The 72,089-nt window shown below is 44.5% G+C and overlaps 2 gene segments (V, D, J or C); both read left to right on the top strand.

Moving 5' to 3' along the window:
- The first annotated feature begins 18,606 nt into the window (after positions 1-18,606).
- On the top strand, positions 18,607-23,577 carry LOC134406504 (Ig mu chain C region secreted form-like). The segment is given in 3 exon segments: positions 18,607-18,687; positions 21,098-21,439; positions 23,183-23,577. Coding segments are annotated over 3 exon segments (810 nt in total).
- Positions 23,578-33,468: 9,891 nt separating this feature from the next.
- LOC134405986 (Ig mu chain C region-like) lies at positions 33,469-52,346 on the top strand. The segment is given in 8 exon segments: positions 33,469-33,487; positions 34,137-34,304; positions 43,147-43,458; positions 44,147-44,473; positions 48,020-48,343; positions 50,031-50,351; positions 50,531-50,878; positions 51,853-52,346. Coding segments are annotated over 8 exon segments (2,214 nt in total).
- Positions 52,347-72,089: the final 19,743 nt, after the last annotated feature.

Here is a 72,089-nt window from a genome sequence, read left to right on the forward strand (position 1 = left end):
ACCAGTAGACTGGCATTGAGGGAGCCAAGCTGGTAAGAAAACACTGAACGTCATGCCCCAACTGGACTCTCACAACCCTAGAAAGTACTTGTGGAAGAGTATAACTCTCCACTCAGCCATGAAACTCCCTGGGTGACCTCAGACGAGTAACAATCTCTACCTCACAAACTTGTAAATATAAAATGGGTTGGGTGTGAAATGACTGTTTACGCAGCCCTGAGCTCCTTGTAGGGATATAAATATGAATTTGGATCCAGGGCTGGGCAGAGGGGGCACCAGTGGGGCCAGTTGGCATGGGCCTACGATTTTGTGGGGGCCTACTCAATGGTGCAAGAACGTTTGAATGGATTAGCAGTTTTGAACATTAACATTGACAAGGCAAATTTGCTGGATTTTTCTGTTGTGGATGATGAATTTGCCCAAAGAAAAGCACGAAAAGCATTTCTGAATGTGAAGAAGTGATGTCTTATATACTAGGGCTGTGCACGGACCCCCCCCCCCCCCGATCCATACCCGATCCACAAATTCCAGATCAGGCCTGCTGCGCCCCGTGTCAATCCACCTATGGTCCACTCCGCTCTGCTGCGGAGCTCCGGCTCCGAATTGGTGCTCCGCAGTGGTGTCGCCAGGTAAGGCCCCCCTACCTCCTCCCCCCTTACCTGCATCCGTCGCGTTCCGGTGGTGGCTTCAAATGAGCCAGAGGACTCGAACGGAAGACCAGGCTGCAGCCACGGCCTGGTCTTCCGGTTTGAGTCCTCAGGCTCAGTTGAAGCTGCTGCCAGAACACGACAGACTCAGGTAAGACCCTTCCCCCCTGCCCCCTTACCTGGCTCCACTGCTGTCACTGCACAGACTGCGGTGGTGGTGGCGGTGCCAGGTAAGGCCCCCTCCCTACTCCCCCCTTACCTGCGTCTGTCACGTTCCAGCAATGGCTTCACCTGAGGCCGAGGCTCAAAGCGGAAGGGTAGGCCACGGTTGCAGCTTGGTCTTCAGTTTGAGCCTCAGCCTCAGTTGAAGCTATCGCCGGACTGCAACAGATGCAGGTAAGCCCCCCTCCCCTCTGCCCCCTTACCTGGCTCTGCTGCCGTCACCACACGTACTGCCTTTTTTTTTGGAGCTCCGGATTGAGGCGAAGGATCTGCTTGATCTCATTCCTCTTTGCCTCGATCCGCAGCTCCCCTGACCCGCTTCGTCTCCGCCTTTGTCGGAGGTGAATCAGGCTGCCTCGCTATTGCTTCTATGCTCCGAAGCGAAGCGGCGCACAGCCCTATTATATACATCTTGAATAAAAGTGCTTGCCATTACCTTTTTAAATAAACCATTCTAGTTCTTATCTATTTAGAACTGATTAAAAACATACTTAATGAGCAGTTTGAAATGGGGCCTACATTTCCCATCTGGCCCGGGCCTATTACCAGCTTTGCCCGGCCCAGTCTGGATCTAATCTAAAATCAGTGTTCATGTCTCCTTCATGGTGTGAGACTCTTCCCACTATCTAAGTTCTATGTACAAGGCTGAGATTTATTTTATTTATTTTATTTATTTATTACATTTATACGGCCCCACAGCCAAAGCTCTCTGGGCGGTTCACAAAAGTTAAAACAGTAAACATTAAAAATCAGCTGCGGTCTCACTTGATGAGGGGAGAAGAGAACGAGGGGAACAGCAGAGGCTTCATCGGCACTGTGTGAGCTTCTCCACAGGCGCCATTGAACCCATGGATCCAACATCAGTGGGCCATCTAACGTGGTGTTTTTGAACGAAAGCAAACCAGTTGTCCCAGAAATGTTTCCCAAACCACCTCCATATCTTTCAGATGAATATGGATGAATAGGTTTAATCTCTCTTTTTTTTCTCCCTCACCGCTTTTGTTTCCACAGGTGAAATAATCATCATCTTTTACTCACAACAAAGTATATTCAGAATAGGAACCCATGTGAAAAATTATACATTTTTCTCAGAATTTCCCCACTATAATACTTGTTTGCTAAGGTTTCCAGGACTTAGAACGGAGGACAGAATAAAGCATTAATGACAGCAAGCATTAACTTACAGGAATTAACATAGACCATTTTGCTTCGTATATGAAAGAAGGTCGCTGAAGAAAATGACCTCAAGTTATGTGACTATTATGCCAAAGGTCGCAAATACTGCATAGCTTGCTATGGGGCCCACAAACGCCACATTGCAAATGCTCAGAAGCTGAATCACAAAGTGCAAACTTGCCAGGGTCAAAGAAGAAAATGGAGCACAGCAAGGCATAACACAGCAACCATCCATGAGTAGCAAAGCAAATTTGTCCTCTGTGCCCTTCAGGCCCAACGACTGAAGGAAAACTATGGATCTGATCATGTAGCGTCCAATTTTGTGAAAATCAGCCAGGCTCAAAGATCCTCCAAAGTGAATTCTTTGTTATAGTGTCTCAGCTAAAGTCCTTCCAAACCTGGTGAGCGATCATTTCTTCAGCAGCGACATCATTACAATTTGAGGGAACTTGCCATTGTAATATACTGCTACAAGAACAGGGCTCTTGGCAAACTGCAGTCCAGGGAAGATTTACTTTTAAGTGTGTTGATAAAGGAGGAGATGCGTAGAGGAAGCTGCCTTTGCTTTCCAGACTTAGGGCTTCATCCCACGTACCAGTTTCCCTCGAATTATCCCCATAGCGTAAAGCTGTCATTGTTGTTGTTAGCTAAATCACACCCCAGGCAGCAGCACTCCTAAGATCCTTTGCATACCAGGAAAGGGTTTAAAGGGAAGAAATGTAAAAAAAAAATCATTAAAAAAAATCAACGGATGACCAATCTGATTCAAATTTGGTGTGCTGAAAGCCCTCCTTAATACCTATTACTGTGCCAATTTTGATGTCTTTATCTTTAAAACTTATGTGGATATAAGCATTTGTTTCACTTGTACTTTAAACATATCAAATCCTCCTCCTGCGCCCCCAGTGGCCGCTCGGAGAACAACAAAAGATTCGCTCCTAAAGAGGTAGTAAAATAGGTCGGTTCTTTTGGCTAAGAAGCACAATTAAAGCAGGATGCATGGCAGTACTTCACAGTCAAAGCAGATTATAAGCTGTAAAACTTCAGAGTCCTTTGCATGCAATTCACAGTGATTGCACAATATAACCCTGGTGTGATGAAGCTATTTGTCCTTTTGTCCACACTTCTTCCCCACCTCCAGAAGCATCCTCTTCCTACAGTCAGGTGAGAAAGGCAGACAAAAGGACTTTGATCAGAGGGGAGCAGAGAAGCTGCACCCACCAATATTTTGCTTGATTGGTGTATTTCGGTAAGGGACCTTGATAGACAAAGATCTTTCATGCATGGCACCAAGAGCATCCGAACTTACCGATTTCACCTGGAGAGAAAACACGTCTTTAAGTCTCTGCCAGTCAAATCAATGGGGACTCAAAGTACTCAGCTTTTGAGCACTCCCAATTTGTTTGCATGGTCCACGGGGTCTGTTCATCTTTCCCTGCATTGTACTGACTTACTTTTCAACATTGCATTATTTTCATTTTCAGGAACAGTGTTGAAACTTTAGCATATCACATTTGAATTACATAGTCCTTTGTTGCTGCTTTTTGGTTCAGAGAAAATTAAAGCTTGAGTGATCTGCCACTTTATAGGATAGCTAAAAAAGAGATTTTGCTTTACTGTGACTCAGCCATTTGACGCTATATAGCTAATTGGTACTCTCAGTGCTAATCAGCTGCTTAGCATGGTCACAACTAACCATTGCCCTTCAATAAGCCACTTAGGACCTGAGAACTGGTTAGTGCAGACAACGAATACTAATTTGTCTAGTGTTTTGAGTGCTAAGCATTTGTTAAACATCAAAGTATATAGTGCCTATTCATTAGCCAAGCTTCTGGTGTATATTCTAGCACAATGTAGCACATATGAGCATTACAGTCAATTTTTGATTGAATTTTTGTTTGATTGAATTATGGTAACTGCATAGCACTGTACAGACATTTCATAAGGTCCAGTTCTGTTCAGCATAGCAAGATCGGACTCCTGACCTCTCCTGTCTTTTGCCATCATGTGTTGCTATAAACTGTATAACACAATGGATTTGTATTGCATTTCATTGCACTGCACCAAATTACATTGATTTGTACCAAACCATCCTTAAATGCATTGTTTAGCTTGCTTGAATTATATTCCTACATATGCACATTGTTTCTGAATGTAATGCTTTTGCTTTGCATTTCATTGCCCTCTAGGATATAAGTTTTCACCCAGACTAAAAAGCCTCTGCTGCTTAATAAAGTTCTTTGCCCCCTAAATAATGTTGTTGGTCTCAGTCTTCTATAAAGTACCACTAGAGAACTACCACCAGTGTTGGTTTTGCAGCCACATGAAACTTAAGACTCACATCTTAACTAGCATGTTCATTACCCATGTAGCTCCATCCATGTATTTTGCACTTCACAGAGATTCATAAACCCCTAAATGTTAACAGTCTAAATGTTAATGGCAGAGGAGACTGCAAAAAGGGGAAATGCAAAGATAAAAATCCAACAGAAATGGGGGAAGAAGCAATGGGATAATAATAATAATAATAATAATAATAATAATAATAATAATAATAATAATAGTAACAACAACAACAACAACAACTTGCTAAGATTAATTCCTTTATTCCCTCCATGAAAAAATGCTGTGTAATAAATTAAAACTGCAGGGAACCTGTGCAATATAAGGTTATCAACTGCTGGAGATTTTTTTTCATTGCCTTTCAAAAAGAGGAATATACCTCTCAGCAGCAGAATGCTCAATTGGTTAAGGTGTCACATCCAGACACAAAGTTAACCATCTGTCCACTCATTATTTTTTCTAGGCATGCTCCTTTGATTTTAACGGCAGCTGGACTCAGGATAGTTTAGCAGATGATGCCTTAATCAGTAGCAGGTATCAAGGGACATGCCATGGTTTCCAGCCTTGCGAAAATTAATTTCTTTATTCCCTTCGTGAAAAAATGCTGTATAACAGTGGTTCTTAACCTGGGGTCCATGGATGGGCTAGTCCATTGAACTAGGGATCCATGGATGGGCCATTGAACATTGAACACTTGTCCATTGAACAATGGGTCCATGGATGGGCTTCAGGGGGTCCGTGAAAGTCAAATAAATTTATTCATACTTTGTGTATGTCATACACTGTATGAGCAAATCAATTTTCAATAAAATAAAATATATTTATTACATGCAAAGTTGTGTTTATGTGCTTATGTGCATTTTTCTAGGGAGGGGGTCCATAGCTTTCACCAGAATTTCAAAGGGGTCCGTGACTCAAAAAAGGTTAAGAACCACTGCTGTATAATAAATTAAAACTGCAGGGAACCTGTGCAACTTCAGGTTATCAACTGCTGGAGAATTTTTTTCATTGCTTTTCAAAAAGAGGAACATACCTCTTAGCAGCAGAACGCTCAACTGGTGAAGGTGTCACATCCAAATCCAAAGTTAACCATCTGTCCACTCATTATTTTTTCTAGGCATGTTCCTGGGATTTTAATGGCAGCTGGACTCAGGATAGTTTAGCAGATGATGCCTTAATCACCACTTCTCTCCATTTCAGGAAAAACGTCATGTGCTAAATTTCTACTTCTCATGCTGCAGCCACTAAAGTTACCCTAACTCCATGCAGCCAGGCCTGGCCTCACCTAGACATGAACCATCTTTTTGTTCCTCCTTTCGAATTGGCTATGGCTGCATCCCCAGATCCAGAATCTGAGAGGAACTTATACGCCATTGCAAACACAACAAACACACATGGCAAAAGTCTTAGGCCGAATCTACACCAATCTAAATACACATTTTCTTTTATCTCTAAGTGGTTGTTGTTGTTGTTATTATTATTATTATTATTTATTACATTTCCATATCACCTCATGGTCAAAGTTTTCCGGGAGGTTTACAAAACATTAAAAACGATATACAACATTTTCAAACTTAAAAACATACAACAGGCAGTATGCACAAAGACACCATACATCTAAAAACAACTTTTGAGCTGTCAGCCAAGCCTAAAAACTGATCCGGGATTGATAAAAACTTATCACATGTGTCAGAGAACGTTGCCTCAATGCCCCTGAATGCAGCTTGTTCTACTTCATGACCCCCTGTTTTGGGGATCCCCAAGGACAGCAAAAACAGGAGAGGTTATGAAGTGCCCATCATGCTACATTGTTTGGCTGGTGAGTGTAACAGAACCACAGAGTGTGGGGGCGTAATTTCCCTCTTGACGGTCACCTGAAAAGAAAAAAAGGGGGGTGTTCGTTCCTTTCCTCAGGCAGGAAAGATGGAAAAAAGAAGGAAAACATAAAGAAAGAGGCCTGTGACCTGGGTACAGGTGTGTGAGGTTTGGTGGAGTCCAACTGGAAATGAAGATCGTCATTACCAAAGGTACTTCTGGGATCCTTAAACCCACTGACCATGCTGGGAAAATCCTGGAAAAGAAAAACTTGATATAGAGCTGAACCAGGGGATCGCTGTAGCCTGATTCAAGATCCCCTCGATTTGGCACTGGTTAGGACTCAACTTGAGTACTGTGTCCAGTTCTGGGCACCACACTTCAAGAAGAATGCAGACAAGCTGGAGGGGGTTTAGAGGAGGGCAACGGGGATGATCAGGGGTCTGGAAACAAGGCCCCATGAGGAGAGACTGAGGCCATAGCTAGACCCAAGGCTTGTCCCTGGATCATCCAGGGGTCAAACCTGTTCATCTAGGTGACACACAGGTAATCAAGTGCTCAGGCAGGGGCGAAACCTGGATGATCCCAGGATAAACCTTAGGTCTAGCTGTGGCCTGAAAGAACTGGGCATGTTTATCCTGGAGAAGAGAAGACTGAGGGGAGACATGAGAGCACTCTTCACGAAAGGTTGTCACCTGGGGGGGGGGGGGGCAGGAACTCTTCTCCATCTTCCCAAAGTGCAGGACATGGAATAATGGGCTCAAGTTACAGTAAGCCAGATTCCGGCTGGATATCAGGAAAAACGTCCTGACTGTTAGAGCAGTACGGCAATAGAACCAGTTACCTAGGGAGGTTGTGGGCTCTCCCACACTAGAGGCATTCAAGAGGCAGCTGGACAACCATCTGTCAGGTATGCTTTAGAGTAGATTCCTGCATTGATCAGGGGGCAGGTTGGACTCAATGGCCTTATAGGCCTCTTCCAACTCTTCTATTCTATGAGTCCATGATTCTTAGGAAAGAGCTGTTTTCAGGAGGGGCCAGAAGCGGCACAGTGATGGAGCCTGCCTAAACTCCAGGGGCAGGGAGTTCCAAAGAAAAGGAGCCACTACACTAAAAGAACTAGTGACCTAGGGAGGTCATGAGCTCTCTCACACTAAAGCCATTTAAGAGGCAGCTAGACAGCCATCTGTCATGGATGCTTTAATGTGGATTCCTGCACTGAGCAGGGAGTTGGACTCAATGATGTTATAGGCCCCTTCCAGCTCAACTATTCAATGATGCTAAAGACTTTTGGATGTTTATGTGCCACTGCCCAAGTGGCTGCAACCTTCCCAGCTGACCCCCATCTGTGCCTTGTGAGCAAGTGTTCAGTGTGATTGCTGAAACCAGCCAGGGTTGGTACCAGGGTCAGCTTTGCTCTAGGCAGTGACCTCTCTGCAGGCTCCCTCCTCTGTCAGTGGGCCCTGGTGGGCTTGCCTGGCTTGTGGCAGCAGTGCTGACCCGCCTGGACTAGTCACCCATTCCCACAATGCACCACAGCAATGTAGGCCAGGGGCATTGTGGGAAAGTCAAGGGCCACTAGATCCAGCTGTCTGGTGCTGCAGGGAGTGCTGGGCCAGAAAAAGAATTTAAGGGTAACTACAGGCCCCTAACAGCTCCCCAGGCTCAATCCTAGTTTAGGCTCTCACTGACATAGGTGGGGAGGAGGGGCAGTGGTCCGTTCTACCAGGGCACACACCCTAGGAGAAGGTATGGAACTCTGGCTGTTCCAACTCCATCTTGAGCTGTGCCTCAGTTTCCCTGATTGAAAATGGTCATATGTTGACCCCTGCGTAGTTCACATAATGTGGTGCCTATACAAAACCAATAAGAACTTGGGTGTTTTCCAGGCCCTGAGAAACCTTTGCATGAAAAAGGAAAAACAAAAGTGTTATTGCTATTCACTTTGGGTTTCCCCAAGCAAACCCACCGCTTGTTATCGCAAGCTGAGTCAGAACACAGACGGAACTGCCTTTCGAGTCAAAGCTCCACGCGTCCCGTCTGCCCAGCTGCATCTGGCGATCAGAGCTAGCCTATGGCCCAAAGTGGAAACATCTGGCCACACTTCTAAGTGTAAACAGGACACATCTGTTCTCAGGATGACTTATCAAAATGTCGATGGAGATGTTCTCAGCCATGTTGAAATCAGCAGCAGGTATCAAGGGAAAGGCTTGCCATGGTTTTCAGCCTTACTGAGATTAATTCATAGAATCATAGAATAGCAGAGTTGGAAGGGGCCTACAAGGCCATCCAGTCCAACCCCCTGCTCAATGCAGGAATGCACCCTGAAGCATACCTGACAGATGGCTGTCCAGCTGCCTCTTGAAGGCCTCTAGTGTGGGAGAGCCCACCACCTCCCTAGGTAACTGATTCCATTGTCATACTGCTCTAACAGTCAGGAAGTTTTTCCTGATGTCCAGCTGTTTTCCTGATGTCCAATATAAAATCCTTTATTCCATCTGTGAAAAAATGCTGTATAATAAATTAAAACTGCAGGGAACCTGTGCAACTTCAGGTTATCAACTGCTGGAGAATTTTTTTCATTGCTTTTCAAAAAGAGGAATATACCTCTCAGCAGCAGAACACTCAACTGGTGAAGGTGTCCCATCCAGACCCAAAGTTAATCATCTGTCCACTCAATAGTTTTTCTAAGCATGCTCCTGTGATTTTAATGGCAGCTGGACTCAGGATAGTTTAGCAGATGATTCCTTAATCACCACTTCTCTCCGTTTCAGGAAAAACGTCATGTGCTAAATTTCTACTTATTTATTTATTTATTGCACTTATATACCACTCCCATAGCCAGGGCTCTCTGGGCAGTTTACAGAAATTCTAAAATTAAGATTAAAATGAGTATACAAAATTTTAAATCCTAAAACACAGAACATACATACATAAAGCATTAAAAACCATTAAAAAACTAAATATGTGGGTGATTAAGATGTGTCACCATATGCCTGGGCAAAGAAGAAAGTCTTAACCTGGCGCCGGAAAGATAGCAGCGTTGGCGCCAGGCGAGCCTCATCAGGGAGATCATTCCATAGTCTGGGGGCCACCGCCAAAAAGGCCCTGTCCCTCGTTGCCACACTCCGAGCCTCTCGCAGAGTAGGCACCCGGAGGAGGACCTTAGATGTTGAACATAGTGACCGGGTATATTCATGTCGGTTGAGGAGTTCTATCAGGTATTGCGGTCCCAAGCCGTGTAAGGTCAAAACCAGCACCTTGAATTGGGCTCGGAAACATACAGGCAGCCAGTGCAAGCGGACCAGAGCAGGTGTTATATGGTCGAACCTTCTGGTTCCCGAAATCAATTTGGCCATTGCATTTTGCACGAGCTGCAGCTTCCGAACTGTCTTCAAAGGCAGCCCTACGTCGAGTGCATTGCAGTAATCTAACTTGGAGGTTATCAGAGCATGGACAACTGAAGCCAGGTTATCCCTGTCTAGATAGGGGCGTAGCTGGGCCACCAACCGGAGTTTGTAGAAGGCACCCCGTGCCACTGAGGTCACCTGAGCCTCAAGTGACAATGATGGATCTAAAAGAACCCCCAAGCTACGAACCTGCTCCTTCAGGGTGAGTGCAATCCCATCCAGAACCGGTAGAACACCACTACCCAGCCTGTCAGTGGAATCACCTACTAACAGCATCTCAGTCTTGTCTGGATTGAATTTATGCTGCATGCTTCTCATGCTGCAGCCACTAAAGTCGCCCAACGTCCATGCAGCCAGGCCTGGTATCACCTATGCCCTACCGGCATTATTGTGCTTGAGCAGTGGCTGTTTGGAGTACCTCATATGGGCTTCTTTTGAATATTTGGAATTAGACCAAGGGAAGTGACATCTGATTTTGTTTATTCTTTTATTATTTGGAACTTTTAAGTCAGTCCCGGAAAAAAATAGCCCTTCGTACCAATCAGCTTGGCACACTGACCACTGAAGAAGACCTTGAGTTGAAACGCATTTGGGCAAAGGGAAAAACTCCACTGAGCATTTTCTATCTAGTAGTTTGATTGTTTGATTGTATTATTGTACGTGTGGTAGAATGCTTTGTATATATATATTTTTAATTAGGGTGACCATATGAAAAGGAGAACAGGGCTCCTGCATCTTTAACAGTTGTATTGAAAAGGAAATTTCAGCGGGTGTCATTCGTATATATGGAGAACCTGGTGAAATTCCCTCTTCATCCCAACAGTTAAAGCTGCAGGTGCCCTGCCCTCTTTTAAATCTGATCACTCTAGCTCCTGCAGCTTTAACTGTTGTGATGAAGAGGAAATTTCACCAGGTTCTCCATATATACAAATGACATCTGTTGAAATTCCCTTTTCTATGCAACTGTTAAAGATACAGCAGCCCTGTCCTCCTTTTCATATGGTCTCCCTATTTTAATATTATATTTTAATTTATAAAATTGTACTTTTAACCTCTTTCCTCAACTTCCTTGTTTGCATTTACATCACCTACGCGTGAACTGTGTTTTTCGTCCCCCTTTGGAACTGGCTTTGCAGTATGCACCAATGCAAACGCAACAAACACACATGGCAAAAGTAACTCAAGAGTCTTAGAGCTCATCTACACCATGCAGGATATTGCACTATGAAAATGGTAACAAAGCAATATATAAAAGGCAGGAGCCATGCCAAGCAGAATATAGTGGTATGAAAGTGGTATATGGTATGTGACTATGGGCCCCTACAGTTGTCAGTGCACTTCAATTCCACTATAAAGCAGCAGTGTGGCTCCTGCCTTTTATATACCACTTTCATACCACTTTCATAGTGCAATATCTTGCTTGGTGTAGATGAAGCTGGGAGCGCTGGGAGAGATGTGATAACCAGCTGAGATAGAGCGCTTAGGCTCATACACTCCATCCGTTCCTATTTCCCAGGGATCCTACCTGACTTCTGGTCCTTGTCCCTGGAAAATCACATAATTTGGCCCTCTGAAAATATGTCGAGGCCATTTAAAATGTCATCTACTAGAATTCTTCAAATCTGTAGAAGTTAACGTCTAAGAGTTTGTTAGATCTTACATTAATTTACCCTGAAATTACTTGCCCTCCCTTTTCTTCTGAAGCAAAGTGAATTAGTAAACAGAGCAGAACCATTTAAAATCTAAGAATGTTTAAACTCAAAAAGATGGCTAGTTGTTGTAGAACAGTTTTGACTTAAAACTCATGCACCAGTGTTTACGATCGGGCTTTTGAACAGGCTGGAAGAGAAACAATGTCCTCACATTTTCTACCCATGTGTGGGCATTTATGAACATGTGCACCAGGGACATGCATGCCAGGGTCTCCTTCCCAACCCAGCCATAGTGGAGTCCACCATCTTCGTTTGCTCACTGATATGCCCTGTTCACATCTAAACCTGCAGATGGGTACATGAAGTTGAGGAGGGATACTGCCTCTTCCCTTCTGAAAATGTCATCCCTACTCCTCCCAGGTTGCTAAGCAACAGATTGAGCAAACAACCATCAATAGCCATGTAATGGGAATAGCCAGACTTGTCCTCCCAAGTTTTCAGTGATATGGGAATCCCTAAAAGGGATAAAAATGGCAGCCACGGGTGAGGCCTAGTCTTGCTCTAAAGCCTGAGCTGGCTGTTTGTTCAATGCTATGAAATAGTGGGTATCTCTTTACGACGTATGCTTTCCCTTGGGCAGAAAGGTGATGAATCAGTATTTTTGTTTTCCTCAAAGAAATAAAGTCTTTTGGTGACATTAACCCAAACTCTGGCATTTCATGGCCTTGTGTTTATCAGTAATTGAATTCTGAAGGCAAATAAACTAGGCAAAACAAACAAAGTATAGTAGAAAAAGGAGAAGTTCTGCCTGGGGAGAAGTTTCATTTGGCTACTTCTGAATACCAATTATAGCTCACCCCCCAGACCACATTCAACCACTATGCACACATTTCAGACCTCCGTTGCAGGCCCAAAGACGTCACTAACTACAATTTGCTTTTGGGGGTGGGGGGCAGTTTTTAAAACATGATTAGGGGAAAGCTCTGAAACCTTCAGAGATGACTTTCAGAGAGAAGCAGGCGATGGCAGTACAGGCCTGATTGCTTCAATCAATGGAGACCTTTGGTGAGTAAAAGGGGACTTGTTCTTCATTTTCTGGGAAGGTAAAAACATGGATAAGCTAGAAGAAATGAGACTCTTGAGGACCAGTCCCCTATTCTGTAAAGGAAGTGGATGATATGGCTTGGGCACGAGTAATAGTCTTTCCAGGTGTGTTCTAGTTTTTCATATAGATATTCAAGCTTCCCAACCGATGCTGAGCTGTATAGGGTGACCCTATGAAAAGGAGGACAGGGCTCCTGTATCTTTAACAGTTATATTGAAAAGGGAATTTCAGCAGGTGTCATTGGTATATATGGAGAACCTGATGAAATTTCCTCTTCATCACAACAGTTAAAGCTGCGGGTGCCCTGCCCTCTTTTAAATCTGGTCGCTCTAGTATAGCTTTGCACTCTAGGGTGCCCTTGGGAATGGTGGGGAGAGCTCCTGGTCCCCTCCTAGCATCTCAGAAGCCCACTGCTCAGCTGAGAGGTGGGCAAAGCCATTCAGACCAGTAGCAGCTATTGCTGGTGCAGGGGAGCCGTTGCATTCTTTCTGGAAACCAGTAATCTGCTCTGGATGGTTTGGTTGGCCTTCCACCCATCAGCAGATTTGGGGAGTCTGGGAAGAACCTCCAGGACCACCCCCAACTTACCTGTAGTTCAATGCTCAGCTGGGAAGAAAAAGCTTATGATAGCCCCAGCCTAGAGCTCAGATGGAACCACCCATCCAACTCCCAGCCGTAGGAGGACTCAGGGAGCAGTCGGGGTTTCCAGCTTCCTTGAAATCAAAAGCTTGGCAAGGAGAGCTGTGTGGCTCCTTACTTCTGGGGAAGTCAGTGGTCACAGCAGGGCTCCCAAACCCCAGGGAACCTGCTACTTTACCTGGAGCCATGCAAGCTCTTGCTTCCGCAGCAGCACTAGGAAGACTTCTGAGGGTGCAACCAGCTTTCTCTAATACCCATCGCCCAACCCAGTAGGTGGAATCCCAGGATTCAGCGGGAATGTGTGCATCCCTCTCCATTAAGCACAGGATCAGCCTTAATGATGGGATCTAGGCTAACATTGAGACAGTTGGAAGAAACCACAGAGCATTTCTCCCCACTATAGGGGAAACCCTGGCTGGGATGCCCCTAGCCTCTCTAAAATCAGCTTCTCTGCTTGGAGATATTTGCAGGGTGTACCGAAAAGCTACAGGTTTGCTGGGTTTTTCATCCTTGCTTTTCAGCAGCTCAGCATTCACCTGGGAAACATAGAACTCTACTGGCTCACTTAGGGGCCTTGAGGGGTTGTAGGAAGAAAGGGGGTCTCTCCACCCCATCCTCCCTGAAAACCTAATGCTCAGCTGGAGGACCTGTGTGTCACTCAGCTGAGTATCAGGTTCAGGAAAGGGGGAATTTGCAGATTAGCTCCACAAGCTATGGGAAGACTTTGGGGACAGCAACTGGATTTCCCCATCCATATGGAAATATGTCATTCCACAGGAAAGCGTGTAATCCTCCTAAATTAATCCTAGGCGTCAGGAGGTCTCAGCTAGGATTCCCTGAGAAGCTAGGCTCCCCTAAGCCTTCCTGAAACCTTACATTCAGCTGAGAAGTCTGAAAATGTTGGGAAACAACCACAGTTCCTTCCAAATGTCTACACTTAGGCCGTTGCTAGACGAGGATTTAACCCGGGCTGATTCCCGGGCTCAACCCTGTACGTCCAGATGACGCACAGGGGATCCCGGGGTGAGCCTGGGCTAAAGCCTTCCTTGGCCCAGGATAACCAGCACTGGTTGTGGCCCGGTATTTCCGCAGCCCCGGGCTGAGCCCGGGTCTGCAGAAGGTCTAGCTGGTTCCATGGCTTTTCCTGGCTACGCGGCTTACTCACGAGTAGCCGGGAGAAGCCAAGCGCTGTGCCCATCAGGCTGGGGGGGAGGGAGATCGGGGCCAGGGGGGGAAGAGTGGACCCGGCGGGAGAGATGGGGAGAAGAGCAGAGCCAGGGGACATTGGGGGGAATTGCGGCCCAGGGGCGATGGGGGGGACATCGGACATGGCTGGCTGGCTGGCTGGCAGGCGGGCGGGCGGGCAGGGGATCGGATATCCTGCATATCTCCAAACCTTATGCCTCTCCCATCCCAGGATACTTTAGCTCAGTCTTCACCAATGTGGTGACCTCCAGGAGTGTCGAACTTCAATTCCCAGAACCCCCAACAAAGGTTGGCTGGGGAATGCTGGGAACTGTAGTACCACAGATCTAGATAGCACCAGGTTGGTGAAAGCCACTGTAGCTGTTCTGGGTTTTGCCTGCTGCACAGCTGGAAGCATCCGCAGGAGAGTGATTAACTGGGATCACAGATGACACTATGGCCATAGCTAGACCTAAGGTTTATCCCAGGATTGTCCTGGGGTCAAACCTGTTCATCTAAGTGCCACACAGGGCATCCAGCGCTCAGACAGGGACGAACCCGGGATGATCCTGAGATAAACCTAAGGTCTAGCTACGGCCTTCCTCTCCAAAACTGATCTAACTTCCTTGCGATACTTTTTGGTTCAAAGAAACCTGAGCCCTTAAAAGCTTATTGAATCCTTAGTCAGACAGGGGTGGCTTTCTTTCGTTGCTCTACAACTCATGTTTTTCTGCAATTCAGGGAGTGCCGACATCAGGGGTGGGGACCCTTTCATCTTCTAGATGTTGTTGGCCTCCAGGTTCTATCCTCCCTAGCCAACATAGCCAGTATTCTGGGATGGAGTCTGGCAACATCTGTAGGGCCATGGGTTCTGCATCCCCATGCTACGTTGTCTGTGAATGACCCCATTTCACTGCCCTGCTGATAGCAACAAGGCCACCAAATTCCCTATTGAGTGTGGGGTGAGAGAGAGAAAAATATATCAGGTGTGGGGAACCTCTGGACCTCAATGATGATGTTGCATTGCAACTCCCATCATTCCTGAGCACTGGTCATTTTGCCTGGAGCTGAAGTCCACCACTTCCAAAGCCACCTGTTGATAGAGCATTTTTCAAACATGCTCAGCGTGCTTCACATGATGAGCACACAGGGAGAATAGGACCCAAAGCCGACATTATAGTCTATTTTAAGAGCTGTCCCCCTTTTTTAAAATTGAAATTTCCAGTCAATGAACTGGTCAAACATTGGGTAGTAGAACACTTGGATTAACAGCTGCAAAATAATTCTGAGGAACTTTGGATATGACCTCTCAGCTCTTATTGCTGCTGATATACACAGTCTAGCCAGGTAATCATTAAAAAGTGGCTGCAGAAATTGTTTGCCGAAGTTGATATTAATAATAATAATAAATTTATTTCTTACCCACCTCTCCATCCTGACTGAGAACAACAGTAAGTATAAAATACAGATTTAAAACATAGTATACATTGTTAAAACTTCCTAAAAAACATCCTAAAGTCATAGTAAAAGCATCCTAAAATTCCACTGGATAGGCCTGCCAGAAGAGATCAATCTTTATAGCTTTCTTAAATGCTAAAAGACTGTTAGGTTGACAAATCTCCTCTGGCAGGCCATTCCACAGTTTGAGAGCAGCAGAAGAGAAGGTCCTCTGGGTAATACCTGTCAGCCTAGTTTTGGCTGGCTGAAGGAAATTCTTTCCAGAGGACCTGAGTGTGCAGGGTGGATTGTATGGAAGAAGGCGATCCCGGAGGGAGGTTCATCCATCCAATGCACCTGTTTGGGATCAAATGATATCAGGGTGTGCCTTATAGCATTCAATCAGGAGAGGATGGGGGGAGGCATCCAGCCCCTCACTCAATTTTCATTGAGTACCCCTAATCTAACTCAGGAAAAAGTATATATATATGAATGGTTGATCATCTTGCGTTCCTTGCCTTCCTTTCCCAACAAAGCCATGGTTCACTTTCTCTCAGGGCCTTGCTAGACCTACCTTTGAATCCGGTTGGGAGGAGGGGCCAGCCCACGCTACAAGTAGCATGAGTTGTCGCCCCAGTCTAAACGTAAGACGCGCCAGGCTGCAGGAAAGCCCTGTCGCATCCGCTATTTTTTTATTTTTAAAGGGGGGTCCCGCTCCCCCCTGCCCCTGATTTCCCCACCCTGGCTGCAATGCCCCCACCCATGACCCCCCCCCGCCCGTGATCTCCAATCCCACCCCATCCCCCCGGCTTTGTTTTTCCCCCCATCCCCCCCGGCCCCATTTCCCCCCCCCCCCATCTCCCCACTCTGCCCTGATGGCTGCAGCGCTCCTGCAGAGCACTGCGCGCCGTCCGCCGCTTTTCCCGGCTACTCCGAGTAAATGCGGTAGACGGGAAAAGCGTCGGAACGGGCTTTTCCCATAGCCCGAGACCATGGGAAATACCAGGCCACAACCAGTGCTGGTTATCCCAGGCCAAGGGAGGGTTACCCCTGCCTGAGCCCGGGATCCCCTGTGCGTCATCTGGATGCACAGGGGCCGGGCCGGGGCTCGCACCGGGCTACCCCGTGGTCTAGCAAGGCCCTCAGTTAACCAGTCTCATTCTTGGCTAAATACTTAACCCTTTAAAAATCCTCCGTTCTCTTGTTTGTTTGTTTCTCCCTCAGTTCCACAACGTCCTCCCACTCTTTTCCCCCTCATTCCATCCGGGTGCATCCCAGACAGTGGGAATATCACCATCGGATGCTTGGCCAAAGATTTCCTGCCTGACCCGGTCAAATTCTCATGGACCAATCGGAACAATGACAGTGACAATACAATCACGTTCAAGGGATATCCTTCCACGTCTAACTCTGCTGGGACTTTCACTGCATGCTCCCAGGCTATTGTACCTGTCGCTGACTGGAGGAATTACTCTCCATTCTACTGCACAGCTTTGCACTATGCTATCAGTAGAACAACACAACTTGTTCGTCCAAGTAAGTTAATCTATTTGCTTTGTTTTATTCAATCAGTCACATCCCAACCGGTCGACAGCAACATGGACCAGCTTCAGAAGATGAGCTGAAGTTAGTTAGGAAGTGCGTTAGAGATTAAGGATGCTTCCTGACAGATAACCCGAAGTGCTACCAATACAAAGGCATTCTGCAGCTATTCTATGTTTTTTTCTCCTTAAGAGATTCTTTTGTGGTTAGAAAAAAGACGCGGAAGGAAAACATGGGTAGATTTAAAGTGGAAGATGATGTTGTCTGTATAATTTGTGTTTAACTGCTGTGATGAAGAGGGAATTTCTCCATGTGCTGCATGCATACAAATGACACCTGCTGAAATTCCCTTTTCTATGCAACTGTTAGAGATACAGGAGCCCTGTCCTCCTTTTCATAGGGTCACCCTAGGCAAGACCAAACACTTTCCTTCAAAGGATGGTGATTAATTTGATTAAAGAGGAGTCCAAAACTATTTGAAACCTACCCCCTAATTGGAGATGTGGATGAATGGGAAGTCATTATGTGCTCTGCGTATCCTGAGCAGGGGTCTTTATTATTCTTTGTTGTAGGCCGAGCCCTGGCTCTGGGAGCTTAGCTTTGTTTAGCTTTGGCTCAAATGAAACTCTGCCTCCCATTGTTTCATATCAATTCAGCGGTACGGATGCTTTCCCTGAATGGGTCAGACAGTAGGCCAGTTCACATGATCACCATAGTTCAGCATGGCTTGTTTAAGCTATGGTGGGTTACGGTACGTGCCACTGGCCATTTTGAATATTCCATCCCCTGCAGGGAGCTGCCATGTTTGCCATGTCATCTGAATCCAAGTGGTATGGCTTGTTGAAGGGGGAAACAACCCTCTGATATTCCTACAAGCCATGGGTTAATGGAGGGTTGTTTCCGCCTGCAGCAAGCCATGCTACCTAGGTTCTGATGAAACAACAAGCCATGATTTCATCTTGAATAGGCAATCTGGCACCCTTGAGTGTACTGCAGTGATCGTGTAAACCAGGTCACACCCTGCTTACAGACAATCTTGGAAGTTTGATCAACATAGCTTCCTAAATAGACCTTGCTTGCAGATATTTCTATATAAATATAACTCCAGTTACTACAATTTCATTTTGCCTTCTGGGTACTGGACTCAACTGCAATAAATGGGTTCCTTTTTGCCATTTTCCTTCCATCTGCAGGAGGCCTTGCACCTGAGGTTATCATCAGTGCACCACTCCTAAAAGACTTTGCAGGTTCTCCTTCAATTGCCACCCTAACCTGCAACGCTGATAACCTGGACAGTAAGGACACCATAATGGAGTGGCTGAAAGATGGCAAAGTGCTCGATGCTGATGCTAGCACAACAGTACGAGAGACGCAAGGCCAGTATGGTTTCAGAATCATGAGTGAGCTAAATATCACTAAGAGTGACTGGGAGACTCACAAGATGTTTTCCTGCAACGTGCACAGTGAGACGTTCAACACGATAAAGAACATCAGCAAAGCCCTTGTTTGTGACGGTAAGTTAAAAATGTTCCAGTATCAGGGAAGTTGTCAAACCACTCCAAGTCTAGAAGAACATCTATCTTTTTGTTATCAAGGAAGCCTGAAAATATACACGTTTCCTTCCTTAGAGCAATTTTAATTAAGAGAACACCAATTTGATATTTGGTGGTTTTGACAGAAGTTGAATGAATATTGAAGAGAGACGTGTTTTGTTTTGTTTTTAAAAAAGCATCTCTCCAAGTGAAAAGCAAGTTTTGAACATTCAAATATTCACATTCACATTCTGAACTGTTAGAAAATGTCAAATTTATGGCGCTTTTGTTCTAGCGCCAACTATTTTGCTCTACTTGCATCTTTCTGATGTAAATGAGTGGGATGGGGGCATAATCCTTCTCTCTCCTCTGGGGAGAACTTACTTCAGTCAGCCAAGACTAGGCTGACATCAGTTTCCCAGAGGACCTTTTCTTCTGTTGCCCCCCTGATTATGGAATGGCGTGCTGGAGGAGATTCGTAATATTAACTCTCTCTGTGATTTTAAGGCAGCTTTGAAGACTAGCCTTTTCCGGCAGGCCTACCCAGATCAATGTAAAATCAAGAGTTTTTAAAATGTGTTGATTCCTTTACTAATGTTGTTCCCTGCCTCGATCCAAAGGGAGAGGCAGGTAAGAAATAAATAAAATTATTATTATTATTATTATTATTATTATTATTATTATTATTATCATTGTGCAACATATAAAATCAAGTCTCCAACCACAAAGCTAAACTAGCTACCCAGCTCAAATCAGTGATCACTCCTACTCCTACCAAGGGCTCATCTACACCAAGCAGGATATTCCACTATGAAAGCTGTATGAAAGTGGTATATAAAAAGCAGGAGCCACACTACTGCTTTATAGAGGTATTGGTGCACTGACAATTGTAGGGTCCCATGACATATACCATATACTGCTTTCATACCACTTTCATAGTGGAATATCCTGCTTGGTGTTGATGTGTCATGGGCCCCAACAGTCATCAGTGCACTTCAGTACCATCATAAAGCAGTGGTGTAGATCCTGCAGTGCACTTCAATACCACTACAAAGCAGTCGTGTGGCTCCTGCCTTTTACATACCACTTTCATTCTGCTTTCATAGTGCCATATCCTGCTTGTTGTAGCGGTGCCCCAAGTCTCTAACCCAAGGATGAAGGAAGCTCAATCTCTTGATTGTCCTTAAGCCCTCCTCCACCATTGTGATTGGAAGCTGCTGGAGAGAATTGGGAGACTTCAGGAGGATTGGAGGATGAAGCTGTCAATTAACAGCCAATTTCCCCTCCAAATTCCTCCTCTCCCCTCCCTACTTTAAAAAAAATGCAAGTTCAGACAGGTTGTCTGCGCTTGAAAACAGGTCCGAAGTGAGCTGAAGTGAGCCGAGTTACTTCAGACTGCTCCAATCCAACTCAGCTCGATTCAGACCAGGTCTGACTCACTTCAGATCTGTTACTGGGTCCACCAAATCAGCCTGCCTCGCCTCAGATTCAGGATTCAGATCCCAGGTGATGCACAGCCCTAATAGACACCCTGCCATACCATAACATTCAAACGAATGACTGGCAAACACAACTTGGGCCAGTGTCATATGTTAATTTCATATACATAAACAAAAACTGATAACTACCTAAAAACATTATCTAGTCACCACAAAGGAACCAGAATAACATCTGTATATTGTTTCTTAAAAAGAGATTCTCAGTTGATATAAGGCTATTAGGAATGTTGGATGTTTGAAACAGATAAAAGTGTTTGTAGTTTTTCCCATAATCTATTTCTGTTTATTGAATAAAAGGCGGCTGAAAGATCAATAAAGGCTACATATAGATGACTCTTGATATTCTTGGTATATTTCCTGATGATATAATTCAGAGTAAAACATTGATCGATGGTGTTATATCCGCTTCTGAAACCAGCTTGTTCTTCATGTATAAATTGGTTCGTTTCTAGCCAATCAAGTAATTTTTGAAGTAAGTGTCTTGCATATAACTTTGAGGAGACGTCCAGCAAACTGATCGACTGATAGTTTTGGGATCATTCCTGTCTCCTTTCTTATAAATTGGGGAGATGATACTCACTTTCCATCCGGAGGGCATTTGTCCAGTGTTATTAATCCTGGTAAACAGAGCAGCAAGGATTGGTATCCACCATTCTGAGTGTTCTTTATAAAGCTCCGGAGGTGAAAGATCTTCCCCAGGAGCCTTTTTAAGTTGCAAACGTGAGACAAGAGTCTTTATCTCCCTGCTAGTGACCGGTTGCCATTCAGGTGGATTGGACAGTTCTTGATGTGCCCCTGGCTCACCCCAGATAAAAGTTATGAACTGCCAATCTGTGCCATTTTCTGTTTTACTGTGGAAGTGGATATTATTCTCATTTCCCTCTACTCCTTAGGTAACAGCTCTTGTAACCCAGGTGTCCGTGTAGAAACCATCCCACCATCCTATGCTGACATTTTCCAGACCAACTCAGCTAAGCTGACCTGCATAATCTTCGATATACCCTATGGCACCGACCCTTCTGCATTGGGTGTCACCTGGACACAGGGACCTAACAAAACCCCACTGAAGACCGAACTGGGACAGCCCACAGAACAGGAAAATGGGATGCAATATATCGAAGCGACAGCCACCGTGTGTGCAACCGAGTGGAACAGTGGTGACACCTTCAATTGCAAAGTTGCTTTTCCAAGCTTACTTTCTGAACCTATAGAAAAGCAGCTGGAAAAGTCCACTGGTAGGTGCTTACTAATATCATCCCATGAAAAGATGAAACATTGGTGCCATTTCTTTCAGCAGGTCTCTGGATGTAGCAGGAACTAGAATGTTCAGAATAATTCTAATCTGCACACAGAAAATTTAACACTACCTAAATCAAAATCGTTTGGGCGGGGAGGGGTGTCTTCAAAGCCTCATTCAGCATATCCAAAGAAGTCCATGCTTTGACATTTACAAGAACAAAGGAGCTCTCGTTATGATATCTCTATGACTATCTAAGAATGTATGAGGAGCCATGTTGGCTTATCTGGACCAGCATTGTGTTCCCACAAGGGCCAATCAGATGCCAAACTGAGAAACTGTGACTTGATCAATGCCAACTCCTGAGCTTCAAAGGATTTGAACATCAGCTTCTTATCAAATCAGGCACACTGTCACCACTGACTGGGCTCGTACTGATCCACAGCCAATTTCCTTTCAATCCACACTCTTCTGATGTGGAACGTAAGCTATATTCCCACCCTCTTTTAGGACAAGCCTGCACACGACGTATGGCCCAGCAAGATGATGGCTGCATACCGGAAAAGTACTGTATGACTTTCCTAGTGATTGACCGTCTTGCATAGACAGCAGAAAGTTTATTGAGACCCTATTGGGCCATCACAAGTGGCTGCTGGGCTATATTGACTTGGTGGATCATTTTACACAGGCCTGGAGTAGGAGCATATGAAGCCCCTAACCCATCTCAGCAATGAAGAACTGAACTGCTAAGTAGGGAGGTCTCTGTAAGAAAGACTCTCTCTCTCTCTCTCTCTCTCTCTCCACCAGCCCGATGTAGAGGGAGGGAGGGAGGAGGATCTTGCAATATCCTGATCTCGAGATCCTCCCCTTAGTCCATATGCGGGCACAACATCCTGGGAGGAAGGAGAGTGTCGTGCCCGCCATTTTTTAAAAAAGGAGCTGAGCGCACATGCGCTCCAATTCCAATGTAAGTTTTTTTAAAAAAGGCCCGACCCCACTCCCACTCCCCCTCGATTCCTCCCGGCCCAGTTCCTTCCCTCTACTGTTCCCCGCTACTTGCGGGGAGGAGGGAAGAAGCCAGGATGAGCAGCCACACGTCCTGTGGTCTCAGGACAATCCCGAGACCGTGGGGAAAATCAGATTTTCTCAGGGAGTACTTATCCCTGGGAAAATCCATTCTCGTCCCTCTATCCTCCCGGGAGTCCCGGTACGTCATTTGGACTCACAGGAACTCAGCCATGACCAGCCCGCATTTTCGGGCTGGTGTAGAAACGGCCTCTCTATCTCTCTCTTTCAGACACAGACATACAGAGTGAGAAGATTAGCAGCTGTAGCTCTAGAAAAAGGAGCTGCATTTGTGCATTTATACTGCCATCATGGCTATTAAATGAGTAACCATTAGGCTACAATTGAAACAATATAATCTTTACTGTAGTCCTGTTTTCTGTCCCACTGGGAAAGTTATCTTACCATAGTGTTGAAAGAAACTAGGGCTATTTCTGTTCTGCAGAAGCCATTGCATTGAATTGAGGCTTTGCTCAATGCTGCTGTCTCACCCATCTGTACTTGCCCTTTTATGTAATGTGTCCATCTGCCTTTCTCAAAACATGCTACCCTACAAATCTGGTCGACATTGAAGCGAGCCCTCAAGAAAGAAAACGAAACAAAAAACAGGGTCAAAAATCATAAGGAATATGTATTTGATATTCTCTTCTTTCCCTTTCTCTTTTTGACCATCCAGGTGGCACCCACATTCCTCCCTCTGTCTATATCCCTTCCCCTTCATCGGAAGAACTAGCTCTGAAGGAAACAGCCACCCTCACTTGCCTGGTGAAACGTTTCTACCCCGGTGAGTTCTTTGTGCAATGGCTCCAAAATGATCAACCAGTGGACAGTTCACAATACTTCACCAGCAAGGCCATCCAGGAATCCAAGACACCTGAGCAGTACTCTGCCTACAGTATGCTGACCATCAAGGAACAAGAGTGGAGTTCTGGTCACAAATACACTTGCCTGGTGGGACATGAAACACTGCCCTTCAACACAACTCAGAAGACGGTAGACAAGAACATGGGTAAACCATCTGTTGTGAATGTCTCCTTAGTGCTGACCGATACCGACACCTCTTGTAACTAACCATCATCAGGTCTGTTATGCAGCCCCCATCTCCTTTCTCCTACAGCATCAATTTCCTTTGTCATGTCTCCCCATGCATTACTATTGATTCTTCATGGGAAACTTGGGGGTGGGGGTGATGGTGGATATCGAAGAAAGATGTGTCTTCAGCATTGAGGCATTAACTAGCCACATCTTTTTTGAATGAAACCAACAGTTTGCAATAAAGCGTGTTTTCAAAACAAATAAAATTTGGCTCACTTGTTGATATGAAGCTTAATATTATCCAACTCCCATCTGAATACTATGGGAAATGAAGCTTCTTTGACAATTCTACCTACTGACTTCCTTATTGCATCCATACCCTTTTCTTTTTCTATCTATTTGTCTATTTATCTACAGTATCTAAAATTATTGCTAATCTGCCCTTAAGGGTACAACCTTTTTTTTCCCCACTTCCTTGGACTTTTGTCTTATGGCTCTTTCTTCCAGCATTTCAAATGAAATCAAAAAGACACCAAACAGTCCTTGCTTTACATTCTATTCCTCCATCTGGAATGGAGTAAAGGTGTTTTAGAAAGTTAATGGATACATTTCCTAATGTGCTCTCATTGATTTTCTTGCTCCAATATCATTGTGTAATTTAGAATCATCTAAGGATATTTGCAAATCAAGATCCTCATCGAATCATGAGCTAAGGAAGCCAGTATACACATGGGATAATTAAAAAGCCCTGTGCGTCCCCTTTTAAATTCTTGTTTGATCAAGGAAATCTCTTATTCATAGGGTTTTCACAAGGAACCATCTCTATGCACAATAGTTCTTTCTCATGTGGAAAGGAAGACGTTAAGAGAGATTTTGGTGTAAATTTGAAGCACACTCAGAAAGAGATGTACAAAGTATTGAGAGCAAAGCTCTTTGGCTGCTAACCCACTGATGCACAAATAAATGCATATTTCAGGCTTTATATATCTTGCACACCAAGCAGCGGTCTTCAAGCAGATAACAAATAGGTTTATCAGAGGACAAGCTGATACAACCTGTCTTGATTTTTCTTTTAAGAAGTTAAAGGAAAGATGGAGACACCAATAAAATGTGTACATTTAATCTATCATGATTTACATAGACTATAGCAAGAGAGCTCTTCCAAGAACTGTATTGATGACATCAAAGTAGTCTTCCATGTGTGAATGGATGACATTTTGAGCTTTCCTTCTATTCACTGAGGTGCATATCCAGCAACAGATGTTAACCTGCAAATTGAGAAATAATAGCATTTTTAAAAATCCAGAAATCACATTGACCATCAGCAAAGCTCGTGATAATGAAGGCATTTAGAGCTCAATTAACATAAACAGTCATCTCACCCATTAAAGTAAAAGTGTGATGGTTACTTCTGTTATCATCTAAAACTACCCAACTGAAGCCATTTGCACAAAGACACCCCCACTCTGGCCTTTAGCCCCATTAGTAAGATCAAATCTTCCACCATCCTTATAAAGACTATCAGTCCCTCACAGAATGGCAGGAAAGTTAGGAGGAACCCAAAACCACTGCTACCCTAATCCTCTGCACCACAACTGAATATGTGATTCTAAAATCATCTCGGACAGATGATTATGAAGAACATTCCGTTAACCATTTTGTGGTTAAGCAGCATGGTTTAGCGTGTTGTCTGAATGAGGCCATTTAGGGGAAATGCTCCGGAAACCATGCACTGCCCTTGCCCCAAGTGTAGCAAGAGTTTCACATTGTGTGTAGTATATTTGAGCCAAAAAAAGAGGTCTATAATGATATAATAGCATCTCTTGTATAATCATAACTCTAAGTTGGGGAAAGAAGCTGGGAGTGGAGACAAGGTACTCGTTTGAAGGCATTGCTCACCGATGCGCCATATTTTCTCACAACCCATGGAGAAGAGTGCTTGACAATGACCAATCTAGAAAAGACTTACATTTTCGCATTTTATTGCATTAGCTAAGGAAAACCAATAAGTATCGAAGTGCAACTATTTCCCTTTTCCATCCCTACCATCTCCCATTTCTTCTTAGCAATGGCAAGTTATGGAACATAGATCAAAGCAACAGAGCTGGGGCAGAATCCCCCTTTATCCTCATCCTATATCAAAATGTAGGGACTCTGGATAGCTCATTCGTGATTTTGGTATCAATTGCTGTTGAGCTGGAAGCTAATCCCATATCAACACATCTCAGTGAATGAGTTCTACTCATGCTCAACTTCCTTCATATTAATGAGCCTGGCAAGTGATTCTGGGATAGGTGTTTCCTTCTCCTGTAGTATGTGGTATAACTCAACTGCTTAAGCTACGTGGAGTAGCTTCTTCTACAGCCATCTTACATCCACTCTCTGCCTTGTGGTCAACCAAGGTATAGATTACATACTATGTTTAATCTGTAAATTTATGTACGATTGGGGATATAATATGGAGGGAACCCACAAAAGGAAACATTGGTGAGAACTTACACATGTCCATGCAGACACACACACACGCTCAAAAGGATATGCCAGTTTAATGGAATAGGTAGAGTGCTGTCTTTGCGGACAGTACACCATATATTCAATTGTATTATACCACATTCTCATTTCTCACTTTGGGCCGGGGGAGAGGGGGGATACGCATTTTAACCAACTTAGAGTTATGATTATACAAGAGATGCTATTATATTATTATAGACCCCTTTTTTGGTTCTATGAGCCTCGTGTGGTGTAGAGCAGTAAAGCAGCAGTTTCTGCAGCCGAAACTCTCCCCCACGGCCTGAGTTCGATCCCAGCGGAAGCTGGTTTCAGGCAGCCGGCTCAGGTCTACTCAGCCTTCCATCCTCCCGAGGTCGGTAAAATGAGTACCCAGTTAGCTGGGGGAAAGGTAATAACAGCCAGGGAAGGCAACGGCAAACCACCCCGCTATAAGGCCTGCCAAGAAAACGTCAGCAAAAGCTGGCATCCCTCCAAGAGTCAGTAATGACTCAGTGCTTGCACGAGAGGTTCCTTTCCCTTTCCTTTTTGGTTCTAATATACCACACACCATGTGAAACTCTCAACAGTTGAAGAAGATAAACATTCCCATTATGGAAAAACGGTTGCTAGGAAATTCCAAATGAGTGCGATATAAAAGAAACTCCCATCTAAGAGTATAACAAGGATGAAACATCTCTTTTCCTCTCTTTTACACCACTGTTGTATACCCACTGCTTCTAAACATTGTAACAGGGGCAGATCAACACCAGTGTTTATAACGTAGTATAGTTCCTCCGATAATGGAATATGTTGTACGGGTTTAAAACGTCACGGGGCACACTGAGTCATTATAACGCTACTTGCCTTTCTCCTTCCCATTATTAATTCATTAAGCCGGGTCACACTGTGTCTTCTAACGCTGTACGTTTGAGGTTCTCACCATTGGTTTGTTCCGCCCACTTCCTCTTCTCCATTCTCCCTCCAACCCATTGAGTGCTATCTCTGCGTTCTGATTTAGGCGCCGAAAGGAAGTTTCCACGCCCCCTTGAAAGTGATTGGCTGACAAGCGACGATTCAAAAGTCAGTCAGCAAAAACTATTACGACGTATGGGGCCACACTTCCAACAGTATTTAAACCGGAATGAATAAAACAAAAGAATGAAGGAGAAAACAATGATGATCAAATGTAAGAAACTAAGCATCATGTGACCCAATAAGTTATCGGAATCCTTCCTTAACATTATAAACCATTAGTGTAGATCTGCCCCTGGTCATAACTGAATATTCTATATTATTAAAGGATTTGCAAGGATAAAATTCTTTTAAGGAATTCACAAAACCAATGAAGTCAGGAGGACTTTGTCAAAGTCAAGAGAACTCAGTCAAATTCAGGAGGACCATATGGTTAGGAGAGCACTATGTTGAATGGGGGCTCCTAGACCCCTTCAGCAAGCCATCTGAGCCATGCAGAACAAATAAAGGACCTCTGGGTCCATCAAAATGAGCTCAACTCTTTGAATCAGTTGCACATCCAATATAGGCCAATACCCCCACCATATTGCCAACGCAACCCAAAGTGGAGATCCTAAGCCATTCACAGTTTGCTATTTTGCCTTTCAACACAGCATTCCATTCCCTACAAACTTCATGCCCATAAATTCACAAATATATAACTCATTTAATTTTCATCCTTCATTTGCAGAATTCTGGTGCGCCCAAATCATCACCAAGCAATAATTCACCCCTAACTTAGAAATAATTACACTATTTTACAGTCATCCAGCTATGTCTCCCATGGATGGAATGTGTTTCCTGTTTTCCTTCTTTGAGACAATGCCCATAAATTCACACACACACACACACACACATACACACACACACACACACACCATTTAATTTCCATCCTTCATTCCTACTACATTTGCAGATTTCTGGTGTGTCTGAATCATCACCAATATAAACTATTCTATCCTGCTATGTCTCCAGTGGATGGAATATTTTTGTTCCTTCTTTCAGACAATGTTAAGAAATACCGCCATCTGCTACCACCCTAAGCCTTCACTAAATAGGCTCATCGTCTGTTTATTCATCTCTCTCCAACCCTAACCCTGTCTCTTACTAATTTTATGTATCATTTGACATCACCAATACTCGAATAGTGCCTATGTGAAAAGACAATCCTGTTGCCTACAAAAATGGCTTTTCCCCACTTTCATTTCCTGTTCCCTTCTCACTTTAACTCCCCTCGTCCTCTTGACTTCTCCTGTCACTACACTGAGACTTGAACTTTTTCCAAACTGCAGAAAAAGCTGGCCTACATGTATTGTCCAAAGTTTACCTAGATGGGAATGTGGACACTGAGGATAATGAAGATTTTCAAAACATCTCATCAATGCTTTCCACTTTCATCATCCTCTTCCTTGTGAGCCTTTTCTACAGTGCCACCGTGACTGTCATCAAGGTAAGATAAATGGGATAGGAAGGAGGGTGCTTAAGTGAAATGTCCTTGACCATGCTTATACCCATTGTAGCAGGAAAGAGATCTGAGAAATTAAAGCAGCCAAAAAGCTACATGGAATGCCAGTGGTCTTCAACGTCCTAGAACGGATGTTTTACAAAACATTGTATTTATAATCTAGATAAATAACACTGCGGGAAGAGATCTTCCTTACATCAATAAATGGTGGTGGTGAACAAGACAACCATTTGCAAAGCAGAGAGCAGTTGCAGGACAACGTTTTCTCCCATTACAACATTAATTCTCCTTCTTTACCTTTTCCAGGTGAAATAGCAAATCCAAAGCCCTCCTGACAATGGATAATAAGATGCCTAAAGAAACTCACTTCGTTTTTTTAACAAGATAATCAGGAACTTATATTTCTCTGCCCTCTTTTGCGGAAAGAGGAATGATTGATTTGGAGGGGCTCCCCTTTGTCTTGCTTTGTATCATGGCATTAAGGTCCAATCCAGAACACACTTATCTAGAAGTACGCCCTGTCGAACCTGATTATATCTGGAAAAAATGCATAGGATTTCATTGTTCGTATTCCATTTGGAGGGATCAAATGATTCTTCCAAGCATATGCAATGCAATTTTGCCTTACTTTAGCACCCGTCGGTGTATATATTTCTCTGTGACTGTCGGGGTCATATTTTATTTCAGCAGTTCTTGTCTGCCTATCCTAAAGCCATGAAGAGGATACTGCAATTTAATTTAGAAAGCAATAGGCAGTGAACTCTTGCAGAATATGTACAGACAGTATGGTAGTCTTTATTGTTGTTGCACAGCATTGCAATAAAGTTATACATTTTTCATGACTACACTACCTTCCGTGTGAGTTGTTACTGTTCTTTGTTACCTGTACTTGTTACCTGTAAGTTATGAATGATACCCAAAGTGCAGCCAGGGACAAAATAGGAACAGTTTATGGAGGGTGGGGATGATTTTCTGATTCTTTTCCATAAGGAAGCAGTTAGACTGTTGGATGACAATGGAGTTAAGGGAGTACTAAAGGAGGACAAGGAAATTGCAGAGAAGCTGAAGGAATTCTTTGCATCAGTGTTCACTGCAGAGGATACAGGACAGATGCCTGTGCCTGAACTAATGTTCTCAGGAAGGGAGTCTGAGGAACTGAGGCAAATAGTGGTGACAAAAGATGAAGTTCTCAACCTTACTGACAAATTGAAAGCAAATAAATCACCAGGCCTAGATGGCATCCATCCTAGAGTTCTCAAAGAACTCAATATGAAATTGCAGAGCTCCTCACAAAAATATGTAACATGTCCCTAAGCTCAGCCTCTGTACCAGAGGACTGGAAGATGGCCAATGTAACACCAATTTTCAAAAAGGGATCCAGGGGGGATCCAGGAAATTACAGGCCAGTTAGCTTGACATCTGTTCCAGGTAAATTGGTTGAAAGCATTATTAAAGACAAAATTAGTAAGCATATAGAAGGGCAGGTCCTGCTGAAGAAGAATCAACATGGCTTCCACAAAGGCAAGTCCTGTCTCACTAATCTACTAGAATTCTTTGAGAATGTCAACAAACATGCAGACAGGGGTGATCTGGTGGACATTGTTTACTTGGATTTCCAAAAGGCTTTTGATAAAATCCCCCACCAAAGACTCCTGAATAAACTTAGTAGTAATGGAATAAGAGGAGAGGTTCTCTTATGGATAAGTAACTGGTTAAAGAACAGAAATCAGAGAGTAGGAATAAATGGTCAATACTCCTGATGGAGGGAAGTAAATAGTGGGGTCCCACAGGGGGATTGGGACCAATTCTTTTCAACTTGTTCATAAATGATCTGGAATTAGCAGTGAGCAGTGAAGTGGCTAAGTTTGCCAATGACACCAAATTATTTAAAGTTGTTAAAACACAAAGGGATTGTGAAGAGCTCCAAAGGGATCTCTCCAAGCTGGGAGAGTGGGCATCCAAATGGCAGATGTGGTTCAATGTAAGCAAGTGTAAGGTGATGCACGTTGGGGCAAAAAAAACCAACTTCAAGTATAACCTAATAGGATCTGAGCTGATGGTGACCGAAAAAGAAAGAGATCTTGGGATTATGGTAGACAGCTCGATGAAAATGTCCACCCAGTGTGCGGCCGCTGTAAAGAAGGCAAACTCCATGTTAGGCATTATAAGAAAAGGAATTGAGAATAAAGCGGTCAGTATCATATTGCTCTTATACAAATTTATGGTGCGAACCACACTTAGTATACTGTGTGCAGTTCTGGTCACCACACCTAAAAAGGATATTATAGAGCTGAAAAAGTGCAGAAAAGGGCAACTAATATGATTAAGGGGCTGGAGCATCTCCCCTATGAGGGAAGTTTACATTAACTGGGATTGTTTAGCTTGGAAAAAAGGAGACTAAGGGGAGACATGATAAAGGTGTACAAAATTATGCATGGTATGGAGAATGTGGATAGAGAGACATTTTTCTCCCTCTCTCAAAATACTAGAACTCGGGGTCATCCTATGAAGCTGATTGGTGGGAGATTCAGGACAAATAAAACGAAGTATTTCTTCACACAGCGCATAGTTAAATTATGGAACTCACTACCACAAGATGTAGTGATGGCCACCAATTTGGATTTCTTTAAAAGGGGGGTGGATAAATTCCTGGAGGTGAAGGCTATCAATGACTACTAGCCCTGATGGTTGTGTGCTACCTCCAGTATTCAAGGCAGTAAGCCTGTGTGCACCAGTTGCCGGGGGACATGGGTGGGAGGGTGCTGTCGCACCATGTCCTGCTTTGTTGGTCCCTGGCCGATGGCTGGTTGGCCGCTGTGTGAACAGAGTGCTGGGCCACCAGATCTTCACCAAGCAGATGTAGCACATGTTAGCAGTTATGGAATCTCAGGATAGAGGTCTGTGTTGATATTTAAGAGATGTGATTCATGAGTCCCAACATAACTAGATTAGAAATTGGTGGCTTCCCTTAGCCATCTATAATAGGGTAAACTTCACTGGCCTTGTGGGGAAAATGAGAAAAAGACTGCCATGTAGAGCAATCAGAAGGGGGTGGCAAGGGTCCTATGTTGCCTCATAATGCATCCCCAAGACCAATCGATCCCATCCAGACCACAATATGAGCCACGTGGTGAGAGTGCGTACACTGTTCTAAAATAAAATTAATTGCCCTTAGATTGTATGTGGCAGGGACTGTAGACCAGACAGTGCTTCATACTGGTTTGGAAGGAAAACAAGGGTGTTTTTGTAGCAAGTTCCCATCATGCTGCAGGGTTTAGCTGATACATTTTTAACAGCAATTCTTCTCAGTCCCACGATACACACTGAAAGATAAGTTACAAAACTCTCTGACACTCAGGCTATCAATGCTTACTAGTCCTGATGGTTGTGTGCTATCTCCAGTATTCGAGGCAATAAGCCTGTGTCCACCAGTTGCTGGGGACTGGTGGGAAGGTGCTGTTGCACCATGTCCTGCTTGTTCATCCTGGCCAATGGCTGGTTGGCCACTGTGTGAATAGAGTGCTGGACTAGATGGACCCTTGGTCTGATCCAGCACCAGGACACTTCTAATGTTCTAAGCTGTCTCAATATTCCTTATTGGAAATGGGCATAAGTGAATCTCCTTAATTCAGATGTCATGGTAACTGCACAGCATTATTTAGGGGGGAAATGGAATTTCCACAAGGAACTGAGGCCCTCAGGAAAATAAAAGAAAAAATGATACTGCAGCCTGCTGTTCACTTGGGTTTCTCTCAGCAGGCATACTATTTCACACCTTTAGCTGAGTCAGAGCACATAAGCAAATTAGTTTCTGTTCAAGTCCCCACATATACCATTTAACGGCTCCATCTGACTACCAGCACTAGCCTTTGGCTCCATTTGAAAACACACAAATGGCCACATTTGCTTCCGTAAACAGGACACATCTGTTCTCCAAATGACTGACCGAAATGTTGGTGGCGGCCTTTCACTAAGTCACATTCCCATCAGCAGCAAATATCAAAATGAAATGAAGCCTCAGGATTCACCCATGTTGAACTAAGTTCAATCATTCCTGCCCCGAAAGACAATATGCAATTATTTATTTATTTATTTATTTATTACACTTCTATACTGCCCAATAGCCGGAGCTCTCTGGGCGGTTCACAAAAATTAAAAACATTCGAAGTATAAAACAACAGTATAAAACCATACTATGAAATACAATATTAAAGCTCAACCAGATAAAAACAGCAGCAATGCAAAATTACAAATTTAAAACACCAAGTTAAAATTTATTTATAGACTGTTACAATGTCGGGAGAATAAAAAGGGCTTCACCTGGCGTCTAAAAGCATATAATGTAGGTGCCAAGCGAACCTCCTTAGGGAGCTCATTCCACAGCCGGGGTGCCACAGCAGAGAAGGCCCATATTTTAGATATGGAGCAGAATATAAATAATGTAAATAAATAAATAAATGTATTAACCGAAAAAAATCCTACATGGCTGGCTGGGGTGTGCTGGGAGTTGTACACCTTTGTTCTGTCTGAAGATGTATAGGATTGCACCTCAAGTGTACTAAGGGCCTTTACAGGGGAGGAGGACAGGGCATAAACAACTAGAACTAGGCTACATCTATGAATAAGGAAGATTTCAAATGTAAAATAACTACACCATTCATTAAATTGCAAGTATAATATTCAGTGTGCTGAATGGAACTCTCTGGTTTCTTTCACTAGCTATCAGGTAGTAAGTATGACCCTGGAGTTCCCATTGTGGCGCTCACGGATACCAGTCTGCTGACTTACGCTCCTATTCATCCCACCAAGCCCTTTGACCCTCCAGAGTTTTCAAATGTTTAAATGATTTTTATTGATTTATTTTAAACTGGGGGACAGGTGTACTGAAAAGCAAAGCGTCAGCCTCCAGCACCATCCCTATTTACTGATTTTCTTCTGGGCACCCCATGAGCGAGAGCACGATGTCTTCTTGTGAAATTGGTATTTGTTTGTGACCTGTGGGTGCAACTATATGATTTGGACATTCAAGGCTCAGACTCTACCTCAGTGTGTTGACCAAGTTATATGTGTCTGAACCTCATCTGTTTGCCTTTTGTGAAATGGCTGTTGGAGCAGAGAACTGGATTCAGAAGAGCGTTTGAGTTTGGGGTTCCCACTTTTCCCTTGAACTTGGAATTTTGGACAAGTTACTTTTCTTTTAGCCATGCCATGCCCACCATGGCAGCCATTTTGTGAATGAGCCACCCTTTCCCCATGGCAGCCATTTTATGAGCATGCCAATGATGCCCAAGATTACAAATGTGCTCCCTGGGTCAAAATGGATGAGGGTGTAATCAGTCTCAGTCAATTCTCTTTAAATTCAATATATATGCCAGAAGTCTTAAAGAGACAGTATACAATCCTCGCAGACCTTACTCATTATGCTTTTTTCATACAGTCACATCAACCCTAATCCCAATAACACAACTAATCTTTATGACTAAGCTTTTAAGAAGATGGGGAAACAGGCGGTGGAGATGGGGGGGTGTAATCATTATGTAAGCAAAAGCTCCAGTCACTAGATGATGCAGTTCATGTCCTTAGTGCTTAGCAAAAGCTTCTGTATCTTCTCTTTTTGTTTGTCCAAAAGGATGCTGTTGTAAAGAGCAGATCTATGCTGTGGGCTTCTGCTGTTCATTTAACTTGCAGTTCTCTAATAAAGCTTTAAGCAAATATTACAGATGTCTCCCAAAGAGAAACAGATTGCGTGTCGGTGGCAAACATCTGGCTGTTTCAATCAACTCTGGCCTTTGGTTTGGTGAGTAAAAGAGATTCTGTTATTTACTCTTTGGGTCCTGAGAAGATAGAAACACACAAGCTGGAGGAGAAGAGACTCTTCTAGGACCTCTGTCTGGGAAAGGAGTGGCTGGCACTGTGTCCCTGCATGAGGGCTAGTGTTTCCATTGAGGTTCATGTTGAGGTTCAGGTTGGCTGGCTTGTGCCATCCTCCAACTCAGCATCTGGGAGGATCGGGAAGAGATCCTGGCCCTCCTCTGTATGACAACCTCTTCAAATACTTAAAAGGTTGTCACACAGAGGAGGGCCAGGATCTCTTCTCGATCCTCCCAGAGTGCAGGACACGGAATAACAGGCTCAAGATAAGGGAAGCCAGATTCCAGCTGGACATCAGGAAAAACTTCCTGACTGTTAGAGCAGTACGACAATGGAATATGTTACCTAGGGAGGCTGTGGGCTCACCCACACTAGAAGCCTTCAAGAGGCAGCTGGACAACCATCTGTCAGGGATGCTTTAGGATGGATTCCTGCATTGAGCAGGGGTTGAACTCCATGGCCTTGTAGGCCCCTTCCAACTCTGCTATTCTATGATTCTATTATTCTATCTTTGCAGAAGAGACAGTGGGTGAGTAAATGGGCTCCCCAAAACTCTGGAGCTGCTGGACATTAGGCTTGGAGGAGCAGGCTGTTGGATAGCCTAGCTGTATCCCACTAGATCCCCTGGGGTGCAACACTCAGCTGAGCCCTCCCAGCTGAGAACATCAGGGAGAGGAACAAGAACTTCCAGAGCAACCAGGCCAGGAGCTCAGTTTGTGCTCCTCCAATCTCAACTGTATGTCAGATTTCAGTGAAAGATGGCAGGAAGCAGCAGATACTTGTGAACTGCCTGAGGGGGCATGCTCAGCTCAAAGGCCCCTTGATACTCAGCTGGGGAAGAGGCCTAAGGAAAGTCAGTGGAAAGAGCCCCATGGCTCCCTGCTAACTTCTCCCAAACTTGCCATGCAGCCAAGAGGTTCCTCATTTCCCAGCCGGGATACCTGCCATTTTGCTCCTCACCTCCTGGCTAGTGTGATGCTAGAGGAAGCTGGAGGGGAGCAGGGCAGGGGGTGGAGCTATCTGATCGTCTACCCCAACTCCGAGGCTCAATTGGGAGACCCTGCTCTCTCAAATGGGTCTTAGGCTTCAAGGGGGCTGACGGGGAGCAAGAGGCTATCTACAAGCTAGCCCCAAGCCAGGTGCTCAACTGGGAGATCCTTGACCACGCAAATGAGTGCTAGTCTTCAAGGAAGGTGGGATGGATCAAGGGAGGGAGCTCTGTGAAATCCTGTCCTTTCTGATGCTCAGATGGAGGTTAAGCTCCCAGAGAAGTAGCAGTCATCAGGGAACCTGGAGGGGAGCAAACAGGTTTTGTCAAAACTCAATGCACAGCTAGGAGATTCCTCAATAACTTGTTGAGCATCAGGCTTCAAGGATGTTGACTTGGAACATATAGGAAACCTGAAGCACTATTGGATGTTGCACTGGGTGATTCCTGATCTCCTGGGTGATCAATAGGCTTCAGGGAGATGGTGGGGAGCCAGGGGCTCTCTGTATGACTGTCCCATGCCTGATACTAAGCTGGGAGTCTTTTCCTCTCCAATATCAGAAGCAGGCTACAAGGAAGATAGCAGGGAACCACAGGGAGACCTGCAAGCCTGCCTCAAACCTGATGCCCAGCTGGGAAACTAGGGGGGATCAGGAGGGCTACCTGGATGCCTGCTCCGCCACTGGTGCTCAACTGGCAGACTCTTCACCTACCAGTTGAGGAGCAGATGTCAAGCAAGCTGAAGGGAGCAGGAGGGCCACCCCAAAGCTTGCTCCAAGCCAGGTGCTCAGTTGGGGGATTTCTTACCTCCCAAGTAAGCAGGGAAGCTTCAAGGTCTGTGGCAGGGAGCAGAGGGGCTAGCTGAACATTTATTCCAAGCCTGGTGCTCGACTGGGAGATTCCTAAGCCCCAACTGAGCATTTGGCTCAAAACAAGCTGGGTGCCTTGGTCCTGAAACTCAGCTGAGAGGCTCCTCATTTCCCAGCTGGGCTACCTGCCAGCTTGCTCCTCATTACCTGGCTAAGCATGGTGCTAACAGAGGCTGGAGGGGAGCAGGAGGGCTACCCCAAAACTTGCTCCAAGCCAGTTGCTTAGTTGGGGGATTTCTTACCTCCCAAGTAAGCAGGGAAGCTTCAAGGTCTGTGGCAGGGAGCAGAGGGGCTACCTGAACATTTGCTCCAAGCCTGGTCCTCACCCAGGAGATTCCTAAGCCCCAACTGAGCATTAAGCTTAGAACCAGTTGGTGGGGAGCAAGGGGTCTACCCAACTGCTGACCTAATCTGGACTTACAGAGAGGTTACAGGGAGCAGGGAGTCTACCTGGATACTTGGCCAAGCCTGATACTTCACAGGGATAATTATGGCTTCCCAAATGAACACCAGCTTTCAAGATAGCTGCTGGAGAACAAAGGAGCTATCTACCAGCTTCATCAACTACTTCCAGCTGGGTGTTCAATTTATATGAACAGGAGGGAAAGAAAACTTAACATTCCTCACTTGGAAGATGCAGAAAAATGGACCCACTGGGTGTATTGTAGGGCACACTCTCTCACTTCATGCAGGGCAATGGAATTTCTTAATAGACTTGGAGAATACACCATGATTTTTGGAAGTACAGCATTGGACATGTCCGATAGTCCTCCACCAAGCACAAATATTGTGTGACACAGACCCATGACCTCACCAGGTAAAGTTATGTAAAGAGTATTTCCTGAGGATCCTGGAGATTAACCTATGTGCAGTTTCTCACACAAGCTGATTGGGGAGGGGAGCAAATAAAGACGGGGACTTTGATGTGCCACTTGGCCTGCAGAGCAGTGGTGGCATCTGTGAAGTTTTGATCTAAGTCAAGCAACTCAGGTCATGTGCAGCAGAGAAAAGTGTATTCAGAATCAGTATGCGAATATATAGCAGTTGCTGGGGAACATGGGCAGGAGGGTGCTGTTGCACTTGTGTCCTGCTTGTGGGTTCCTGGTTGGCAGCTGGTTGTCCACTGTGTGAACAGAGTGCTGGACTAGATGGACAGTTGGTCTGATCCAGCAGGGCTGTTCTTTTGTTCTTATATTCTGGGGATCATGGATAGGAGGGTTCCCTGAAAGCTTGCTCTAAGTCTGATGCTCAGTGGGGGAGATGCTTACGCACATCCCCCAGTTGAATATTAAGCTGAAAACAAGCCTCCAGAGAGCAAGGAGCCTACCTGAAAGCCTGCACCAAGCGTCACTCTCAGCTGGGAGATTCTTGACCTCCCAGGTGATCAACAGGTTGGTGGGGAGCCAGGGGAATACCTGAAAGCCTGTCTGATACCTGATACTCAGCTGGGAGACTCTTGGCCTCCTGTCGTCAGCAGCTAGCAGCCAGGGGAATACCTCAAAGGCTGCCCCAAGCTTGACGTTCCACTGAGAGGTCTCTGACCTTCCAGAGCAGCAACAGGCTTCCAATAATCTGGCAGGGAGCCCAGAGGTTAACAGGAGAGGTTCCTGGCCTCCAAGATCAGCACCAAGCTGTAGGCAAGCTGGCAGGGTCCAACGGTGGTCTATGGCAATCTGCTCCAAGCTTAATGTTCAACTGAGAGACTTTTGACCCTCTAGATGAATGTTAGGTTTGAAGGAAGCTAGCATGGACAAAGGGAGCAATATACTATGGGTGTGTGCTGTGCTCCGAAAATCTGAAGGTTCACTGAAGCACCATCGGAGCTCCGAACCCACGGTGCAGTTTGGGATGGTTTTAAAATCACCAGGTACCCGCGGAGCAGGGAGAAGGTTGTTCAGAGCTCCGAAACACTCTGACTGTTCTTTAAGCTTTTTGAGGGTCGTTTTAACTTGTTGCAATGTTGATTAGGGTGACCCTATGAAAAGGAGGACAGGGCTCCTGTATCTTTAACGGCATGTATTGAAAAGGAAATTTCAGCAGGTATCATTGATATATATGGGGAACCTGGTGAATTTTCCTCTTCATCACAACAGTTAAAGTTGCAAGTGCCCTGCCCTCTTTTAAATCTGGTCACTAGTATAGCTCCTGCAGCTTTAACTGCTGTGATGAAGAGGGAATTTCACCAGTTTCTGCATATATACAAATGACACCTGCTGAAATCCCCTTTTCTATGCAACTGTTAAAGATACAGGAGCCCTGTCCTCCTTTTCATACGGTCACCCTAATGTTGATGGACTAACTGAACACCACTTCTCCACATTAGGAAGACTCTGAGGGGTGAGGGGTAGTTTTGAGACTGACATCGGTGGCTAACCAATAGCCACAGTGTCCTCCCTGTCGTCCCCCCTCCAATCACAGTGCTCAGGGGGAGGGATTGCAAATGAGATAACCCATTTGTCCTTGCCCTGGAAGTCATTCCTTCTGATAGCTCCTGGGGCTTTAGGAAGAGAGGAGGAGAGAGTGAGAGAGAGCTAACGCTTGCTGTTCACTGTTTGCAGTCTTTCTCTGGTTCACTGCTTTTCTTTGGTTATTGTGTGTTGTTTTCTATTCCAATCCCCAAGGGCTCATCTACACCAAGCAGGATATAGTGGTATGAAAACGGTATGTGTTAGGAGTCAGTGGGCCCCAATAGTTGTCAGTGCACTTCAATACCACTATTTATTTATTTGTTGCATTTCTATACCGCCCAATAGCCGGAGCTCTCTGAGCAGTTCACAAAAATTAAAACCATTCAAAGTATAAAACAACAGTATAAAACCATAATATAAAATATAATATAAAAGCTCAACCAGATAAAAACAGCTGCAATGCAAAATTACAAATTTAAAACACCACGTTAAAATTTATTTATAGACTGTTAAGATGCCGGGAGAATAAAAAGGTCTTCACTTGGCGTCTAAAGGAATATAATGTAGGTGCCAAGTGAACCTCCTTAGGGAGGGAATTCCACAGCCGGGGTGCCACAGCAGAGAAGGCCCTGCTCCTGGTAGCCCCCTGCCTCACTTCCTTTGGCAGGGGCTCACGGAGAAGGACCCCCTGAGGATGATCTTAAGGTCCGGGTAGGTACATATGGGAGGAGGCGTTCCTTCAAATAACCTGGCCCCAAGCCGTTTAGGGCTTTAAATGTCAATACCAGCACTTTGAATCGGGCCCAGACCTGGATGAAGTTGTAAAAGGACTGGCGTAATGTGATCTCGCCAGCCAGTCCCTGTTAGTAAATGGGCTGCCCTGTATTGTACCAGCTGAAGCTTCCGGACCGTTTTCAAAGGCAACCCCACGTATAACGCATTGCAGTAATCCAAACGAGAGGTTATCAGAGCATGGATAACTGTAGCTAGGCTATCTCTGTCCAGATAAGGGCAAAGTTGGTATATCAGCCTTAGCTGATAAAAGGTGCTCTTTGCCACTGAGTTCACCTGTGCCTCAAGTGACAGTTCTGGATCCAAGAGCACCCCCAAACTACGGACCCGATCCTTTAAGGAGAGTGCAACCCCGTCCAGGACAGGGCAAAGTAGTAGTGTGGCTCCTGCCTTTTATATCCACTTTCATACCACTTTCATAGTGCAATATCCTGCATGGTGTAGATGAGGCCTAAGTTCCTTATACCCACCCACCCCCACACCCCTTTGTTGTTATTGTGTGTGTGTGTGTTTTACTGTTACCCCCACTAAAAATATATATTAAAAAATGCAAAGAAAATCTCTTTACCCTTCCATTCCAATCCTTTTTTAAAATCCTTTACATTTCACCCCATGCCCCCAGGGCCTGCTGTTAGAGTGTGTGTGTGTGTGTGTGTATGTGTGTGTGTGTGTGTTTAAAGTCTACTACCCCCCCCACTAAAAAAATCTTTTAAAATACCAAAATAAATAATTCTTTGTGAGTTCTGTGTTGTGTTGTTGTGTCAGTCTTCTAGTTTGTGTGTTGTGTGTGTGTTAGTTGTTTTTCACAAGCACACCTTTTCATTTCCTCCCCAAATTAATAAAGCTTGCTCATTATTCCATTATGAGGCATTGAATGGATACTGGTAGTTCTGGTCATGGTGGGAAAGGGAGAGGGAGAGGTACCAAGAGCAACCATGGTGACAAATTTCATCTCTTTGTCTTTATCTTTAAAAATGACAGAGATGTAAGCATTTTTGTTACTTTCCATAGAATACAATGAAGCAGTTATTTGAACCTTACAAATTTCCTAAAAATCAAGGCATGAATGGATCTTCTTCCAACTTGGCATGGCTAAATCCCTACTTAAGAGCTACCATGGTGCCAAGTTTCATCTCTTTATCTTTCAAAATGACAGAGCTGTAAAATTTTGGTTAATTTCCATTGACTATACTAGTGTGGTTATTCAAAAATGGAGTAGTTCTCCTCTGATAATCTGATGAAGCAGAGCAAATGAGTTGCTCCAAAAATCAGAGTGGAGAAGCCATTCAACAGAGCTCTGCTATGAATTTCAGGTTGGAGCACAGCCCTACAACATACACCAGTTTCTGGGGAACATGTGCAGGAGGCTGCTGTTGCACCCATGTCCTGCTTGTGGGTTCGTGGTCAACAGCTGGTTGGCCACTGCTTGAACAGAATCCTGGACTTGATGGACCCTTGTTCTGATCCAGCATGGCTTTTATGTTCTTATGTTCGAACCACAATAAAATCTAAGCAAGTAAAATTGCATTTTGTGACATTCATATCATCATCATCATCCTCTGGGAGGATATGTTCAGGAAAATATTTCCATGAATGCTCTCCAAAGCGTTCTAAATTGTAATGACTTTAGTGTACACATAACGTAATTGAAGGTTTATTTCTGTCTTCTCTTGTTCTCCTCTTTTTCCTTTCCTACAGCTACACAGGAAACACCTTCCGTGTTCCCTCTGCTCCTTTCAAAGGGATTTCCTTTGAAATGGCCATGAATAAAGCCCATTGAGCTGTCTGCAGCTTCCCTGAGATACTGGGGTGTCCGATTTTCAAAAATCCCCCCAAAATCAGGGGAGGCTTGGATTTGCTTGAGGCTTGGCATGCATTTGTATACATGCATCAGATGTCATGGTGCCTAATTTGACATTTCTAATGTGAAAATTGACAGAGTTCTAGCATGGGACTTGAATTGGGGTGCGAAAAATCAGGGGATGATGGGATTTGCTTGAAACTTGCCATGAATGTGGATCTAGATGGCATCTGTGAGGGTGCCCACTTCAAAGTTTTTTATCTGTCAAAATGTCGGAGAAAATCCCATGTCTGAAAATGGGGTGTCTGATTTTCAAAAATTCCCCGAAAATCAGGGGAGTCTTGGATTTGCTTGAGGCTTGGCATGCATGTGTATACATGGATAAGCTATCATGGTGCCAAGTTTGAGGTTTCTAATATTAACATACACAAAAGTTGTAGGCTTTTTTGGATTTCAATGCAAGTCTATGGGGGGGAAAGTGGAGCTCCGATCCGGATCTGGAGCTTCGCAGCGAACCGGAGTGGACTATAGGCGGAGCAGACCCGATCCGGAAGTTGCAAATCTGGAAGAGAAGCGGATCGGGGGGTCCATCACACCCCTAGTCTTAAGGCACCATAACTCTTAGGTTTGAATGATCTAAATATTGGATTTCAAACAAGGTTCAGAAAAACAGTGGGGTTCACCAAAGTTTACCTGACGTTTCACAATCTGAAGATCAATAATAGCAGACATGGTCCCCTGAAACACAGTTTCAGTATTTACACTATTTCCCTTGATTGTGCAGCAACATGGAACCCTTGGGCCTTGGGCTTGTTCTAAGGCACACTCTCAGTTTAAGCAAGGAGACGGGATGGCTGAACAAACCTGGACAGCGGAGGAAGGGGAGCAATGAAGCTGATAGGTTGGGATTTTGATGTGTCATTGGCCATGTAGAGCTTTACCAACTGCCACTGGGAACTTTTTTTGTGGTGGCCTCAGTGAAGTTTAATCTAGGCCAAGTAAGTCAAGCCATGTGCTGAAGACAAAAGTAAATGAAGTGACCAGCTCAGAACTGAGATAAGCATGCAGGTAGTTAGGGGGATCATATACTAACTGAGAAATAGACTAGGTATCAATCTAAGATTAGACTGAAATAAGAATAAGATTTGACCTCAATATTACGGCTTAGCATGTCGTGTGAACCATTCCTAAACATGGTGGCTACATAACCACAGTTTAAACATGCTTACTAACCATTTGCTGCAAAGGCTTAGTGGCCTAACCATGGTTTAGCATGTTGTCTGAACAGGCTCAACCTCTCAACCACGATGAAATGTAAGTATGTGAAATTGCATTTACTAATAATCACCCGATGATAATGGTGGTGGTGGTGGCGATGATGGTGATGAATATCATTCTCTAGGAAAAGGTTCAGCAACTGTTGGAGGTCCAGGGCCCCATTTTTGCTCCCTGGAAGACCCCAAATGGGATTTCTCTCCCCAAAAAGAGGACAATGTTTTTGAGAGAGGGGGGGGAGAAGAAGAGGAGGAGGAGGAGGAGGAGGAGGAGGAGGAGGAGATAAAACCATTCAATAACACTTTAAGAATTAAAATTACCTGGTTTCCAAGGTAAATTTAATCTTTTGGGCACCCCATAGCCACTACAGATGCGTTTTTTGCTGTATTTCTTCTTTTAAAAACTTCTGGAGAAGTTGGGGGCATTTCAGTGGGGAGGGGCTGCATGCAGGCCACAGGGTGCTGCATGTTGCCCATCCCTGCTCTAGGAAAGTGTGCCATGGAGAAGCGAGGAAGGGTCTCGGTAAGTTCCCCCAAAGGCTTCTAAGTTGTAATGACTATTGTAGGGTAAGCATTAGACCATTTAAGGTCTTCTCATGTTCTCCAAGACCTCCCACCTTTTTTCCTTTCCTACAGTTACCCAGGAAACGCCTTCCGTGTTCCCTCTGCTGTCCTGCTGTGACTCCAGCATCAGGGAGCAGAAGGGGAGCGTTACCTTTGGCTGTTTGCTTGCTGGATCATCCACAAGGACATCAAAAATCATATGGCAACCTGACGAGCCAGGGAAAAAGGAATTCCCAGAAGTACAAGGGAACGGAAATCGGTGGCTCAGCACCAGTCAGCTCACAGTCCCATTCTCGACCTTCCAAACAATGCCTTACACCTGCACTGTACAGCAGTCCAATGGAGGCACACAGAATGGCCCTTCGGCCACCATCAATTCCAAGGGTAAGTTTCTTAGGGTGTGGTGGGCAATAAGGGAGCAGAATGACCCGGAAGTGTATGTGGCTGGAGGCAGATGTGGGTTCTTTAAACCACCATTGGTTGTTGTGTCATGTGGAGGGCACTGTTGGTTATTTTCATTAGCTACAAGAGCAGTCAAAATGGTGGCTACCACTCTACTCAAGCTGGCAGAACTCTACTTTTGGCAGCAAGGAATGATGGGATACAAGTGACAGGAGGAGGGAGGGTGGAGGATGAGTTTGTCAATGCACCATGCATTAATAATCCACTCACAGTTGTTTACAACCAGCTCACAGTTGGTCATTTCTCTGATTGTGTGGGGTGTACCCACAAAGTAACAAATTGTGAGGACTATTAACCTACTGTTGACTATCATGGTGTTCTAATGCGGCCATTGCCTGCTTTTAGACAGGAGGGTGAAGACAGTTTTATTTAAGTGGGCCATTTCAGGAATCTTGATTATATTGTGTACTCTGCTGCTGTTTTAAAATGTTCTTAGGTTTTCCTCATTAGTTTCTTTCTGGAATTTGAGTTTTTTGTTGTTTTAAATTTTGCCTTGCATAGAGATTTTAAGTAAGCTATGCTAGATACTTTTTGTAAAAAGACATGATATCAGTGAATGAATAATATATATTCCAACGGTCAGCAACATTTTCCTACTCTCTTTTCTCAGAATGTAATTGGGCACCCCCAAAGCCTGTCCAAGTTCAGATCTTAACCCCCGACTGTGATGCACAGGCCACGGACTCCATCCTGGAGCTGGTTTGCGTCCTTCAGAGCCTTGGCCCTGGAAAAGCCAGCGTGGAATGGCTGAAGAATGGACAAGCAGAGCCAGAGAAAGTAGAGGTGACGTTGGCCACTGGCAAGGACAAGAGCGGTGGTTACTTCAGCTTTGTCCAACGGAACATCAACAAAGACAGCTGGGACAAAGGGGACCTCTACACCTGTAAAGTGACTCGTTCACTGAATGTGACCATGCAGAACACCAGCAAGTGCCAAGGTGAGGGACGCCTGCTCTCCAGATAAGGGGGTGATGGGTGGCTGGAGTTGAAGAGATGGGCAAGAAGGGTGGATTGTTCTCAGGGGCTCACCTGAATGTCAACAGGAAAGCTGAGTTGTGAGCTAGGCAGGTACATCTGGGCAACATCAGCAAGAGGAAAACCCAGAGCAGACAAGCTGCTCCTACAAACTAGCTGTTGAGTCTCAGACTGACTTCCTTCATTCACACAGGTTTTTCACAGGTTGTACTTTCGGACTTAGTGGTACCCAATCATTGTTCTTCACCTATGAACTTCATGAGGACTTGCCATTGACTTTCCACACATCTGGGTGGTGGAGTGTTTTTGGAGTTCACGCATCTTGCCATGTTCCACCCACATGAGTGGCGCTGACATAGCCATATGGGCTTGGGTCAGACTGTGCACTGGAGCATGCTGGTTTAGCAACCCGTTTATTTATTCATTTTAATGTGTGTTACAGAAGTTTTTCACTTGGGCTCTCTTGCTTGAATATTTTGTTGCCGTTTTTATGTAACCTTAGTGCAATTTAAAATTTTGCTTCCTTAAAATGTTACATGCTGACAACTAGAAAGGCTGGATGTAATTTTCGATACACAATTTTAAAGTTTACACTAAAAGGCTTTTTTCCATTATTATTATTATTATTATTATTATTATTATTATTATTATTTACATTTATATACCGCCCCATTGCCAAAGTTCTCTGGGTGGTTTACACAAAATAAAAAACTGAGCATTAAACTCTGATATAAAAAATTTAAAAGCATAAAAACAGATTAGATACAAAATCCAACTATAAAACTATAAAACAACTATACTGCTACAATGGTGCTGAATGAAAAGGTAATAACGGTGTGACACAGTGTAGAGCAGGCATGGCGGACCTCCAGACCACAGACTGGATTCCCTCTATAGAATTTTCCCATCTAGTCCACTAGCTACTGGCCCATGCCCTGTCCCCTCTCTTAGCTTGGAAAAGCTCTTACCTCCAACCAGTAGCTGATCAAGGAAAAGAGGGCTTTTTTTCTCCCTGCTGAGCATTGAAAAAGCCTCCCTTTCTCAGCCACCAGCAAGAAAAGCTCTTGTCTCTGATCAGCTGTTGTTCAGAGACAAAAGCTTTTCTTTGCCTGTTGGAAATCAGAGACAGGAGTGTGGCAGCTGTCAAAAAGGCCAATTAGATGCTAGGGTTGATTAGGAAAGGGATCAAAAATAAAAACTGTCGGTATCTTAACACCCTTATACAAATCCACTGATTTAGAATAATCTGCCCAGTTCCAGTTGCCCCATTAAGGAAAGCTAGAAAAGGTACAGAAACCCAAACGATCCAGGGGATGGGACACCTTCTGTATGAGGCATCACTACGTTAGGAGCTTTTAAGTTTAGAAAAACTATTTTAAGGGCCGGTGCTACCATAGAGGCCACTCAGGCAGCCGCCTAGAGCACCAAGCTAAGAGGGGCGCTGGGCACAGTGCAGCACTCACGCTCATTGGCTGTGAGCTAGGCCAGCCCGAGGATTCAGCTGGGCCTCAGCAGGCGAGATGGCACCCCGCGCCCACCCAGCCGAAGTGAAACCAGGGAAACTGGGGTGGGGGGGGTGTTACACCCCACAAGTCAGTTCCCCAATGTATGTCTGGCGTTTGTAAGTCTGTGGTTTTTAGAATGTTGGCCTGAGTGGGCGGAGTTAGAATGTCTGAGGATGGGGAGGAGTGATATATAAGGGGATGACTGAGGGGATTGGGGGGGGATGTTTTAGGTACTCTTAGAGTCTTTAGCGCTCTCTGTGTGTTAGCTCTTGGGGTTTTAGAGTACTTGGGTCTGGAGAATTTGAGGTTCAATGTAGAGAGTGGTGTCTTTGGAGTGTGGTGTGCGCATAGTTGATGTATATTAAACAATACTGATAATAAAGAAAGCTCAAGAGTGATTGTATGAGAGAAAGGAAAGCGTGTTTGTGAACAGGTGAAAGGATTGGATGAAAGGTTTCAAAAAGGTTTTTAAAAGTTTTATTTGAAACACAGCTTGTGAACTTTTAAAATAAATTTTAATCATTTTGTTTTAACTACCACAAAAATCCCACATGTCTGTTTGGCATTTATCGTCTGAAGTTTATACATTTAGCACCCACTCTTGACAATAATTCACCTCAGCGCATATAATTCACAGCGCATTATTTTATTATTGAAATCCTTCTCCATTTAAACCCCTTTCTCCACATAGTTTGGAGGAAGGTGGTTTTTATCCCTCGCCTCAGGCATATCAAGTGGTGGTGCTTGGCTTGAGCAGGGAGTAGCCGTGGCCAGGCCTGATGTCCAGAGCCTGTGTCATGGCAGGGTGGCTCCACATTCGGACTTCCGGAACATGCCTGGAAAAGAGAGAGAGAGAGAGAATGTATGGGTGAACAGGGTGCATGGGGTCTTTGAGTGAATGCATGTGTTCATGCATGTGTTTGTTTGGAGTGAGTGATGCTGAGTGTGTGTGTGCGCGCACGTGTGAGTTGGGGAGGATGATTTGGAGGTGATATTCCTATTAAATAATGTATTTTAGACCCCTAGACATTCCTTTCCAATTTGTTTGCTATAATTGGCATGACGTATTTCTTGCACTTTAAAATAAATTTAGCAGTTTCAAGTTTTGTTCTTATTTTTCCCAGGAAACATATGTTCTTAAAAATCCAAGTTGGCATTTTTTTCGGGGGACGAAAGTAGCTCACCTTGCCTAGGGCGCAAAATAGTCTGGCACCGGCCCTTACTATGTATTTACTTCATTTCTATACCTCCCAATAGCCGAAGCCCTCTGGGCAGTTCACCAAAAAAAAGGCTACATGGGGTACATAGCAGAGTTTTACAAAATAATGCATGGCATTAAGAAAGTGGAGATTTTTTTTCCCCTTTCGTAATACCAGGATCATTCAATGACACTGAATGGTACGAGATTCAGGACAGACAGAAGTCATTCTTCTCACGGCACGGAATTCACTGCAACAAGCATGTATGGCTTTAGAAGGAGATTTTAAAATTCATGGGAGGTGTTTTCTCTTTTGTATGATTGTAAACCACTCCAAGGACATTTGCCACTTGGGCTGCATACGAATTTACTTGATGAATAAATGCCTCTCAGTGGCAACTAGTCGTGATGGCTATATAAAACCTCCAGCAGCCGTCTGGGAGTGCATAAATGGGGAAAGGGTCATTGCCTTAATGTCCTGCTTCTGGGGTTCTCAGTGTCAAAGAAGTTACAATAAAATGGCACATACATGTTAGAAATGATTTTATTTATTTTTTATAAAAAGGCGTTTTAGAAACACGATTTTATCACATTTGCTATCTGGTTTTCTTACTTTTAAAAAATGACCTACAGCCCATTCCCTTCCATGCTTACTGAGAAGGTAAGATTCACTGTGTTCAAAGACAGTTATGTGCAAATAACCATGTGTAGGGTTTTGGCTCAAAACTTTTCTCAAATATTCAAGAGTATTGCTGGTTTCAAATATTGATTTCCTGCTCCATGTCTCTTGGCATGATGCTCCCCAGCCTGCTACAGTTCAATGCGTCAACGTGCCGTCTTCATCACCAAGCCATCCTACAGAGAGCTGCTTGAGAGGACAGCAACCGTCACCTGCACTGTAGTTGGCCCCAGCCTCGAAAACACCCAAATAACCTGGCAGGTGGATGGCAGGCCCAGCACTGGTGGTCGGAAGAGCACAGTCAAGACAGATGCCAATGGCAATCAGAACGTGATAGCTACCCACCCGGTATCTTTGGAGCAATGGAAGAAGGGGACCCAAATCGCTTGCAAAGTGGCCGGAGATTGCTATGAAGAAGACACCAAAGAAGTCACAATCCAAAAGGACCCACGTGAGTACATTACTGACAGAGTAAAAAGCCTCTTTTGCCATCATACACTTTGGGAGGAACATGTTTTTATATGGCTCTTTTTTATATATACCCACATGCATAGATACATTTTCTAATTAGGACAAAAATTCTCTTCCGCAGACCCCTTTGTAATGATCAGGACTTGAGCGAAATAATTGACCGGGGGCTTGTTCATTCAAATCCCTGTTTTATAATAAACCTGGAGAACTCAGTGACTGAGAAAAGATAGAAATATCTCCTGTCCAAAGGCTCTTCGGGGAAGGAAACATTTCCCGGAAGCGGCCTCAGAATGGGTTAGACCATTGGTCCATCTAGCTCAGTCTTGTCTACACTGACAGGAAGAAGCTCTCCAGGGTTTTTGACAAGAGTTTTTCCAGCTCTACCTGGAGATGTCAGGCACTGAATATGGGACGTTTTGCATGCAAAGTATGTACTCTACCACCAAGCTGTAGCACTTCTGAAATGGCTCCTGCTGAAGTGTACACCTAGAAAATGTTCCACCAGGGTTGGTTATGGAATATCATTTTCTCCACAGCCTTTGAGAGAGTGGAGAAAATGATCCCATCACCATGAGACTTCAAATATTTATTAATCAGTTGGTTTATATCCTGCTTTTCCACCGTAAATGGTGTGCAAGGCAGCTGATGGGTCCTACTCATAGAATGTTCCTGAAAAATCCACACTGAGTTTCTCATTCATTATTTCATCCATACGTAAATAATCCAATAAGAACGTCCATAACATTTAACGTATTGTCCCCCATTCCATTCAACTTTTTCCCATGTCTCTTTTCCAGTATGGTAAATGCCTTAGCAGAAACATGTGTATTTTCCTGCAAATAAATTTGCGTGAATTTCGGGAAAGTAAAAAAAAAATTAGAAAATCTGAAAGTCTATGGTCTGTGCAAGGCCTGGCTTGTGGGGGAGGGGGGTCTGCAGCAGATTCTGCAGGTTGGACTATCAGAACTCATTTTTGTCCGTCTCGAATTTCTGCAGCGTCCGTAATCTGTAGTTAGGTCTAAGTGGTGAGGAGGATGCTTTACCTTAATATATTCAGCAGCAGCTTCCTTCTTCAATGGTTTTTTGAGGAAGTTCAAAACGGAGGTGGGTCTTAGTCCATTCCGAGTGAGAGATTGCTCATTCAGAGCGAGGTCAATGCTATTTGCAAAGCGTGGCTCTCAGTCCCAATTGGCTCCTTTGATGTCAGTGGTATCACAACCCTCTTGAGGGATCCTTCCAAACACATGAGTGCTCAAAGCGTTTAAGGGAACGGCTTTTGCACCCAGGCCCTGCCCCTTTCATCAACATTATTTGTGTATGGTTACTTGTGGTATGACAAAACTTATGTTAATGTAGAATTTAATAACCATTACGTACAATGGGCTATTTTGAGGGCATGGAATAAATACAAGCTTAGGTTTCATCAAAAAATGCCATTATGGTTATCAGCGCAAGAAGGACACTGAAGAAGAGAGATTCAAATGTGCATAATTGGTTAACATAATTAGAACTAGTACAGAACTAGTACAAGGCAAATACAATTTTTCCCCTTTTCATTCCCAGTCTTGTTTGTTTGTATAGGAAGGGCATGTGAATGATTTTTTTTTTTAAAAAAAAAACATCCACAGTTGTGCTTCTGCTATATCTCGCTTCTCTTCTCAATTTAGGATCCACAAAGCCTTCCATTGCCATTTCTCGAGCTAACCTCGCCCCCTCACCCAAGAGCCCCATGGCCCTGATTCTCCTCTGTGATGTGAGTGGTTTTTCCCCCATGGAAATTAGCATCTCTTGGAAGAAGGATAACATCCCCTTGAACGAAAAGCTGTTTGAGAATGGGAATGCGACACCAGCCGGGGATGTGTACTCTACTTACAGCATCCTGAAAATTGGCCGAGATGAACCACGGCCAAAGGCGGGCAGCTACAGTTGTGTGGTCCACCATTCCTCATCTGAAGAGCCCATCACTGCCAGTGAAGATGTACCCATTGGTAAGTGGATCTTCCAAGGTGGGTTCTAAAGTTGTAACCATCAGGAGGAGGAATCATAATTCACTGTTCAAATCCTCTTCTATTTAAGTCTCACAGGTTAGTCCATTATATGGTACATTATTTGATTCACTTTGTAACTGAATGGTGTATGTTCCCTTGTCTGCTTTATTGCTCCTCAGGTGATGGAGAAGATTGTAACCCAAAGGTCCAAGTGAAAACCATCCCGCCATCCTTTGCTGATACTTACCAGACCGGGTCAGCCAAGCTGACCTGCAGAGTCTTCAATATACCGATTGATGAAGATCTTCAGGACCTGAATGTCACCTGGATGCGAGCATCTGACAAACAACTACTGAAGACTGTACTTGAGCAGGGCATAGACAGAGAAAGTAGCGAGATGGTATTCATTGATGCAATAGCTACTGTGAGCGTAGATGAGTGGAACAAAGGGGAAACCTTTGAAAGTAAAATTATTCACCCAAAATTATTTCCTTCAATGGAAGTCAAGTCCCTGAGCAAGCCTAAAGGTAAGTGGCTATTTTACATCCCCCCACAAAAAAAAAAAAGAGTGTGCAACCCTCAATGCGGCTTCTGCAAAAGTACATTGTCTCACCAAATGAGTTATTTGACATTGTCAGCATGCATGTGGATAGTAGTGATCCAACAGACGTCGTGTACTTGGACTTTCAAATAGGTCTTGACACAATCCCTGAGCAAACGTAGCAGTCATGGACTAAGGCCATAGCTAGACAGGGCTTTATCCCAGGGTGAAGCCTGGGATCATTCCTGTGCGTCCACATGATGCACAGGGGATCCTGGGATCAGAAAGGGATGATCCCTCCCTTTCGCCCTCCCCTTCGCCCCGGTTTTTCCATAGTACCAGGCTGAGCCCATGACCATGGAATACGTGGCTGGTTGCTACAGGTTGACCCAGCTCCACGCGATTCCTCACTAGGAGCCAGGAGCCACGCACGGGGTGCAGCGCTCCTCAGGAGCACTGTGCCCATTGGGGGTAGGGTGGGGGGAGCAGGGAAAATGTTGGCTATAATTACCTCCATTGTGACAGTCAGTAGGCCTCTGAATGCCAGTTGCTGAGGGACAGTTCTTGAGTGGTCCTTAGTGTTCATGTCTTGTTTGTGGACTTCCCACAGGCATCTGTTTAGCCACTAGAAAATTCTGAACTAAGAAGACCATTGGTCTCACCCAGCACTGTTCCTTCTGTGGTCTTATGTTCTTACAGTAGGTCTTCAATAAAAGCCAGGTGTGGTTGGCTAGAAGGCCCTTATATCAAAACTCTGATTTGGTCATCTTTGGTAATCAACCAGTTCGCCTCCTAGAGGGCCTCCGCCATGCCTATTTGTGTTTCTGCTTCTCTAAAGACATGTAAATGGGAGATCAGAACTTAATTATAATCATATGAAGGAAATAACAAGAAGGTTAAGATTTTCATTTCGATGTTCTTTTTTATGTTCTCTTTTACCCCTCTCCTTTAACTATCCAGATGGCACCTCCAGTGTGCCATACGTCTACATTCTCCCCCCGCCCTCGGAACAACTGGCTTTGAAGGAAACCGCCACCATCACTTGCCTGATAAAAGGATTTTATCCTAGTGATATCTTTGTCAAGTGGCTTCAGAACGATCAGCCAATAGATGCTTCCGGATACATCACCAGCAACCCCATGCAGGAGTCCAAGAAACCTGAGCGGTACATCGCCTATAGTATGTTGAACATCAGTCAAGAGGCCTGGAGTTCTGGAGTCATTTATACTTGTTTGGTGGGACATGAGACATTGCCCTTCCACACAACTCAGAAGACCATAGACAAGAACACTGGTAAACCAACCAATGTCAACGTCTCCCTAGTGCTTACTGACACTACCTCTTCTTGCTATTAACCACCGTTTAATTTGCCTTGCACAACTTCATATCTCCCTAATTCTACCAGCACCTGTTTCCCTTGTTTCATCTCTACCTGTTTCATTCTTAGTCCTCTTGTAGTTTAAAAAAAAAAAAAAGGAAGATGGTGGGAATGTATAAATTACAGATGTCTTAAATGTTGAAGCAGTAATTGGGCCACATCTTTTTGAAAAGTTATTTGCAATAAAGTATGTTTCTCAAAACAGACAAAGGAAGAACTGCCTTGTCTTGATATAAAAGTTAATTTTTAGTCTCACAATATTACACTTCAGTATTAGTTTTAATTTAATTTTGCAAACATGGAAAGAGAGACCCTCTCCAGAAATTCAATGGGAAATAAAGCTTCTTTGACCATTTCAGCCCCATCTTCTCAGCTGTGCTCTGGGATTCTCAAAGGATGATAAAAGCACTAGATGAACATCCAGTGTTCCTGTGTGTGTTTGCACTGAGAACCATCTCTGTCCACGTTACACCTTTCTAACATGGCAATAAAACACCTATAAAACATTAACACATAAACAGTCATATCGCCCTTACGTCCTGCTTGACATCCTGCTTGTGGGCTTCCCAGAGGTATCATGGCTGGTCACTGTGGGGAACAGGATGCTAAACTAGAGAGGCCTTTGGTGTCATCCAGCAAGGCTCTTACATTCTTATGGGTCACATGCAAAAATGTGGGACATCTGTAGCCACCAAACACCTCAGTGACCTCATGTTAACCTAGAAATAACCAGAAAAATCACTTGCTCATTATGGATACTCCTAATGGCTAAAAAAAAAATTGAGCTGAAACCACTGGCTGTCACTGAGCCCTTCTGAATCTATCTGATAATACCCAGACCAAGGGGGAATGCCAAATTAATTTCACTCAGGGTGACAATACTACAAAGACCAATGCCAAATCAATTAAGTAGCTGTTTCAGGGGTTTTGTTTTTAAAAACTGACACTGGACAAGGTAGTATTTAACTGGAACAAGCAAAAACCAAATAAATTCATGCCATGTTGACAAGTATTCGAGTTGAGATGGATTTAAACTTAGACATTCTTAGAGTACTGATCCAACCTACTGTGTCCAGGCTTACTCTGCCTGGATATAGTCAAGCCACTGATGAAAAAAAAGGTTATTCTTACATAAACTGTAAGATTCAGAAACATCAATGTATAGAGAGATCAACTCATTCACAACCAGAAACTAAAAATCTAAAGAGTAGGTTTGTAATTATTAACTGTAGAGAAAGGAATATCCATATGACATAAAATGTGCTCACTTGTAGGGTGACCCTATGAAAAGGAGGACAGGGCTCCTGTATCTTTAACAGTTGTATTGAAAAGGGAATTTCAGCAGGTGTCATTTGTATATATGGAGAACCTGGTGAAATTTCTTCTTCATCACAACAGTTAAAGCTGCAGGTGCCCTGCCTGCTTTTAAAACTGGTCACTTTAGTACAGCTTTTGCACCTTTAACTGTTGTGATGAAGAGGAAATTTCACCAGGTTCTCCGTGTATACAAATGACACCTGCTGAAATTCCCTTCTCTATGCAACTGTTAAAGATACAGGAGCCCTGTCCTCCTTTTCATATGGTCACCCTACTCAATTGTTAACTCCATTAAGGTGTATACATGCACAAACATCTCACCTCCAATCTCTTTGGCCGAATCAAACCGCCCTCCATGCCTATGGTGAGGACCAGACATTTGTAGAATCACAGAAAAGATGGAACACACCCAGAAGATTCCTCAGAACAAGTTTAAGGCCTTCTGCCCTAAGACTGAATATACTATCCAAAAACATATCTGACAGATGCTTGTTCCAGGAATTTCCTTGGATACCATCATCAGATGGTAATAGCACAATATTAAAGGCAAAGACTGAAGGAGCATTCTCTTTATGGAAAGGAGTCTGCCAACAAAGGCCAGTTTGGAGGCATAGATCAACCATTTGTCCTTCCGCATTCCTTCCGCATGGCTTCTCTTACTTCCCTGAAGTACTGAAGGAGTTTGTTCTGCTGGTATCTTACACCTTACTGCAATGCAGGGCGATTGTCTGTGCTATAAAACAAACAATAAAACATTAAAAACAATAAATACAAGTGTTTAAAAAGCATTCAATAGTTTAAAACTCACTACTAATTAAAACAATTCAAAAGGCCAAGTTAAAGGGACATGTCTTCACATATTTTCTAAAAGCAGATTGTGTGGGAAACAGATCTGACTGGAGTGCATTCCACCATTTTGGAGTGATGCAAGAGAAAGCTTTCACCCTTGTGCCCATCAAGATGTCCTCTGCAAGTGGCAATATCATCAGAAGGGCCTCTCCTGTAGATTGTAGTAACCAGGTAGTTTCATAGCGAGATGGTCCATTAGATAGCCAGGTCCTAAGCCATCTAGAGCTATAAAGGTAAAATCCAACACCTTAAATTGAAACCGAAAAACAATTGGTCATCTCTGCATATTTTTTTCAGTATCACACTGATACGATAGGTAGTCTAGTTGTGAAATTTTGCACCGATTGAAGGGTAGCCCTACCTAGAGAGCATTGCAATCATTTAAACATGGTGTAACCAAGCCATGGGGAACTGATGCCAAATCAGATCAACTTGGGAAAAGTTACAGTTGGCGTATGAAATATAAATTGTGCAAACACACTCTTTGCTACCACTGCCACCTGAAAATCCAGAGATAAATCCAAAAGGAATTACAGAAGGAAAGGGGTGGGTGGGGGTGGTGCCACGACACAGGCTCTGAACACCAGACCCGGCCGAGGCTACTCCCTGCTCAAGCCAAGCACCACCGCTTGATACGCCTGAGGCAAGGGATAAAACCCACCTTCCTCCAAACTATGTGGAGAAAGGGGTTTAAAATGGAGAGGGATTTTAATATATATAATAATGCGCTGTGAGTTATATCTGCTGAGGTGAATGATTGTCAGAGTGGGTGCTGAATGTGTAAACTTAAGATGATAAATGCCAAACAGACACGTGGGATTTTTGTGGTAGTTTAAAAACAAAACAATCAAAATTTATTTTTAAAAGTTCACAAGCTTTGTTTCAACTAACAACATTTAAAAACCTTTTTGAAACCTTTCATACAATCCTGTCACACCTTCACATACGCGCTTTCCTTTTTCTCACACAATCACTCTTGAACTTTCTTTATTATCAGTATTGATTGATATAACTCAGCTACGTGCACACCACACTCTAAAGACACCATTCACTACACGGACCCTCAAATTTCCCAGAACTTAAGTACCATAAACACAGAGAGCACTACAGACTCTAAGAGTACCTAACAAGTCCCCCCGAAAAGTTTTTTCCATCCCCTCAGTCCTCCCCTTATATATCACTCCTCCCCACTCCCAAGACATTCTAACTCCGCCCACTCAGGCCAAGATTCTAAAAACCACAGACTTACAAACTGCAGACATACATTTGGAATTGACTTGTGGGGTGTAACGCCACAGGTGGGGGTACACAAAATATAATGCAGAAGGCACCAGTTGGAATTAACAAAATGGAAAAATGCTAACCAGCACACAACTGCTGAAATGTTAAATAATATCAAAGCAACTGAGGTGGTAAACAAACATTTTATAATCATAAATGAACAAACATTTTATATAACAATGATCAAACGTAAGTATTTAACAAAACTGTTATTATTATTATTATTATTATTATTATTATTATTATTTATTTATTTATTTATTTATATAGCACCATCAATGTACATGGTGCTGTACAGAACAAATTGTTAACAGAACTAAAATCAAGGAGTTTACAATAACAAAGTGATAACCGAATACGTGAGCTACAGGCCTCCGGTTTTATTTCTACCTGTTTCACAACAACTGCTTCATCTGGATCAGAATATCACAAACTGAAAAACATAATTTGAAAATAAAATAAAATGAGAATTAATTTTTTTAAAAAACCGAATTCAGAATGTTAATATATGCCAGCTAAAAACACACAAACAAACAAACAAATCCTTCTTCATTCTACCGACAATAACTAAAAAAAGTAACAGAAAATCACATTGTCAGTTCAGAAGTACCACATAGTTTGTATGATTTTATCTGTAAGCTGCCCGGAGATCCTTGTAATATAGGGTGGGATAAAAATGTTTTAATAAAATAAATAAATAAATAAATACAAAGAATGCTAAACACTCTCAACTTTTCCAGAAGATGAACATCCATTATCTGGGGAAAGCTAGTTACTGGAAGATTCCAAATGAAACCCATGTGTGATACATGAGATACTGTAAACTTTGCTCCTCAGGAAGGAGCCATCTCGTCCTGTCTTTGAAAAGTGGATTTCACCATTATAGTATATCTATTGTTTCTTTTATTTAAAAAAAATGCTATCAGTAGGTTCTGTATGATGACTGGCCTATACAATCCTGTCAAGAACTCCACAAAACCTATCAAGGCCAAGATGGTAGTTGTTGCAAAATCATCTCTAGAGATGTCCTGGGAAATCTGATTCTTCTTGACTCAACAGAGTTCCGTGGCTCAATTTTCATTTCTGGGCTGGGCTGCGGTATGTTCCCCAAACTCCAGGAACTTTTTTGCACATTTTTATCCCATGAGTTCTGCAATTTGCGCAAATCTCTGAGCAGTTTGCCCAGATTTTGGCAAATTTGGCCCTAATTTGTGCACGTTAGAATTTGCACAAATTGCTCAGAAATTTGCACAAATGGTAGAACCTGAGGAGAAATGTGCAAAATGCTCCGAAAATGCCCAACTCTCTGCAGACTGATTCAGGTGCTGCAGTGGAACAAAGTCTGGGCAGAGGGAGTGAACTTAGGAAAACTCATCAAACTTCACCACCCAAATGGATTTCTTCCGCATCCCTAATCATCTGATCTCCTCTTTCCCTTATTCCCCCCCTCATCTGCATATCCCCTGGCACCATTAAGACTTGAGAGTTGCCCAACTAAAAAATCCGGAATTCCATTACCCATCAAGGTACCGCTTTCCCATTCCCTTCTCGCTTTCCCAGCCCTCACCCTCTGCATATTACTCTCTCTTGTCCTCTATCTACATTGAAATCTCATCTTCTATTTCAACTCCAGTACAAGCTGACCTGCAGGAATGGTCCAAAAATTACATCAATGGGATTGCAGACATTGGCGACGATGAAGAACTCGAAAACACTTTGAAGACCTTTTCCACTTTCATCATCCTCTTCCTTGTGAGCCTTTGTTACGGTGCCGCCGTGACCGCCATCAAGGTGAGAGAAATGGGTCAGGAAGGGAGGGGATGGGAAGCAAATGGACCTCAGTCTTGGGTTTGCAAATTGTGGTCCAATACGCATTGTCGCAGCAAGGAGAACTCGGACACTCAATTCTACTGCCCCATTTTACTGCTTATTATTGTTGGAAGTGTTTTAATGCTGTGGTTTTTATGCTACGTTGTAATACTGTGTTTTGCATTTTGACGTTGTTCACAAAATGCAATATTAACAGAGAGTTTTGATTATATTCAGCAGTATGGTTTCTGTTATTGCTTCTTTTAAATTTTGTTTTAACTGTTTTTATTCTGTTTTTATTTTCATTTTACATTGTACACCGCTCAGAAATTTTTTAATGGGGAGCGGTATATAAATATTCTAAATAAATAAATAAATAAATAAATAAATAAATGTGTAAATAGTACAAATAAATAAATGTGGGCTGGCCAGGCGAAAGTTTTAGACCAAAAAACAGTTTGCAAACCGTTGTGCTTATAAAAGCCAATTACTGTGTAAATACTGGAATATTTTTCAAAGATGCGAATTAAAGAATAGGGGCGTTGATAAGGCAGTTTCCCTTCACTCTGTGGGTGTTTTACTTCAGCCATTTTAGGCAAATCCTGGGCAATTCCAACCTTCTAACTGTGAGTGATGTAAACTCAGATCAGTTCCGTTCTTCCTAACAACAACAGGTTGTGAAAGAGTGTGACGTTGTATGACAAAAAAAAATCCCCTTCATTTACATCATTACTTTTGCTTCTTTTCCAATTCCAGGTGAAATAGCATTGCAAAGGATCTTCTAACAATGGACAATAAATTGCCTAAAGACAGAAGACTGCTCATTCTTTAACTTTCTTTCTTCACCAACACAATGAAGGACTGCTCATTCTTTAACTTTCTTTCTTCACCAACACCATGAAGGACTTTGTGGAAGGAGGGATGATGGGGAGGCTGAGTATTTGTATTGCTTTGTGTCATGGCATTAACATGTAATCCTATACATGGGAATAATCCCCATTGAACTCAATTGGGCTTACAGTTGAATAGATTTGCATAGGATTTCATTATTAGTATTCCATTTGGGAGGAGCTACTGATCCTTCAAGCTTTTATGTTGTAGTTTTGCCTTTCTTTAGCAGATATACGGGTGTGTGTATTCCTCTGTGACTTGCGGTAGAAATATTTTCTTCCGGCAGTTGTCTGCCTAGTCCAAAACCATAAAGAGCATGCTGCAATTTTCACTTAGAGAGCAATAAACAGAGAAGCCTTGCACAATTCGCACCAAGCAATTTACCAAACCTTCTTCCAACTGCACCAAGCAATTTACCAAACCTTCTTCCAACTACATCCAGAGCTCTGTGTGTGTGTTAAGCCAAAAATTGGAGCAATACTCAAAGATCAAAAGCATTTTTCCCATATTGTATGTGTGGCCTGGGATGTAGGCAGACAGTGCTCCATAACCTCATTTTGCATTCCACCTTTGGCAGGAAAACCAGGATTTCTACTTATTTCTTTATTTACATTTATTTCCCATTTTTCTTCCATTTTGGAACTCAAGGTGGCTACTTGGAACTCCCAGGTTGTCTCCCTTCCAAACTCTGACCAGATTCAGGGCTCATCTACACCAAGTAGGATATTCCACTATGAAAGCAGTATATAAAAGGCAGGAGCCACACTACTGCTTTATAGTGGTACTGAAGTGCACTGACAACGGTTGGGGCCCATGACACATCTGCACCAAGCAGGATATAACACTACGAAAGTGGTATGAAAGTGGTATATGGTATGTGTCAATGGGCTCCAACAGATGTAATTGCACTTCAATACCACTATAAATCAGTAGTGTGGCTCCTGCCTTTTATATACTGCTTTCATAGTGGAATATCTTGCTTGGTGTATATGAGCCCTCAGACCTGCTTAGCTGCAGCAAGATGGCTGCCTCAAGTGCCCTCAGACCATGCCGTGTTTTACTGCAGCACTTGGCTGGTATATTTATGATAGTGATGATTCTCAGTGCCAAGTCTTATACTAACGGAGAATAAATGAAGCTCTCTTGCTCACCAGCAAAAGCTGTGTCTCAGTTTTCTGCCCTTACGGCATGAAAAGGAGGACATGTCCAGGCAAAACCAGACAATTGGTCACCATCAACCTCTCTTTTGTGTACCACTGTGACCATGCAAAATGAATAAGCCATGTATATACTTTTCCGCAAGGAAATGGGAAGCCCTCAGAAAAGAAAAAGATGTAAATGTAATTGCAGCTTGCTATTCTCCTTGGTTTTCCCCAGCAAACCATTTTGACACCTTTAGTGAGATAGAGCAACTAAAAAAATACTTTCTATTCAGACTCCACACAGAACATCTGTCCATCTCCATCTGACTATGAGCACTAATTTTTGGCTCAAAGTGGAAACACACAACAGGCCGCAGCCGTAAATAAGACCCATCTGTTCTCCAGATGACTTGCTCAACTGGATTTACAGGAGGGAAGGATGGTGACTCATCAGAAGAGCACATATTTTGCATGCAGAGGTCCCAAATTCAATCCCTAGAATTTCCAAGTGATGAGAAGACCTCCATGGAGACCCTAGCAGATAATATTGACCTAGATGGACAAATAGTCTGACCTTATAGATTAACCAGAACTTTGAGGGCAATGATGTCAAGGCTGGAACAGAGTGCACACAGCTTGGGACCACAATACCTGACAGAACGCCTCTCCTGACATGAACCTACCCATACACTGTGCTCAACATCTAAGGTCCTCCTCCGAGTGCCTACTCCGAAGGAAGCTCGGAGCATGGCAACAAAGGAGAGGGCATTTTCAGTGGTGGCCCCCCAATTATGGAATGATCTCCCCGATGAGGCTCACCTGGCGCCAACATTGTTATCTTTTCAGTGCCAGGTCAAGACCTTTCTCTTCTCCCAGGCATTTAACAGCATTTAACAACATATGCTAAGTTTGTTTGTTTTTTAATGGCTCCCAGAACTGTTGTTGTTTAAAATGGATACTGTTTCATACTGTTGTTTTTATATTTTTGATGGATTTAAATTTTGTATACTTTTTTTTAATGTTCACTGTTTTTAACTTTTGTAAACCGCCCAGAGAGCTTCGGCTATGGGGTGGTCTATAAATTTAATAAATAAATAAAAACTAAATCTGATCAGTATACAGTATTTAATACATTGATACAGCTCACCCATGACAATTAGTTCTTAGATTGGGTTGCTTAACCCATGAATAACCCAAAGTGTCCATGTTCACACATCATGGAGCAACCTACAATCAGAAAGTCATGTCTTCATTCCTCCACAATAGTCACATATTGGAATCAAGAAACCTACTTCAGTCCACATGGTGAGGGGCAATTCATGTGCACCAGCTCTACATGCATCACAATGATTTCCTCCAAAGCAGTAAATTTAAAAATCTGCAGTGATGTGCAGAGATTTTTTTTTAAAAAAAAACACTATTCGCCGTGTAATGAGACAGCACACACAAAAAGCACACCTCATTGTTGCACACCCATTGTATAGGTGAGCCCAAGACAATGTCATGCCTGAGGCAGACAGTCCAAATAGTATACTCCCTCCTGCTGATAAACATGGGTCAAAATCTAGTTGCTCCCATTCATGGGGCACAATCCAGTAGCTCCTATGTCAATGATGCTATGGCAGGAGGACTTTTCAGTAGATTTCAAGGCTCAGATATGTCACTCATCCACCTTGCTGCCTTTTTTGGCCTACAAGATCTACCCACTGAAGTGGTTGCCTAAGTTTCCTCACAGTACGGCTGCTACCACATGTGAAGCAATTTCATTTAGGTGGAACTATGGGAGTTAGATGGCGGACTAACAGACTGATGGACCAGGAAGTAATACCTCACAACAGAGGAAGCGAGGGAGGTGGAGAACAGAGGGCCTCAGCAGGCTTGAATAATAAGAAGGAGGAGGAGGAAGAGGAGAAGAGTCAGCCTGGAGTTAGATTCCTAACTTGTAAAAAAACCACCTGGTTATAAGTGTGGTGGTTACAAGATATGCTCTGGGCCTCCATGAAAACATCACATCAAGTACACACTTGAATGGAAGCAACTGTTTGTGTGAACATGACCCAGGGGTAAACTGCAGGACTGCTTACTCCCATATGAACATGGCCAGTTATTGAGATGATCTGGGAAGACCCAACTCTGTGTGCCCCCCACCTTTGGAGGAAATGTGAGTGGCTACTAGACCTAGGGCCTTCTCAGTAGTGGCACCTCAATTATGGAAGTCTTGGTTATGTATGGTGTGGAGAATATGAATAGGGAGGCATTTTTCTCCCGCTCTCAAAATACTAGAAGCTGATTGGTGGGAGAGCCAGGACAAATAAAAGGAAGTATTTCTTCACACAGCACATAGTTAAATTATGGAACTCACTACCACAAGATGTAGCGATGGCCACCAATTTGGATGGCTTCAAAAAGGTGTTGGATAAATTCCTGGAGGCAAGGGCTATCAATGGCTACTAGCCTAGGGTGACCATATTTGGGAAACCAAAAAAGAGGACACCTAATGTGTGTGTGGGGAAGCAGCTTTCTGAGTCCTGCAAAAAGTACGTTATTCCCCCGCCACCTTAAAGAACCCAATTGGAGTGGAGGAGGGGAAAGGATTTCATTCTGCACCACCACCATCCACTCCAATTGGGGCCTTTTCTATAATGTCCACGAATGACCCACTTTCCCCTTTAAGACCTCAATTGGAGCTCGGGGTGGGGGAATGATGTGCCTCAAGAAAGCATGTCATTCCCTCCTGCCATGCTAATGGCAGACTTAAAGAGGAAGGTGTGTCATTCCAGGACATTATTGAAAATTATAGAAAATCCCCCCTGACACGATGGAAAGAACAAAAACCAGGACAAATCCGGGGAAATCCTGACAGTTGGTCACCCTATACTAGCCCTGATGGTTGTGTGCTATCTCCAGTATTCGAGGCAATAAGCCTGTGTGCACCAGTTGCTGGGGAACATGGGTGGGAGGGTGCTGTTGCACCGTGTCCTGCTTGTTCATCCCTGGCCAATGGCTGTTTGGCCACTGTGTGAACAGAGCGCTGGACTAGATAGACCCTTGGCCTGATCCAGCATCAGGGCTCTTCTTATGTTCTTATATTAACATTTCTTTTAAACATTTTGATTATTATTGACATTTTAAAATATTGCAGCCTCAGTTTGGTTCATGCTCTGTTATGCTTGGTGTCATTACATTTCATAAAATACCTTGAGTGCCTTGGACAAAAACGGGGGGACACTGGTTGAATGATTGATTGATGATTGTATAAGTACATTGAAGCAAATTGTTGGAGGTTTTTGTTACCCAGATGAACACCTGTTTTCGTATTTCATAGCTTGTTTTTCTCAGCAGTGGAATTTTGGGATTTTGAAAAGACATAAACAAGGTGAGAAAAGGGGGGAAGTTTCTGCAGGGCTGAATGTGTTTCACGTGTCACCTCTTGGATCCCAATTAAGCCTCCTGGACTTCACTCGTGCCGTTTCTTTTCACACCTTCTTTCACACCTTCACGCCAGCACTAAGGATGTCACAAACTGTAATTTTTCTTTTTTAAGGTACTTTTTAAGAACAAGGTTAGAGGGGAAACTCTGAAACCTCCATTATAACGCAGATCAGTTCCAACGAAACAGACTGTGGGTCGGCGGAAGACTTCTGGCTGATTTAGTCCACTCTGGCCTTCAATTTGGTAAGTAAAAAAAAGGTCCTGTTATTTTGAGCCTTGGGAAGACAGAATCATACATAAGATGGAGTAAAAGAGAATCTTTTAGGAACTCTGTCTGGGAAGGAAGCAGGTGGTACTGTGTCTGGGCATGAAGGCTAGTTTTTTTATTAGTATTCTGGTTTCCCGTAGTGATATTCACGCTTTCTAGCCAATGTTGTGCTGTTGGGCTTCATTGCCAACCTCGTCCAACTGAGCATTTTTGCGCAAGAGACATGGGAGAGTAAATTGGCTCCCCAGTAGCTTAGAGCAGGCGGTAAAGTAGACTACTTGTATCAGTCCAGAGCACATGGCGTCCAACACTCAGCGGAGCCTCCTAGCTGAGAACATTGGGGAGAGGAGCAAGGACTTTCTCGGCAACCTATGACCCTGCCAGAAGCTCAGCTTGTGCTCCTCTAATCTCAGGTGAATGCCAGATTTCAGTGAAAGATGGCAGGGAGCAGCGGGTGCATGTGAACTGCCCCAGGGGCCATGCTCAGCTGGGAACATCCCGGACACTCAGCTGGGAGAGAAGCCTAAGGAAAGGTGGCGAGAAAAGCCAAACAGCTCCCTGCTAACTTCTCCCAAGCTTGACATTCAGCTAGGAGGCTTTTGATTTCCAAGGTGGACTACTGGCCACCTTGGTCCTCACTTCCAAGCTGCCTGCCGGCTTGCTCTTCATCTCCTGGCTAGCGTTTTGCTAGAGGAAGCGGGAGGGGAGCAAGGCAAGGGGGGTGGGGGGGGCCCAACTCTGATGCTCAGCTGGGAGACTCATGACTGCGCAAAGGAAGGCTAGGCTTCAAGGAAGCTGCAGGGCTCTGTAAAATCCTGTCCCTTATCACGCTCAGCTGGGTAGTACTCAAGCTCCTGGAGAAGCCGTATGCTTCTGGAAACCTGGAGGGGAGCAAGGGGGCTAGATGCCAAAACATGATGCCCTGGGATCATGTTTTGGGAGATTCCTCAGTACTAGTTGAGTGATGGTTTGATGCTAGCAGAAGATCTGAAGCCAGCCCTGCTTCCCCAGGAGATTCCTGACCTCACTGGGGATCAACAGGCTCCAGGGAGATGGCGGGGAGTCAAGGGCTATCTGAAAGCCTGTCCCGTGCCTGGTACTAAGCTAGAAGACCCCTGCCCTCCAAGATGAGCATCAGGGTGCAATAAAGCTAGCAGGGCACAAAGGGGGAGCCTGCAAGCCTGCCTCAATCCTCATGCCTAGCTGGGAGGTTCTAAGCTGCTCTGATGAATGCTAGGCTTAAAGGGAACTGGTTAGGTGAAAGGGGATGAACTGGATGTTCAAGAAGCTAGCAGAGGGCAAAGGAAGAACTGAAAATCCTATCCTAAGCCTGGTGGTCATCTGGGAGACTCCTGCCCTCCCAGATGAGCAGCAGCCTGCAAGAAAGCCAGCAGGGAACCCATCAAAAGCCTGTGAGCTTGCCCCCAACTTGATGCTCAGCTGGGAGACCCCAGCTGTCTCGTATGAATTTAGGCTTCAAGGAAGCTGGTGGGGAGCAAGGCAGCCCCAAGCCTGATGCTATCACACAGCTGGGAGATTCCTGACTGCCCAAATGAGTGCTAGTTTTCAAGGACGTTGAGAGGGAGCAAGGGGGTCAACTGGTAAGTTCTGAACCTCCCAGGCAAGCAGCAGGCTTCAGGGAACCTAGAGCAGAGCAAGGGGGCTATGTCAAGGAATGTCGACTTGAAGCATGTAGGAAATTGCAAGCCCCTGCACAGGGTGATTCCTGATCTCCCAGGTGATCAAGAGGCTTCAGGGAAATGAGAAGGAGCTACAGGGTATCTGAACACCTGCCAGATGCCTGGCACTGAGCTGGGAGACCCCTGCCCTCCCAGATCAGAAGCAGGCTACCAGGTAGCTAGCAGGGAACCAAAGAAGAGCCTGCAAGGCAGCCCCCAACCTAATGCTCAGCTGGGAGATTCATGACCTCTCAGCTGAGATCCGGCTTCAAATAAGCTAGCAGGAATCAGCAGGGCTACCTGGCTGCCTGCTCCAAGCCAGCTGCTCCATTGGGAGATTTCTTACCTCCCAAATGAGCAGGGAAGGTCCAGAGTGGCTGGCAGGGAGCAGAGGGGCTACCTGAACATTTCGACCAAGGCTGCTCCTTGACTGGGAGATCCCTATGCCCCAATTGAACACTAAGCTTGAGACAAGTTGGGGAGATCAAGGGCTCTACCTGAAAGCCTGCCCCACTCCTGACACTCAGCTGGGGGGGCTCCCCATTTCATAGCTGGGCTACCTGACAGCTTGTTTTAAGCTTAGTAGTGCTCAGCTGGGTAGCATTATGCTAGAGGAAGCTGGAAGGCAGCAAGCTAACCCGGTGGGTAGCAAGGAGGTAATGTAAAAAAAAAAATGGCCCTAGGCTTTTGCCCATCTGGGAGATTCCTCCATACTTTAATCCAGCTCTTTTGGAGGCTGCACTGGGAGATCCCTGACCTCCCAGGGGTTTAACAGGCTCCTGGAAGAAGGTGGGGAGCCAGGAACTAGCTGAACACTTGCCCCATGCCTGACCCTAAGCCAAGAGGCCCCTGACCTCCAAGATCAAAATAAAGCTAGAAGGAAACTAGTGGGGAACCAGGGGGAGACCTGCGAGCCTGCTTCAAAACCGATGCCCAGCTAGGAGATTCATGACCTCCCCAATGAGTGTTGGGCTTCAAAGAAACTAGGGGGGATCAGGAGGGCTACCTGGATGCCTGCTCTGCCTCTGGTGCTCAACTGGCAGACTATTGACCTACCAGTTGAGGAGCAGATGTCAAGCAAGCAGGAGGAAGCAGGAGGGCTACCCCAAAGCTTGCTCCAAGCCAGGTGCTCAGTTGGGAGATTTCTTATGCCCCAAGTGAACAGGGAGGTCTAAGGTAGCTGGCAGGAAGCTTCAAGGTCTGTGGCAGGGAGCAGAGGGGCTAGCTGAACATTTGCTCCAAGCCTGGTCCACACCTAGGAGATTCCTAAGCCCCAACTGAGCATTAAGCTTAGAACCAGGTGGTGGGGAGCAAGGGGTCTACCCGACTGCTGACCTAATCTGGACTTACAGGGAGCTTACAGGGATCAAGGGAGGGAGCTCTGTGAAATCCTGTCCCTTCTGATGCTCAGACGGAGGTTAAGCTCCCAGAGAAGCAGCTGTCATCAGGGAACCTGGAGGGGAGCAAACGGGTTTTGTCGAAACTCAATGCACAGCTAGGAGATTCCTCAATAACTTGTTGAGCATCAGGCTTCAGGGATGTTGACTTGGAACATATAGGAAACCTGAAGCACTATTGGATGTTGCACTGGGTGATTCCTGATCTCCTGGGTGATCAATAGGCTTCAGGGAGATGGTGGGGAGCCAGGGGCTCTCTGTATGACTGTCCCATGCCTGATACTAAGCTGGGAGGCTTTCCCTCTCCAAGATCAGAAGCAGGCTACAAGGAAGGTAGCAGGGAACCATGGGGAGACCTGCAAGCCTGCCTCAAACCTGATGCCAAGCTGGGAAACTAGGGGGGATCAGGAGGGCTACCTAGATGCCTGTTCCACCTCTGGTGCTCAACTGGCAGATTCTTGACCTACCAGTTGAGGAGCAGATGTCAAGCAAGCTGGAGAGAGCAGGAGGGCTACCCCAAAGCTTGCTCCAAGCGAGATGCTCAGTTGGGAGATTTCTTACCTCCCAAGTAAGCAGGGAAGCTTCAAGGTCTTTGGCAGGGAGCAGAGGGGCTAGCTGAACATTTGCTCCAAGCCTGGTCCACACCTAGGAGATTCCTAAGCCCCAACTGAGCGTTTGGCTCAAAACAAGCTGGGTTCCCTGGTCCTGACACTCAGCTGAGAGGCTCCTCATTTCCCAGCTGGGCTACCTGCCAGCTTGCTCCTCATTTCCTGGCTAAGCATGGTGCTAATAGAGGCTGGAGGGGAGCAGGAGGCTACTAGACAGTCTGTCCGAAGCCTGATGCTCACAGGGGAGATTCCTGACCCCCCCCCCTTAGGGGATCCACGGGGATACCAGGATGAATGCTGCAAGCTTAATGCTCAAATGGGAGTCTCTTGACTCCCCAGATGAACATTTGGCTTCAAGGAAACTAGCAAGGGCAAAGGGGGCAACTGAAAGACAGCCTGAGCCAGATGCTCCACTGGGAGATTTCTGACCTCAAGGGAGCAGAAGGGTTCCCTGAAAACTTGTTCTAAGCCTGATGCTCAATGGAGGAGATGCTTACGCACATCTCCCAGCTGAGGATTGAGCTGAAAACAAGGCGCCAGAGAGCAAGGAGCCTACCTGAAAATCTGCACTAACCGTCACTCTCATCTGGGAGATTCCTGACCTCCCAGGTGATCAACAGGTTCCCAGGAGATGGTGGGGAGCCAGGGGATTACCTGAAAGCCTGCCCCACACCTGTTGCTCAGCTGGGAGACTCTTGGCCTCCCATCAGCAGCAGGCTTCAGGGAAGCTGGCTAGCAGCCAGGGGAATATCTCAAAGGGTGTCCCAAACTTGATGTTCCACTTAAAGGTCCCTGACCTTCTGGAGCTGCAACAGGCTTCCAATAATCTGGTAGAGAGCCCAGAGGTTAACAGGAGAACTTCCTGACCTCCCAAGATCAGCACCAAGCTGTAAGCAAGCTGGCAGGGGACAACGGTGGTCTCTGGCAATCTGCTCCAAGCTTAATGCTCAACTGGGAGACTCTTGTCTCCCTAGATGAATGTTAGGTTTGAAGGAATCCGGCATGGACAAGGGGGACAATATACACCAGTTGTGGGGGAACATGGGTGGGAGGGTGCTGTTGCACTCATGTCCTGCTTGTAGATCCCTGGTTGACAGCTGGTTGGCCACTGTTTGAACAGAACGCTGAACTAGATGGACCCTTGGTCTGATGCTGAACTAGGGGGTTCCTGACCTCCCAGATCATCACCACACTTCATAGAACCAGGAGAAGGGCAAGGGGCTACATTAGCCTGGCAGCCATGCTTGATGGGAATGATGGGAGTTGTACTCCTACACATCTGGAGGGCACTGAGCTGGGCTACATGAATGTGTGAAGCTCAGCTGGGAGATTGCTCACCATGTTGTTGAGAAACACGCTTCAAGAAAGCGGACTGGAAGCAAGGAAGCTACTGAGGGCCTTTGTCCAAGCTCTGTGCTCAGCTGGGAGATATCTGACCTCCTGGGTGAGCAGCAGGCTTCATGGGACCTGGAGGGGAGCAACATCAGACTTGTTCCTGGCAGCTACGAATAACCCTATCATGCACTCGGCTTGACTTTTGGAAGGGCCTTGTCAGAATTGTGCTGTTGTGAGTTGTTTCACTTGCTGATATTCAGGGTTCAGTTGCTGGGGAACATGAGTAGGAGGGTGCATTTGAAGTCTTGTCCTGCTTGTGTGCTTTCCTCGGGCAGCTGGTTGGCCATTGTGGAAACAGAATATTGGACTAGATGGATCCTTGGTCTGATCCAGCATAGCTCTTCTTAAGTTCTTAGCGTTTCCAGGACCTCTACAAATTATGTCTCTGAGTAGGTGGGGATGGAAACATCTTCTTTCTAAAGCAGATGCATGTTCACAGACACGCATCAACATAAAGTACAAAATTATGCATGGTGTGGAAAATGTGGAGAGGGAGACATTTTTCTCCCTCTCTCAAAATACTAGAACCCAATGGGGTCATCCCATGAAGCTGATGGGTGGGAGATTCAGGACAAATAAAAGGAAGGACTTCTTCACACAGCACATAGTTAAACTATGGAATTCACTACCGCAAGATGTAGTGATGGCCACCAATTTGGATGGCTTTAAAAGGGGGTTGGATAAGTTCCTGGAGGAGAAGACTTTCAATGGCTTCTAGCCCTGAAGGTTATGTGCTACCTCCAGTATCCGAGGCAGTAAGCCTGTATACACTAGTTGTTGGGGAACATGGGTGAGAGGGTTCTGTTGCTCCATGTCCTGCTTGTGGTTCTCTGGTCAACAGCTGGTTCACTACTATGTGAACAGAGTGCTGGACTAGATGGACCCTTGGTCTGATCCAGCATCAGGGCACTTCATATAGAATCATAGAATAGTAGAGTTGGAAGGGGCCTATAAGGCCATTGAGTCCAACCCCCTGCTTAATGCAGGGATCCACCTTAAAACATACATATGTTCTTATGTTCTTTTGTTTAGGCTGTAAGGTATTTGGATGTAAGCTTCTATGGTCACCAACATTTCTTTTTTCAGGCTTAGGTCTTGTACTTTCAACCACTGAATGTCAAATAGAAAGCCAGTGTAGCTTCTGCCATCACTGCATCTGCATGCTGGGGCGGGGGGGGGGGACATCACCTGTTGAATTTCTGCCTTTTGCATTTGCCTCTCTCATTTGTCTCCTCTTTAGCTGGCTGGTGCTAAAAGGTTTACATGGTACACTGGCTGTTTTGAGTAACATTGTGGAATATGTATGAGTAATGCAGCCATTATATTTGTGGTAGCTCTATTCGGCATCGTTTTCTCATCTTTTTGAGAAATTTGGCTAAGAGGATTTTTTTTAACAAAAAAAAACTACTTTCCTAAAAGGAAAATGTCAGGCCTGCAGGCAGGTCATGTTAAATGTAGATTGAGCCTATTAACCACTGCAGATAATCAGCACAGAATAGTCCATATTTAGATTTCAAAACTGAACAAGTTGCCATTGATTGTACAGGTTAATTTAGTTTTCTATTGTTATCACTAAATGAAGGGGTTTGAGTGTAGTCTACTATAATTGGCTTGTCTTTTTTCCACTGTTTTTCTATGGACCACTGTTAGTTGATTGTCCTCTTATCTTCTTTCTTTCAAATCCATATGTGAGAGGATAGTAAACAGGATGCCAGATGGTGCTGAACTAAGAGGAAGTGAGAACTAGGAAAGCTAAAAGGCTGCAGAGAATTTTGAGGTGTAGGTGATGCCAGTGACAAACAGACATGCATTTACTGAGACATAAATCCCACCGTGTTCAATGGGGCTCATCCCTAGGCACACAGAATTGCAGCTAGAGATCTTGATCAAAAATCCACTTAACCTTTCAGTGGAGTCAAATGTTCTTATACCTAACCACTTTGTCTTAAACGGATGGTGAATCAACTGCCAGAGATATGGCTGTTCCCTTTTCCCCTGGCCTTACGCATCATGAAACGTTTAAAGCAGCCTGAAGCAGAAACCTAGCAGATGAAACATTTCCCACTATGTCCCCCCCCCCAAAAAAAAGTCTGCCGACCTTAAAAAAAAGCTTTTGATGATATGGCCCCGTTCAGAAGACACCTTTAACCATAGCTTAACTATGGTGGTTAAACCAGAAAGCTGCTTTTTGTCTTAACCACAGTAGTTAAAGCCATGGTTGAAGGTGTCTTCTGAACTGGGCCTGTATCAGGTCTTGAGGTTTACAATTTGCAAGCTGTTAACCCACCTAATCTTTTTTTATCACATGCAAAAGTCCAAACCTTATGAGCATAAGACTGCACATCTCCCAGTGCTAGGGCGACCATATGAAAAGGAGGCTAGGGCTCTGGTATCTTTAACAGTTGCGTAGAAAAGGGAATTTCAGCAGGTGTCATTTGTATATATAGAGAACCTGGTGAAATCCCCTCTTCATCACAACAGTTCAAGCTGCAGGAGCTATACTAGAGTGACCAGATTTAAAAGAGGGCAGGGCACCTGCAGCTTTAACTGCTATGATGAAGAGGGAATTTCACCAGGTTCTCCATATATACAAATGACACCTGCTGAAATTCCGTTTTCAATAGAACTGTTAAAGATATAGGAGGCCTGCCCTCCTTGTCATATGGTCGCCCTACCCAGTGCACACAAAGACTTGTTCTCACTAAGGTAGTAACGTAGTGCCAGAGAACATAAATGATGCTCTTCACTAAAAAAGGGAAAAGGAAAGGAACCTCTCGTGCAAGCACTGAGTCATTACTGACTCTTGGAGGGACGCCAGCTTTCGCTGACGTTTTTCTTGGCAGGCCTTATAGCGGGGTGGTTTGCCGTTGCCTTCCCCGGCCGTTGTTACCTTTCCCCCAGCTAACTGGGTACTCATTTTACCGACCTCGGGAGGATGGAAGGCTGAGTCGACCCGAGCCGGCTCCCTGAAACCAGCTTCCGCTGGGATCGAACTCAGGCCATGGGGGAGAGTTTCAGCTGCAGAAACTGCTGCTTTACCCATCTAATACAGCCAGGGGTAGGTAGGTGAGGCCAGAACAGCAGAGGGCAACTGGTGCCCTTCCAGATCTTGTTGGATTCCAACCTACATCAGCCCCAGCTAGCATAGCAGATGATGAGGGTTGATAGGCCCCGCATTGCCCACCCTGGGGCTAGAAGCTTTTCATCCTGGCATCCAGTTTTTTTCTTATTCCTTTAACTGAGTCTTCTGCAGGTGTGTCACAGTTTTGCCCCCTCAATCACAATGAGGCCAAAAGCAAACACCTACCCACTGTTCCCAATCCGCTCCTGCTTTCCCATTTCTCCTTCCCTTTTCCACCTGGTAGCCATAAGTTCCACCTACTGTAGAATACAAAGTAAGATGTCTCCCATATGTTTACACACTATTATCTGGAGATCAGAAAAGGAGATGTTTTCTGAATTCCCTTGTAGGTGCACTGTGAGGACACAAGTCAAGTGTTCAGGCAAATTCAGAGAGGATCAGTCGGTCAATGGCAATCTCTTCTCCCCTTCCTATAACAAGCAGCAAGATCAATGAAGAAATACTGTCTTAGAGTGCTTGCCAACGGAAGGCTCCTAGCCTTACCAAACCACAACAACAACAGTTTATTGCAGTCAACAGACCATTCCAACAAAAATTACATACAAAAGGACTGAGCATACAATTAGCTATTAAAAAGACAAGTAATCATAGAGGATCTAATAGAAATGG

The sequence above is a fragment of the Elgaria multicarinata genome, chromosome 11, assembly GCF_023053635.1.
Source record: "Elgaria multicarinata webbii isolate HBS135686 ecotype San Diego chromosome 11, rElgMul1.1.pri, whole genome shotgun sequence".
In the NCBI taxonomy this organism is placed as follows: Eukaryota; Metazoa; Chordata; class Lepidosauria; order Squamata; family Anguidae; genus Elgaria; species Elgaria multicarinata.